The sequence below is a fragment of the Arachis stenosperma genome, chromosome 4 (assembly GCF_014773155.1).
Source record: "Arachis stenosperma cultivar V10309 chromosome 4, arast.V10309.gnm1.PFL2, whole genome shotgun sequence".
NCBI classification, from domain to species: Eukaryota; Viridiplantae; Streptophyta; class Magnoliopsida; order Fabales; family Fabaceae; genus Arachis; species Arachis stenosperma.
The window spans coordinates 64,098,827-64,170,915 of NC_080380.1; the positions used below are offsets into that span (position 1 = coordinate 64,098,827).

At 39.1% G+C, this 72,089-nt stretch overlaps 2 non-coding genes across 2 annotated transcripts; both read left to right on the forward strand.

Annotated features, from left to right (window-relative positions):
* Window positions 1-35,478: 35,478 nt before the first annotated feature.
* Window positions 35,479-35,586, forward strand: LOC130978700 (small nucleolar RNA R71). The gene has a single exon (XR_009086318.1). It is a non-coding gene; the product is annotated as a small nucleolar RNA R71 (small nucleolar RNA).
* Window positions 35,587-42,986: 7,400 nt separating this feature from the next.
* On the forward strand, window positions 42,987-43,094 carry LOC130977472 (small nucleolar RNA R71). The gene has a single exon (XR_009085161.1). It is a non-coding gene; the product is annotated as a small nucleolar RNA R71 (small nucleolar RNA).
* Window positions 43,095-72,089: the final 28,995 nt, after the last annotated feature.

Sequence of the window (72,089 nt, forward strand, 5' to 3'; positions counted from 1 at the left end):
CATAAGACCTTCAAGAGGAAGACCAAGCCGCCATCACTGAGGTGGACCCGTTCTTTAATCTCCTTGTTCTTTATTTCTTGTTTTTTCGAATTTTTGCTTATGTTTGTCCATGTTTGTGTCTTATGATCATTAGTGTCTTAGTGTCTATGCCTTAAAGTTATGAAATGTCCTATGAATCCATCACTTCTTAATAAACAAGTTCTTAATTGAAAAAGAAAAGAATTGCATGAATTTGAATTTTATAACAGATTAATTATTTTGATGTGGTGGCAACACTTTGTTTTCTGAATGTATGCTTAAACAGTGCATATGTCTTTTGAATTTGTTGTTCATGAATGTTGGCCCTTGAAAATGATGAAAAAGGAGACATGTTACTGAGGATCTGAAAATCATAAAAATGATTCTTGAAGCAAGAAAAAGCAGTGAATACAAAAAAAAAATATATGGCGAAAAAAAACGAAAAAAAGGGAGAGAAAGAGAAAAGAAAGAAAAAGGAAAGAAATAAAGTTGTGATCCAAGGCAAAAAGAGTGTGCTTAAGAACCCTGGACACCTCTAATTGGGGACTCTAGCAAAGCTGAGTCACAATCTGAAAAGGTTCACCCAATTATGTGTCTGTGGCATGTATGTATCCGGTGGTAATACTGGAAGAAAGAGTGCTTTGGGCCACGGCCAAGACTCATAAAGTAGCTGTGTTTAAGAATCATCATACTTAACTAGGAGAATCAATAACACTATCTGGATTCTGAGTTCCTAAAGAAGCCAATCATTCTGAATTCCAAAGGATGAAGTGAGATGCCAAAACTATTCAGAGGCAAAAAGCTAAAAGCCCCGCTCATCTAATTAATACTGATCTTCATAGATGTTTTTGGAGTCATTGCATATTCTCTTCTTTTTATCTTATTTGAGTTTCAGTTGCTTGAGGACAAGCAACAATTTAAGTTTGGTGTTGTGATGAGCGGATAATTTGTACGCTTTTTGGCATTGTTTTTAGTTAGTTTTTAGTATATTTTTATTAGTTTTTAGTTAAAATTCACTTTTCTGGACTTTACTATGAGTTTGTGTGTTTTTCTGTGATTTCAGGTATTTTCTGGCTGAAATTGAGGGACCTGAGCAAAATCTGATTCAGAGACTGAAAAGGACTGCAGATGCTGTTGGATTCTGACCTCCCTGCACGCGAAGTGGATTTTCTGGAGCTACAGAAGCCCAATTGGCGCGCTCTCAACGGCGTTGGAAATTAGACATCCTGGGCTTTCCAGCAATATATGATAGTCCATACTTTGCCCAAGCTTTGATGGCCCAAACCGGCGTTCAAAGTCACCTTCAGAAATTCCAGCGTAAACGCCGGAACTGGCACCAAAATGGAGTTAAACGCCCAAACTGGCATAAAAGCTGGCGTTTAACTCCAAGAAGAGTCTCTACACGAAAATGCTTCAATGCTCAGCCCAAGCACACACCAGTGGGCCCGGAAGTGGATTTTTAGTCATTTACTCATCTTTGTACACCCTAGGCTACTAGTTCTCTATATATAGGACCTTTTACTATTGTATTTAGCATCTTCGGGACATCTAGTTCTTAGATCAGATCTTGGTTCTTCTGGTCCCTCTCTGGGGCCGAAGCCAATGATCACTCCTGTTCTTATGTATTTTCAACGGTGGAGTTTCTACACACCATAGATTAAGTGTGGAGCTCTGCTGTACCTCGAGTATTAATGCAATTACTATTGTTCTTCTATTCAATTCAGCTTGTTCTTTGTCCAAGATATTCATTTGCACTCAAGAACTTGATGAATGTGATGATTATGTGACGCTCATCATCATTCTCACTTATGAACAATGACTGACAACCACTGTTCTATAAGCAAACAAGGCTCTAATGTTTATCTCTTGGGTTCTTTAACCGGAATCTTCGTGGTATAGGCAAGAACTGATGGCGGCATTCAAGAGATCCGGAAGGTCTAACCTTGTCTGTGGTTTCTGAGTAGGATTCAATGATTGAATTGAATGACTGTGACGTGCTTCAAACTCCTGAGGGCGGGGCGTTAGTGACAGACGCAAAAGAATCACTGGATTCTATTCCGGCCTGATTGAGAACCGACAGATGGATAGCCGTGCCGTGACAGGGTGCGTTGAACATTTCCAATGAGAGGATGGAGGTAGCCACTGACAACGGTGAAACCCTTGCATAAGCTTGCCATGGAAAGGAGTAAGAAGGATTGGATGAAGACAGTAGGAAAGCAGAGAGACGGAAGGGATAAGCATCTTCATACGCTTATCTGAAGCTCTCACCAATGATATACATAAGTATCTCTATCTTTATCTTTATGTCTTATTCATCATCTATACCCATTTGAGTCTGCCTGACTAAGATTTACAAGGTGACCATAGCTTGCTTCATACCAACAATCTCCGTGGGATCGACCCTTACTCGCGTAAGGTTTATTACTTGGACGACCCAGTGCACTTGCTGGTTAGTTGTGCAAAGTTGTGTTTATGCCATGGTATTGAGCACCAAGTTTTTGGGGCCATTACTAGGGATTATTTGAGTTGTGAAAAGTAGTGATCACAATTTCGCACACCAAGTTTTTGGCGCCGTTGCCGGGGAATTAAATGTCCTAACTACGGTTTCGCATTTGTTCCCTGCAATAACTGTGCCAAGTTTTGATCCGGCAACAACACCAAGTTTTTGGCGCCATTGCCGGGGATTGTTTTGTGTATGGACAACTGACGGTTCATCTTGTTGCTTAGATTAGGTATTTTTCTTCGGAGTTCTTAAGAATGAATTCTAGTGTTTCATGATGATCTGTTGAAATCTGGCTGGCCGAGAAGCCATGTCTAATCTTATTGGACCGAGGTTTCAACTTATCATCACAAGAGCTTGTTGATTTCTATCAAACTTGCTATTGGAGCAATGATCTGCTGAGGCTTGGCTGGCCATTGGCCATGTCTAGTGTTTTGGACCGAAGTTTTCTTTGAAAGCTTGGCTGGCTGTGAAGCCATGTCTAATTCCTGGACCGGAGTCTTAGACTAGCATTGCAATGATTCCTGGAATTCAAATTAAAGAATTCTGAAACCTTTATTTTCTATTTTCATATAATTTTTGAAAAAGCACAAAAAAATTTTAAAAATCATAAAAACCAAAAATATTTTATGTTTCTTGTTTGAGTCTAGTGTCTAATCTTAAGTTTGGTGTCTTGCATGCATTGTTTATTTGATCTTGGTTCTATTTTCAAGTCAATAGTACAGGGAACTGAAGATTCAGAACATGCAGCAGAGGAATTACACAGAAAAACTGGGCGTTCAAAACGCCCAGTGAAGAAGGACAGACTGGCGTTTAAACGCCAGCCAGGGTACCTGGTTGGGCGTTTAACGCCCAAAAAGGTAGTGCATTGGGCGTTAAACGCCAGAATGTGCACCATTCTGGGCGTTTAACGCCAGGATGGCACAAGGGGGAGAATTTTGTTTTCAAATCAATTTTTTTTCAAGTTTTCAAAGTTTTTCAAAATCAAATCTTTTTCAAATCAAATCTTTTCAATCAAATGTTTTTAAAATCAATTTCTTTTCTTTTTCAAAGATACTTGCTAACAATTAATAATTTGATTGAACATTTCAAGTATGTTGCCTTTTCTGTTGAGAGAGGTTTAATGTTTGAATCATATCTTTTCTTGTTAGGCAAGTCATTAATTTTTAAAATCAAATTTTTTTAAAAAATTGTTTTCAAATCATATCTTTTCAATCATATCTCTTTAAAACCACAACTTTTCAATCATATCTTTTTAATCACATCTTTTTCAAAATAGTTTTCAATCATATCTTTTTAACTTCTAATTTCAAAATCTTTTTCAAAAATTACTTGATTTCTTTCCCACTCTTGGTTTTCGAAAATCAATTAAAGCTTTTCAAAATGTTTTTAAAAACTTTTTAACTTAATTTTCGAAAAATCTCTTCCCCTCTTCACACATCCTTCTATTTATGGAGTACCACTCCTCTTCAATGCACAATTCGAACTCTATCTCACTAAGTTCGAATTCTCTACTTCTTCTTTCTATTTCTCTTTTCCTCTGACACCCCAAGGAATCTATATATTGACATAGAGGATTCCACATTTTTCTTGTTCTCTTCTCTTTCATATGAGCAGGAACAAAGACAAAGGCATTCTTGTTGAAGCTGACCCTGAACCTGAAAGGACCTTGAAGCGAAAGCTAGAAGCTAAGGCACAATCTCTGTAGAGGACCTAACCGAATTCTTCAAAGAAGAAGAACCCATGGCAGCCGAAAACAACAACAATGCAAGGAAGGTGCTGGTGACTTTACTGCACCTACTCCCGACTTCTATGGAGAAGCATCTCTATCCCTGCCATTGGAGCAAACAACTTTGAGCTTAAGCCTCAATTAGTTTCTCTAATGCAACAGAATTGCAAGTTCCATGGACTTCCATTGGAAGATCCTCATCAGTTCTTAGCTGAATTCTTGCAAATCTGTGACACTGTCAAGACTAATGGGGTTGACCCTGAGGTCTACAGACTTATGCTATTCCCTTTTGCTGTAAGAGACAGAGCTAGAGTATGGTTGGACTTACAACCTAAAGAAAGCCTGGACTCATGGGAAAAGCTAGTCAATGCCTTCTTGGCAAAGTTCTTTCCACCTCAAAAATTGAGTAAGCTTAGAGTGGAAGTCCAAACCTTCAGACAAAGGATGTGAATCCCTCTATGAAGCTTGGGAAAGATACAAACAATTAATCAGTCCTTCTGACATGCTTTCTGAATGGAGCATCATAGGTATTTTCTATGATGGTCTCTCTGAACTATCCAAGATGTCTTTGGATAGCTCTGCTGGAGGATCTCTTCATCTGAAGAAGACACCTACAGAAGCTCAAGAGCTCATTGAAATGGTTGCAAATAACCAATTCATGTACACTTCTGAAAGGAATCCTGTGAACAATGGGACTAGTCAGAAGAAAGGAGTTCTTGAGATTGATACTCTGAATGCCATATTGGCTCAGAATAAAATATTGACTCAACAAGTCAATTTGATTTCTCAAAGTCTGTCTGGAATGCAAAATGCACCAAGCAGTACTAAGGATGCTTCATCTGAAGAGAAGCCTATGATCCTGAGAACCCTTCAATGGAAGAGGTGAATTACATGGGAGAACCCTATGGAAACACCTATAATTCTTCATGGAGAAATCACCCAAATTTCTTATGGAAGGATCAACAGAGACCTCAACAAGGTTTCAACAACAATAATGGTGGAAGAAACAGGTTTAGCAATGGCAAGCCTTTTCCATCATCTTCTCAGCAACAGACAGAGAGTTCTAAGCAGAACCCCTCTGACTTAGCAACCATGGTCTCTGATCTAATCAAAACCACTCAAAGTTTCATGACTGAAACAAGGTCCTCCATTAGGAACCTGGAGGCACAAGTGGGTCAGCTGAGCAAGAAAATTACTGAACTCCCTCCTAGTACTCTTCCAAGCAATACAGAAAAAATCCAAAAGGAGAGTGCAAGGCCATAAACATGGCCGAATTTGGAGAGGAATGAGAGAAAGTGAACGCCACTGAGAAAGACCTCAATGGGCTGCACTGACCTCCACCGAGTTCCCCAATGAGGAACCATGCGAATCTGAGGCTCAAAATGAGACCATAGAGATTCCATTGGACTTGCTTCTTCTGCCTTTCATGAGCTGATGAGTATTCTTCCTCTGAAGAGGATGAGTATGTCACTGAAGAGCAAGTTGCTAAATACCTTGGAGCAATCATGAAGCTAAATGACAAGTTATTTGGTAATGAGACTTGGGAGAACAAACCTCCTTTGCTCACCAAAGAACTGGATGACTTGTCTAGGCAGAAATTTCCTCAAAAGAGACAAGATCCTGGGAAGTTTTCAATACCTTGTACCATAGGCACCATGACCTTCAAGAAGGCTCTGTGTGACTTAGGGTCAAGTGTAAACCTCATACCTCTCTCTGTAATGGAGAAGCTAGGGATCTTTGAGGTACAAGCTGCAAGAATCTCACTTGAGATGGCAGACAATTCAAGAAAACAAGCTTATGGACTTGTAGAGGATGTTCTAGTAAAAGTTGAAGACCATTACATCCCTACTGATTTCATAATCCTAGAGACTGGGAAGTGCATGGATGAATCCATCATCCTTGGCAGACCCTTCCTAGCCACAGCAAAGGCTGTGATTGATGTTGACAGAGGTGAACTGATCATTCAAGTGAATGAAGAATCCTTTGGGTTTAAGGCTCAAGGATATCCCTCTATCACCATGGAGAGGAAGCATGAAGAGCTTCTCTCAAAACAGAGCCAAACAGAGCCCCCACAGTCAAACTCTAAGTTTGGTGTTGGGAGGCCACAACCAAACTCTAAGTTTGGTGTTGAACCCCCACATTCAAACTCTAAGTTTGGTGTTGGGAGGTTCCAACATTGCTCTGAGTATCTGTGAGGCTCCATGAGAGACCTCTGTCATGCTACTGACATTAAGAAGCGCTTGTTGGAGGCACCCAATGTTATATCTTATCTATTTTCTTTTGTTATTTTATGTTTTTTGTAGGTTGATGATCATAAGAAGTCACAAAACAATTGAAAAGCAAAACAGAATGAAAAACAGGAAGAAAAACAGCACACCCTGGAGGAAGAACCTACTGGCGTTTAAACGTCAGTGAGGCTAGCAGATGGGCGTTTAACGCCCAGTCTGGCACCACTCTGGGCGTTTAACGCCAGAAAGGGGCACCAGACTGGCGTTAAACGCCAGGAAAGGGCAAGAACCTGGCGTTAAACACCAGAAATGGGCACCAGCCCGGTGTTTAACGCCAAGATTGGCTCAAAACGTGATTTTGCATGCCATTTGGTGCAGGGATGACTTTTCCTTGACACCTCAGAATCTGTGGACCCCACAGGATCCCCACCTACCCCACCACCCTCTCTCTTCTTCTTCACCAATTCACCAATCACCTTAACACCTCTTCCCCAAAAACCCTTCACCTATCAAATCCCATCTTTCTCTTCACCACTCACATCCATCCTTCATAAAACTCCACCTACCTCACCATTCAAATTCAAACCACTTTCCCTCCCAAACCCACCCATAATGGCCGAACCCTACCCCCCTCTTCACCCCTATATAAACCCATCTTCACTCCTTCATTTTCACACACCCTAAACACTACTTCTTCCCTCTTTGGCCGAACACAAAGCCATTCCCTTCTTCCTTATTTCTTCTTCTTCTACTCTCTTCTTTCTTCTTTTGCTCGAGGACGAGCAAACCTTTTAAGTTTGGTGTGGTAAAATCATTGCTTTTTGTTTCCATAACCATTTATGGCATCCAAGGCCGGAGAAACCTCTAGAAAGAAAAGGGAAGGCAAAAGCTTCCACCTCCGAGTCATGGGAGATGGAGAGATTCATCTCAAGGGTGCATCAAGACCACTTCTATAAAGTTGTGGCCTTGAAGAAGGTGATCCCCGAGGTCCCTTTTTCACTCAAAAAGAGTGAATATCCGGAGATCCGACATGAGATTCAAAGAAGAGGTTGGGAAGTTCTTACCAACCCCATTCAACAAGTCGGAATCTTAATGGTTCAAGAGTTCTATGCCAATGCATGGATCACCAAGAACCATGATCAAAGTGTGAACCCGGATCCAAAGAATTGGCTTACTATGGTTCGGGGGAAATACTTGGATTTTAGCCCGGAAAATGTAAGGTTAGCATTCAACTTGCCCATGATGCAAGGAGATGAACATCCTTACACAAGAAGGGTCAACTTTGATCAAAGGTTGGACCAAGTCCTCACTGACATTTGTGAAGAGGGCGCCCAATGGAAGAGAGATTCAAGAGGGAAGCCGGTTCAATTAAGAAGGCATGACCTCAAGCCCGTGGCTAGAGGATGGTTGGAGTTTATTCAACGCTTAATCATTCCCACTAACAACCGGTCCGAAGTTACTCTAGACCGGGCCATCATGATTCATAGCATCATGATTGGAGAAGAAGTAAAAGTTCATGAGGTTATAGCCCAAGAACTCTATAAGGTGGCGGACAAGTCCTCTACCTTGGCAAGGTTAGCCTTTCCTCACCTCATTTGTCACCTCTGTTATTCAGTAGGAGTTGACATAGAAGGAGACATCCCCATTGATGAGGACAAGCCCATCACTAAGAAAAGGATGGAGCAAACAAGAGACCCCTCTCATCATGAGATCCCTGAGATGCCTCAAGGGATGCACTTTCCTCCACAAAACTACTGGGAGCAAATCAACACCTCCCTAGGAGAATTGAGTTCCAACATGGGACAACTAAGGGTGGAGCACCAAGAACATTCCATCCTTCTCCATGAAATTAGAGAAGATCAAAGAATCATGAGAGAGGAGCAACAAAGACAAGGAAGAGATATTGAGGAGCTCAAGCACTCCATAAGACCTTCAAGAGGAAGAACAAGCCGCCATCACTGAGGTGGACCCGTTCTTTAATCTCCTTGTTCTTTATTTTCTTGTTTTTTCGAATTTTTATGCTTATGTTTGTCCATGTTTGTGTCTTATGATCATTAGTGTCTTAGTGTCTATGCCTTAAAGTTATGAATGTCCTATGAATCCATCACCTTTCTTAAATAAACAAAGTTCTTAATTGAAAAAGAAAAGAATTGCATGAATTTTGAATTTTATAACAGATTAATTATTTTGATGTGGTGGCAACACTTTTGTTTTCTGAATGTATGCTTAAACAGTGCATATGTCTTTTGAATTTGTTGTTCATGAATGTTGGCCCTTGAAAGAATGATGAAAAAGGAGACATGTTACTGAGGATCTGAAAAATCATAAAAATGATTCTTGAAGCAAGAAAAAACAGTGAATACAAAAAAAAATATAGGCGAAAAAAAAACGAAAAAAAGGGAGAGAAAGAGAAAAAGAAAGAAAAAAGAAAGAAATAAAGTTGTGATCCAAGGCAAAAAAGAGTGTGCTTAAGAACCCTGGACACCTCTAATTGGGGACTCTAGCAAAGCTGAGTCACAATCTGAAAAGGTTCACCCAATTATGTGTCTGTGGCATGTATGTATCCGGTGGTAATACTGGAAGACAGAGTGCTTTGGGCCACGGCCAAGACTCATAAAGTAGCTGTGTTCAAGAATCATCATACTTAACTAGGAGAATCAATAACACTATCTGGATTCTGAGTTCCTAAAGAAGCCAATCATTCTGAATTCCAAAGGATGAAGTGAGATGCCAAAACTATTCAGAGGCAAAAAGCTAAAAGCCCCGCGCATCTAATTAATACTGATCTTCATAGATGTTTTTGGAGTTCATTGCATATTCTCTTCTTTTTATCTTATTTGAGTTTCAGTTGCTTGAGGACAAGCAACAATTTAAGTTTGGTGTTGTGATGAGCGGATAATTTGTACGCTTTTTTGGCATTGTTTTTAGTATGTTTTTAGTAGGATTTAGTTAGTTTTTAGTATATTTTTATTAGTTTTTAGTTAAAATTCACTTTTCTGGACTTTACTATGAGTTTGTGTGTTTTTCTGTGATTTCAGGTATTTTCTGGCTGAAATTGAGGGACCTGAGCAAAAATCTGATTCAGAGACTGAAAAGGACTGCAGATGCTGTTGGATTCTGACCTCCCTGCACGCGAAGTGGATTTTCTGGAGCTACAGAAGCTCAATTGGCGCGCTCTCAACGGCGTTGGAAATTAGACATCCTGGGCTTTCCAGCAATATATGATAGTCCATACTTTGCCCAAGATTTGATGGCCCAAACCGGCGTTCAAAGTCACCTTCAGAAATTCCAGCGTTAAACGCCGGAACTGGCACCAAAATGGGAGTTAAACGCCCAAACTGGCATAAAAGCTGGCGTTTAACTCCAAGAAGAGTCTCTACACGAAAATGCTTCAATGCTCAGCCCAAGCACACACCAAGTGGGCCCGGAAGTGGATTTTTATGTCATTTACTCATCTTTGTACACCCTAGGCTACTAGTTCTCTATATATAGGACCTTTTACTATTGTATTTAGCATCTTCGGACATCTAGTTCTTAGATCAGATCTTGGTTCTTCTGGTTCCCTCTCTGGGGCCGAAGCCAATGATCACTCCTGTTCTTATGTATTTTCAACGGTGGAGTTTCTACACACCATAGATTAAGGTGTGGAGCTCTGCTGTACCTCGAGTATTAATGCAATTACTATTGTTCTTCTATTCAATTCAGCTTGTTCTTTGTCCAAGATATTCATTTGCACTCAAGAACTTGATGAATGTGATGATTATGTGACGCTCATCATCATTCTCACTTATGAACAAGTGACTGACAACCACTCTGTTCTATAAGCAAACAAGGCTCTAATGTTTATCTCTTGGGTTCTTTAACCGGAATCTTCGTGGTATAGGCAAGAACTGATGGCGGCATTCAAGAGAATCCGGAAGGTCTAACCTTGTCTGTGGTATTCTGAGTAGGATTCAATGATTGAATGACTGTGACGTGCTTCAAACTCCTGAGGGCGGGGCGTTAGTGACAGACGCAAAAGAATCACTAGATTTTATTCTGGCCTGATTGAGAACCGACAGATGGATAGCCATGCCGTGACAGGGTGCGTTGAACATTTCCAATGAGAGGATGGGAGGTAGCCACTGACAATGGTGAAACCCTTGCATAAGCTTGCCATGGAAAGGAGTAAGAAGGATTGGATGAAGACAGTAGGAAAGCAGAGAGACGGAAGGGATAAGCATCTTCATACGCTTATCTGAAGCTCTCACCAATGATATACATAAGTATCTCTATCTTTATCTTTATGTCTTATTCATCATCTATACCCATTTGAGTCTGCCTGACTAAGATTTACAAGGTGACCATAGCTTGCTTCATACCAACAATCTCCGTGGGATCGACCTTTACTCGCGTAAGGTTTATTACTTGGACGACCCAGTGCACTTGCTGGTTAGTTGTGCAAAGTTGTGTTTATGCCATGGTATTGAGCACCAAGTTTTTGGGGCCATTACTAGGGATTATTTGAGTTGTGAAAAGTAGTGATCACAATTTCGCACACCAGATGGCCAATTGAAAGTCCACAATAAAGAGCAACCTAGCCACAGAACATTTAGTTATCCAAAGAGGTGCTGGGCATCAATGATTCTAGGAGGAAATAGTGAGCCATGTGTCTGTGGTGAAGAAATGTTGAGTAAAAATAAAGCCAAAGGCTACTGCAACATTTGACACCAAGCCTTCAAAGAATAATAAGCTTGATAAGCAAAATAAGAAAAGAAAAGTTAGCAAGGGAGCAAGCAAAAAGTAAACCTTACAACAGCAAGTTTAGTAAGCCTTTGAGAAAAAGTGTATATTATGTAACAGCAAACAATAACTGAGTTATCTTTGTCTACATAAAAACTCCATGAATCAAGTTCTACTATATGCCTAATAAGGATATGTATGCTTTTCTTTTTTCATTTCATTTCCTCTTAATTTTGATGCTTGCTTGGGGATAAGCAAGATTTAAGTTTGGTGTTGTGATGACAAGTCATCATATACCCATTTCTCAAGCTAATTTCACTTGTTTCATTAGTTTTTATGCACTTTCTTGCACCATAAGTAAGCAATTTAGAGTGGAATTTCATGTTTTATTTGAATCAATCAACCACCACTTAATTGATGCTAAATCATGAGGTTTAAGCTAAATTTAATTGAATTTTAATTGATTTATAAACCTTGTGAATTTAGTGATACTTTGATTGGTTGTTTTGATTATTTGAAGGTGAAGAAAAAGAAGAAAAGAGTGAAGCGTGGCTTAAGAAAGCATGGCCCAAGGAAGAAAAGAGTGTAGCGCATGGAAGGAAGAAAGCCACATTGCCCTCCTCAAGAGCACACTGCCCTCCAAGGGAGCACAACAATGAACCAAGCACTCAAGGCCTCGCTGCCCTGCCCTCCTTGAGGGCGGAGCACAATTCTAGGCCAAGAAACAAGGGAAGGAAAAATTCTGCCCTGCCCTCCTTGAGAGCATTATCGGGCTTCATCCAAGAAAAATTCAAAGAAAAAGTTTGATAATGAAGGCTACAAGGTTTGAACCCATGACCCAAGGGAAGGAAGGAGTGCTCCTTGTAAGGAAAATAAGCCAAAAATTGTCCAAAGTGTTCCCAGCAAGTCTCAAACACGGAGACTTCACTAACAAAGCAAGGAAGCTACGCTCTTAGCACCACTTGAGCGCTACCCTGATGGTGTCCAAGACTTGGCACGCGAAATATATTAAGAGAGGCAAAGCGCATCATGGCAACATTGCCCTGCCCTCCACAAGGGCAGGGCAGCATCCTGATGCCTATCCCACACTTGGCACGCAACATGCTTCATCACACAATTTCCCTGCTCTGCCCTCCACAAGGGCAGGGCAGCCTCTTGGAAGCTAATTTCTCATGGGCTGAAAATTGAATCAAAAATCCAACTTAATCCATTTCTTCACCAAATCAAAAAGCCCACTCAAAATTCTTAGATCCAAAATAGAAAGTGTATAAATAGGTGTTAGTTAGGATTAGAGTGGAGAGTTCTTTTTGGGAGAGAAAGCTTACTTTCATTTTTGAATCTTCATCTTTAGTCAACTTGAGAGCTCACTTTCCATTTTCTATTTTCTGCAATTGGAGGAGAGAATTCATTTGTTCTACCTCTGATCTTTTGTTTTTTTTACTGGGTTTTGTTTGAGTCTTGAGTGTGAAGAATTGAGAAATTTCTGTCTCAATCTCCCTTCAAGATCTCTTTAATTTCCCTTCTGCATAATTGAGTTCAATTCCACTTCCTCTACTGCTGCAACCTTTAATTTCTCTTTAATTGCTTTGCGAACTTGGATCTGGGAAGGCAATTGAGATATAGACTGTGCTATCTAGTCTCTAGAGTCCTGAGATCCAATTTTCCTTTTGGTTCTTCTGTTGAGATCTAGATAATTTCAATTCTTCTCTTGCTTTGTTAATTGCTGCAATTTAATTTCCCTTGCTTAATTTCTGAATTCCCAGTCCTCAAATCCCTTTTCCATTCAAGCAATTTATATTTCTTGCACTTTAAGTTACCGCAATTTACATTTCTTGCACTTTAAGTTTCAGTCATTTAATTTATTGTTCTTTAAGATTCAGCACCTTTACTTTCAATTCTCTTTAATTTCTGCAATTCATCCCTCTCCCTTTACATTTCCTGCTATTTACTTATTGTTGGATACAAAATCACTCAACCAATACTTGATTCGCTTGACTAAATCAACCACTAAACTAAAATTGCTCAATCCTTCAATCCCTGTGGGATCGACCTCACTCCCGTGAGTTTTATTACTTGATGCGACCCGGTACACTTGCCGGTGAGTTTTGTGTTGGATCGTTTTCCACACATCACAACTCTCCTCTGTCAACATCAATCACAGCTTTTGTTATGGCTAGGAAAGGTCTGCCAAGGATGATAGATTCATCCTTATCCTTCCCAGTGTCTAGGATTATGAAATCAGTAGGGATGTAAAGGCCTTCAACCTTCACTAGCACGTCCTCTACTAGTCCATAAGCCTATTTCATTGATTTGTCTGTCATCTCTAGTGAGATTCTTGCATCTTGTACCTCAAAGATTCCTAGTTTCTCCATTACGGAGAGTGTTATGAGGTGAATACCAGACCCTAGGTGATACAGAGCCTTCTCAAAGGTCATGGTGCCTATGGTACATGGTATTAGGAATTTACCAAGATCTTGTTTCTTTTGAGGTCAAGTTTGCTGAACCCAGGTATCCAGTTCATTAATGAGTAATGGAGGTTCATCCTCCCAAGTCTCATTACCAAATAGCTTGGCATTCAGCTTCATGATTGCTCCTAAATACTAGGAAACTTGCCTTTCAATAATGTCTTCATTTTCTTCAGAAGATGAATAGTCATCAGAGCTCATGAATGGTAAAAGAAAGTTCAAAGGAATCTCTATGGTCTCTGTATGAGCCTCAGATTCTTTTGGTTCCTCATTGGGGTACTCCTTAATGGCCAGCGGCTGGGAATCACTGCCTTTTCATTCTCTCTTGGTTCAGCCATGTTGGTCACAGTTATAGCCTTGCACTCTCTTTTGTGATTCTCTTTTGTATTGCTTGGGAGAGTGCTATGAGGAGTTTCAGTAACCCTTTTACTCTGTTGACCCACTTGTGCCTCCAAGTTTTTGATGGAGGACCTTGTTTCATTCATGAAATTGAGAGTGGCCTTAGATAGATCAGAGACTATATTTGCTAAGCTAGATGGATTCTGCTCAGAATTCTCTGTCTGTTGCTGAGAGGATGATGGAAAAGGTTTGCTATTGCTAAACCTGTTTCTTCCACCATTATTACTGTTAAAGCCTCGTTGAGGCTTTTGTTGATCGTTCCATGAGAAATTTGGATGATTTCTCCATGAGGGATTATAGGTGTTTCTATAGGCTTCACCCATTTAAGTCACCTCTGCCATTGCAGGGTTCTCAGTATCATAAGCTTTTTCTTCAGAAGATGATTCTTTAGTACTGTTGGATGCATTTTGCAATCCATTCAAACTCTGAGAAATCATATTGACTTGCTGAGTCAGCATTTTGTTCTGAGCTAATATGGCATTCAGAGCATCAAGTTTAAGAACTCCTTTCCTTTGAGGCCTCCCATTGCTCACAGGATTCCTTTTAGAGATGTACATGAACTGGTTATTTGCAACCATTTCAATGAGTTCCTGAGCTTCTGCAGGCATTTTCTTCAGGTGAATAGATCCACCTGCAGAATAGTCCAATGACATCTTAGACAATTCAGATAGACCATCATAGAATATATCCAGGATGGTCCATTCTGAAAGCATGTCAGAAAGACACTTTTTGGTCAGTTGCTTGTATCTTTCCCAAGCTTCATAGAGGGATTCACCTTCTTTTTGCCTGAAGGTTTGAACATCCACTCTAAGCTTACTCAGCTTTTGAGGAGGAAAGAATTTTGCTAAGAAAGCCGTGACCAGCTTATCCCAAGAGTTCAGGCTATCTCTAGGTTGAGAGTCCAACCATATCTAGCTTTGTCTCTTACAACAAAAGGGAAAAGAATAAGCTTATAGACCTCGGGATCAACTCCATTGGTCTTAACAGTATCACAGATCTGCAAGAAGTCAGTTAAGAACTGAAAAGGATCTTCTGATGGAAGTCCATAAAACTTACAATTTTATTGCATCAAAGAAACTAATTGAGGCTTTAGCTCAAAATTGTTTGCTCCAATGGCAGGGATTGAGATGCTTCTTCCATGGAAGTTAGAATTTGGTGCAGTGAAGTCACCAAGCATCTTCCTTGCATTATTGTTGGGTTCGGCCATTACTTCTTTTTCGAGATTCTCTGTAAGGTTTTCTCTGAATTGTTGTGCTTTAGCTTCTCTTAGCTTCTTCTACATAGTCCTTTCAGGTTCAGGATCAGCTTCAACAAGAATGTTCTTGTCCTTGCTCCTGCTCATATGAAAAAGAAGAGAACATAAAGGAAGAGGAATCCTCTATGTCATAGTATAGAGATTCCTTAAGGTGTCAGAGGAAAATAAGAATAGGAGGGTGAGGTAGATAGAGGCAAATTCGAACATATAAGGAATGAAAGAGTCCGAATTGCTAGTAGAGGAGAAGCGTTAGTGATTAAATAGAAAAAGATGAGAGAGAGGAAATTTTTGACAATTAAATCAAACTTTAAAATAATTAGTTAATTAAAAAGAGTTTTGAAATATGGTTAAGGGTTTTCGAAAATCAAAAATGAGAAAGTGGTTACATAGTTTTGAAAAAGATAGGAAATAATAAATTTGAAAAGATAAGAAGTTAGAAAAGATTTTTGAAATGAAAAATTTGAAAAAGATATGATTCGAAAAAGATTTGATTGAAAAAAAAAGAAAGATATGTTTGAAAAGATATGATTAAAAAACAAATTTTTGTAAAAAAATTTGGTTTTTAAAATTTGATGACTTGACTAACAAGAAATTAAAAGATAGGATTCTAAAATTCAAATATTGAACCTTTCTTAACAAGAAAGTAACAAAACTAAAATTTTTGAATCACAACATTAATTGTTACCAAGGATTTTTGAAAATATTGAAAGAAAAATGAAAAAAATTTGAAAATGATTTGTTTTTGAAAAAGATACGATTGATAAGAGAGGATATTAAAAAGATAAGATTTTGAAAAATTAGTTTTAAAACTTGAAAATTTGAAAAAGATTTGAATTGAAAACAAAATCTCCTATTTGGTGCTATCCTGGCGTTAAACACCCAGAATGGATACCATTCTGGGTGTTTAACGCCCAAAATACTATCTCCTTGGGCGTTAAATGCCAGAATTCCTTCCTCAATGGGTGTTTTGAACGCCCAGCTTTTGAAAAAAAATATTTCTTTTTTTTTTTACTTTTTAATGAGGAGAAGGAAAAACAACAAAATTAAACTAATCATGAAAAATCAGAATCAAACAGATAATGCAAGAACACTTTGAATGTCAAGATGAACACCAAGAACATATTTTTTTGAAAAAAATTTGATGCAAGACACCAAACTTAGAAGTTTGTATACTATGGACACTAACAATTTGAGAATACACATGAGAAACAACAAAGGACACAAAACAAGAGATGTTGAAGATCAGACAAGGAAAATCACCAAGAACAACTTGAAGATCAATGAAGAACACAAGAACACATTTTCAAAAAATGCACGAAGAATACAAACATGCAATTGACACCAAACTTAAAAATTGACACTAGACTCAAACTAAAAACACAAAATATTTTTGATTTTATGAATTCATAATTTTTTTTTGTATTATTTTTTTTCAAAAATTATTTTGAAAAAGAAAACAAGAAACTCAAAAATTTTTAATACAAATTCCAGGAATCATGCAATGTTAGTCTAAAGCTTCAGTCTAAAAAGATTAGACATGGTCAACCAAGCTTCAGCAGGACATTACATACAACAGCCAAATTGATGGGAATCAACTAGCTCCTGTGATGATAAAAGCATCATCTGAAACTCTAGAATTCATTCTTAAAAATTCTGAAGAACAAAAAAAAAAGAAAAATACCTAATCTGAGCAATCCCCGGCAACGACACCAAAAACTTGGTGCAGGAAATTGTTATCACTAGGCATGGCTCAAAAACTTGGTGCACAATACCATGATTCACACGTCTCTTCACAATTTCGCACAGCTGACCAGCATGTGCACTGGGTCGTCCAAGTAATACCTTACGTGAGTAAGGGTCGATCCCACGGAGATTGTCGGCTTGAAGAAAGCTATGGTCATCTTGTAAATCTCAGTCAGGCGGATTCAAATGGTTATGAAGCTTTTATAATTTAAAGATAAATAAAACATAAAATAAAGATAGAGATACTTATGTAATTCATTGGTGGGAATTTCAGATAAGCGTATGGAGATGCGTTATTCCTTCTGAATCTCTGCTTTCCTACTGTCTTCATTTAATCATTCATACTCATTTCCATGGCAAGCTGTATGTTCGGGCTTCACCGTTGTCAATGGCTACCTCCCGTCCTCTCAGTGAAAATGGTCCAACTACGGGATACGTAGGGCTAATCATATGTCGGTTCTCACTTGTATTGGAATAGGACCATGTGATCCTTTTGCATTTGTCACTACGCCCAAAAGTCATGAGTTTGAAGCTCGTCACAATCATCCCATCATAGATCCTACTCGGAATACCACAGACAAGGTTTAGACTTTCCGGATCTCAAGAATGATGCCAATTGATTCTAGCTTATACCAAGAAGACTCTGATCTCACGGAATGGAAGGCTCTATTGTCAGGAGAGGCAACCATGCGTCGTGATCCAGGAATCCAAGAGATATACATTCAAGCTTGGTTTCATGTAGAAGAGAAGTGGTTGTCAGACACGCGTTCATAAGTGAGAATGGTGATGAGTGTCACTTGATCATCACATCCATCATGTTATTGTGTGCGAATGAATGTCTTGGAATAATAATAGGCTTGAATTGAATAGAAGAACAATAGTACTTTGCATTAATACTCGATGAACAGTAGATCTCCACACCTTAATCTATGAGGTGTAGAAACTCCACCCTTGAAAATACATAAGGGATGAAGGTCCAGGCATAACCGAATGGCCAGCCCCCATAAAAGTCTAAGATAGCATAAAAATGATCAAAGATCGATCTAAGGATGATCCAGAGATGAAAATACAATAGTAAAAGGTCCTATTTATACTAGACTAGTTATTAGGGTTTACAGAAATAAGTAAATGATGCAGAAATCCACTTCCGGGCCCACTTGGTGTGTGCATGGGCTGAGCATTGAAGCTTTCATGTGTAGAGACTTTTCTTGGAGTTAAACGCCAACTTTTATGCCAGTTTGGGCGTTTAACTCCAGCTTTTATCTTGTTTCTGGCGTTTAACGTTATAGGGCAAGAAGTTGGCGTTTAAACGCCAATTTGCATCGTCAAAACTCGAGCAAAGTATGGACTATTATATATTGCTGGAAAGCCCAGGAGGTCGACTTTCCAACGCAATTGAGAGCGTGCCATTTGAGTATCTGTAGCTCCAAAAAATCCATTTCGAGTGCAGGGAGGTCAGAATCCAACAGCATCAGCAGTCCTTTTTCAGCCTCTGAATCAGAATTTTGCTTAGGTCCCTCAATTTCAGCTAGAAAATACCTAAAATCATAGAAAAATACTCAAACGCATAGTAAAGTCCAGAAATGTGAATTTTGCTTAAAAACTAATAAAAATATACTAAAAAGTAGCTAGATCCTACTAAAAACTACCTAAACACAAGGCCAAAAAGCGTATAAATTATCCGCTCATCACTCAAGCGCAAGAACTCGGACTTGTTCCTTCAGATTCTCATAGGCAGCATTCACACTACCTACAACATGACCCTGGAGCTTGGCATAGTCAGCTCAGGCAGAATCCAAACTCTTTCAAAACTCAACCATTTCTCTATAAGTCCGGACATAACTATCCTAATGCTTCTAGGCCATCTCCTCAGACAGGTCCGCCAAAGCCTTAGCCGCTGTAGCCCGAACCTTTTCACCCTCCAACTCTTTCTCCATTTTCGCCACCTTTTTCTCAAGCTCCTCCTTCAATCCCTTGATCCTATCATACTCCGACTTGGCCTCTTTCATGAAAGCCTTGGTGGCATGAACAGGGACATCCTGAGCAGTTCGGAACAAAGTCGCTCCCATGTGCGCCATTCTCACACTATTTCGGGTAATGAATTCCAGATTGTGAAGGATGGATACATCATCCGTAGGCATAATGCCGTAAGGATCAATTTGTTGGTCAACAAACCCCATGACATCGAAGTCAGGAGCATCGAAGTTAAAGGGCTCAACAGTTCTCGGCTTTTTGGGAGAAGGGCCAGCAACAGACGGGGAGGCAGCACTGGAAGATGGTAGAGGAGGAACAAAGGAGGCTAGCCGGACGTTAGGAGTCGTGATGATCTTTTTAGCACCAGAAGCGTCCGAGGTCGACCTTTTTAAAGAAGCCCTAGACGACCCCTCCTCAGGAACCTTGGCCGAGAGGTTTAGGGCAGCAGTTGCCTTCTTCACCTTTTTAAAGGCCTTCATAGCATCATTGTTTTAAACCATCTCTGAAAATATGTAGCAAGAAAACCAAGTTATAAATAGACCAGAAAAGGGATAAACTCAACAAAATAAAGCAACACAATAGATACAAAAGAAGTCGACCACTACCCAGCTCAGCTCGGAGAAGTGAAGGATCTCCTAGAAATTTATTGGTATCGAGATGGGGAGGCCGCCCCAGTTCTCTTCCAACACAGTTACAAGGGCTTGTTTGACCTCATCCAATATCTCCCAGGAATATCTAGATACCACTACACTTTATTGCCACTCCAAAGGAAAAGCAGGTTCATCATTTTCATCCAGAAAAAAGGGATGAGCTCCTTCAACAGCTCGGGCCTTAAAGAAATAGTTCTTAAAATCATGGAAGGATTCATCATACATGAAAAAAAACCTTTTTTCCATGGGAAGCTCGGAAGAAAACCCAGGCGGCCTTCTTCTTAACCACACCAGGCTTTGTCAAACAAAGAGGTAAAAGAAGAAGGATTGGGAAGGTTGGACACCGAATTCATGACACAACAATTGGAAGATTTTTATGAAACCCCAGGAATTGGGATGGAGTTGGGATGGAGCCACGTTACAAGACCATAACAGACTGGTCTCAAAAAGAGTAAAAGGCAGAGTAATGTTCATCTGACTAAAAAAGAAATCGTACGCATAGAAAAAATGGCGATCTCCAGCAGCCCGAGTGGAAAAATAAACTCTCTCTTCAGAAGTAGGGGTTACAAGCTCATAGTTATTCTCATCACTACCATTACTACAAATCCTATGGAATTTCCTAAGTTGCTCACAAAATTCAGAGTCAACCAGTGAAATACACAAAAGAACCATAAAATCCACCCAGTCGGCCATGCCAGCAGGAACTTGGGAGGATGTCTCGACAATATTCTTACGGGAAGACATGGATCAACTATTCCTACAAAAAGGAAAAAGGGGGGGTTACTAATCAAACAGCTCGGGCAAAGTGAGGAAGAACAGCTCAGACAAAAATGGATACAAACTCAAAACTACAGTATACAGAATATCAGAAATAACAAAAAAAGGAAACTCTAGGACACAACCCAAAGTCCTGGGGCATCCTTTGGAGGCAGTAACAGAATAAGAGCTAAAGCCTACAACTCAACTTTTCCCAGCAAGAGAAGAACCTTCTTCTTAAAACAAGCGACACTCCGAAAAGAACTTTCACAAAGCAAAAAGCTATCAAAATCACACAGAGAACTGTTATACATCAACGTAAGCCAAAGAAGCAACCTTTTTTTTTGGAATCAAGCAAACTCATCATTCCAAAAGCAACAAAACCAAAAATACAAGCAGAAACGGTAGCTACATGCAAATCAGAGCACGCAATACAGCAGCAAATCAGAAGCAACAAAAACATAGAAAAGATTCAAACTTTCCAACACAAATGCAAGCAAGAACAAAGCTTTTCATGACCAAACAGAACTTTAAAAGGAAAGAGTGTAAAAAAGAGAAGAAGAAAACCAACCTGTTAAGGAAGAAGTAGATGACAAAAGAGGCAACAAAGTGGCTGCAAAACACGAAGACAAAGGAGCTTGAGAAACGAAAAGGTAAAGCACCAACAGTTAGAGAAGGAAAAGCAAAGAGAGAAAAAACTGAAGCCTTGCAAATTCAAAAGATACGAAGAAGGAAGCAGAAGAAACGGTAAAAGAGGAATTAAATGAGTATTTAAAAACCCTCGCACGTTTTCAAGAAAAGGCACGGAGAACAAAACGCACGAACCATTAAAAGAGGAGAGAGTAAAACGTTCCACATTTAAGCTACCAAATAAAAGCTCTACAACGAGTTCGACAAATGCTCGAGCTCGACTTTTCCAAGTAAGAAGATCGAATTCTAGCAAAAAGACACGATCTTAAGGGAAAGACCGAGCTCGGAGCAGGGGCACTGTTCATGCCCTGGGTCAAGCTATACGACCCAGGTGGATCAACGACAAATCGATCGACCTGTTCAAGATCAGGATTACCTGACTTCTTTATAAAAGAGGTCGGTCAAACTGCTACAGAAACCCAAGAAGGCCCAAACAGAGGAACACGACCCAAAATCTAAAGGCAGCCCCAAAAGCCTAGAAGGATAAAGACAGTTCCTTAAAGATAAAGAAGACTTCACTCAAAGATAAGATAAGATAATTATCTTATCTCAAGGGAAGATCATTCCAAACCATTATAAATACACTGGAGCACCCAGGTATAACTCATACTCTGATTCTACTAAAAACCTGCTTAATACCCTTGATAACTTAAGCATCAGAGTCCCTTGCAAGTACCACCACCCTCTGGTGATGAGGGATCAGCACCACCACCAAGTCCAACAAGTCAGATACGGTGGCTCCGGCCACCATCATCAAGTCGGACTCAATAGCGCCAACCAGTACAGAAGATCTCGTCTGATATCAACCTACAGTTTCAGATAACCCTCGGAACAATACTCATGGGAGATGCTTGATGAGGTCGAGCAGGCCTTTGTAACTATGTTGGAGGATATTTGGGGGGAACCTCCCCATCTTGACACAAAGAGATTTTTGGGGGACCCTTCTCTTGTCCGAGCCGAGCTGGGTAGTGACCGACTTCCTTTGTTATGTTTTGTTTGTTTTTATTTCTTTTCCTCCAGTTTTGTAACTTGTTTTGATTTGTTTTTTCAGAGATGGCCAAGACCAATGATTCCATGAAAGTCTTTAAGAAGGTGAGGATGGCTACTACTGCGTAGAATATTTCGGCCAAGGCTGCAGGGGAGGGATCTTCTCAAGTTCCTCCTAAGAGACTGATCTTGTGTTCTACTGGGCCGAGGAGGGTGATCCCAACACCTCAAGTCCATTTAGTTAATCCTCCACAGACTTCTGCTGCTACTTCTTCTCCTACTGTCGTTCCTCCTCCAAAAAGACCCCGGACTATCAAGCCTTTTAATCTAGATGCTCCCGACTTTGATGATCAACAAATTGCTCCTTATGGTGTCATGCCTACTGATGATGTATCCATTCTTCATCATTTGGATTTTATCACTCGGAGTGGCATTAAACTGGCACACATGGGAGCAGCTTTATACCAGACTACTCAATATCTTCCTATCCATGCTACAAAAGCCTTTATGGAGGAGGCCAAGTCAGAATTTGATCGGATTAAGGGCTTGAAGGAGGAGCTCGAGGTGAAAGCAGCCAAGTTGGAGAAAAAATTGCAAGGGGAGAAGATTCGGTCTGTTGCTTTGAACTTTTTATATTTTGTAACTTGTGGTTTCTAACTGCTGGATACTTTTAGTTGCTTCTCTGTTAGCAACTTTATTTTTGGAAAAACAAAGGTAGTTTTTCAGGTTCTTTTGGGTTGACTTTAGGTGGCCTCTTGAGTCCAATTATTATTATAACCTTGTTTCTTGTGTGATATGCTTGTAGCTTGATTCTCTTAAGGTCGTGGATTTCTGGGTCCAATTTATATGCCTTCTGTCGGCCGACTTCTTCGTCTTGGCCTGAAGTTAGTTCTAGCAATCCATTTTGTTCGAACCTTTGTTAGGCCTCTTACATGGATTTACCTTGAACTTTTGGCATCTTGGTCGGGCCGACTTCATCATGTCGGTCCCTTCTAAGTTATTTCTAGTAATAATCTTTTTTGGACCTTTATCAGGTCTCTTTTAGGGATTACTTTTGTCAGTGGGAGGCCGACTTCATCATGTCGATCCTTTCTAAGTTATTTCTAGTAATCCTCTTTTTTGGACCTTTGTCACATCTCTTTTAGGGATTACTTTTTATAACTTTTGTTTGTGGAAAGCTGACTTCATCACGTCGGTCCCTTCTAAGTTATTTCTAGTAATCCTTTTTTTTTGAACCTTTATCAAGTCTCTTTTAGGGATTACTTTTTATAACTTTGTTTGTGGGAGGCCGACTTCATCACGTCGATCCCTTCTACGTTATTTCTAGTAATCCTCTTTGTTAGAGCTAGCCAGGCCCCTTTCTAGGGATTTACTTTTTATAACTTTGGTTATTGTGGTTGACTGGTCCGACTTCTTTACGTCGGCCTGTCTTTAAGTTATTTTTAGCAACCCACTTTTATTAAGACCTCGTCAGGTTCTTTCTGTGGATCACTTTCGATAACTTCTTGCATTATTCTGTTTTTGTCACTTTTTTATCGTTGCCGATTTTGTAGAAATTGGGTTTGATCCCCGTTTGGTCGATCTTTTGAGGAATTTGGTTTTCATCTTTGTTGGTCTTTACCGTGATCGTGCATGAATTGGTTTTCACTTTCTGTCGACCTGTAGCTTTTATAATTGGGCGATAAATTTTTTGCGTTTCAGATTAATGCGTCTTGTAAAAGAGGATTTGTAGAAACTCTGAAAAAACTTTAAGATAGAAAATATGCAAATATATACATTTGGATATTTTTCCCTTTATGTCGAGCGGTTTGTAGATCTTGGCTTGGCGCCTCGTTAAAAAACCTTTTCAGGAAAAAGAGTGCACCTTATCCTAAGATCCTTATTATCTCTAACTATAATACATTCATAGGTTGCAGGCGTTCCATGACCTTGGAAGCTCTCGCCCTTCGAGTTCAGACAGTCTATAGTAGCCCTTTCCAAGTACTTCTATGACTCGGTAGGATCCTTTCCAGTTGGCTGCCAGCTTTCCTTCTCCAGGTCGATTTGTTCCGATGTCATTTCGGATTAGTACGAGGTCATTTCGGTAAAACCTCACGGCACTACCTTTTGATTGTATCTTGAAGCCATTCAACATTTTAATGCCTCTTCCCTGATCCGAGCTGTTTCTCAGATTTCTGCAAGTAGGTCGAGTTCTTCCTTTTGGAGTTAGGAGTTGGCCTCTTCATTCTAGTGGATCACTCTTGGTGATCCTTCTTCGACCTCCACTGGGATCATTGCCTCCATTCCATAAGCTAATCGGAAAGGTGATTCCTTTGTGGTGGAGTGTGGAGTCGTCCGATATGCCCATAGGACTTGCGAGAGCTCTTCAGGTCAGGCTCCCTTTGCTTCCTGTAATCTCCGTTTTAACCCGGCTAATATGACATTGTTAGCAGCTTCTGCTTGTCCGTTGGCCTGGGGGTGTTCTACGGATGTGAATTGGTATTTTATGTTCAGATCGGCCACCAATTTTCTTAAGCTTACATCTGTAAATTGAGTGCCATTGTCTGTGGTGATGGAGTATGGAACCCCAAACCTTGTGACAATGTTTTTATATAGGAATTTTTTATATCTTTGAGAAGTGGCGTTAGCTAGGGGTTCCGCCTCAATCTATTTTGTGAAATAGTCTACCCCCACGACAAGGAATTTGACTTGTCTAGATCCTTGAGGGAAAGGTCCGAGAAGGTCGAGTCCCCATTTTGCAAATGGCCAGGGTGAGGTTACACTGATAAGCTCCTCTGGTGGGGCGATATGAAAGTTGGCATGCTTCTGACAAGGTGAACATGTCTTTACGAATTCTGTTGCTTCTTTTTGTAGAGTCGGCCAATAGAATCCGGCCCGAAGTACTTTTTTGGTACGAGCCTGTGCTCTGAGATGGTTGCCACAGATGCCGCTGTGTACTTTTTCTAAAACTTCCTTTGTGTTGGAAGTTGGCACACATTTTAACAGTGGTGTTGAAATCCCTCTCTTGTATAGAGTATTGTTTATGATGGTGTAGTATTGTACCTCTCATTTTAACCTATTTGCCTTCTTCTTATCTGTAGGGAGTGTTTCTGTTTTGAGGTAGTTAATTATGGGAGTCATCCATCCCTTATCCAGACCTGTTATGGTTAGGACCTTTTCTTCTTCTGAAATTGACAGGCTCTGCAGCATTTCCTGGATGAGGCTTCTATTGTTGCCCCCTGGTTTGGTGCTGGTTAGTTTTGAGTGTGCATCAACTCGAGCATTCTGTTCCCGGACTATATGGGGGACCTCATATTCCCCGAGTTGTCCGAGCTGTTCTTTGGTTTTTGTCTAAGTACTTTTTCATAGTGGGCTCCTTGGCTTGATAGCTCCTGTTATTTGTGAGGAGATTACCTATGAGTTGCTTAAGATGTCAAGCTTTTGAGCTCCTATCTCCTTAGCCAGCTTCAAACCAGCTAGTAGTGCTTCATATTCAGCTTGGTTATTCGAGGCAGGGAACCTGAATTTGAGAGAAAGTTCAATTTGGGTCCCTGTTTGCTTTCTATTATCACGCCTGCGCCACTTCCAGTTTTGTTTGAGGAACCGTCTACGTAGAGATTCCACTCTATAGGGATTTTCGGGGTGTCCGTAAACTCTGCAATGAAGTCAGCCAGGTATTGTGATTTGATGGCTGTCCGAGTTTCATATTGAAGGTCGAATTTGGATAATTCAACTGCCCATTGCAAGATTCTTCCTGCTAAATTCGTTTTTTGCAGAATGCCTTTTATGGGCTGGTTAGTCCGAACCCTGATACTGTGGGCTTGGAAATATGAGATGTTAGTATGAGGGCATAGGCGAATTTTTCTATTTTTTGATAGTTCAATTCGGACCCCTGTAGTGCTTTGCTGATGAAGTATATGGGTTGTTTTCCGCTGTCATCTTCTCGAATCAGTGCCGAAGCTACTGCCCAATTTCCTACCGCGAGGTACAATACAAGTGGTTCTCGTTCCCGTGGCCGGGTTAAAATAGGTGGTTGTACTATGAATCTTTTGAAATTCTGGAAGGCCTGTTTGCACTCCGTCGTCCATTCAAACCTCTTTCCCTTCTGTAGGGTGGCATAGAAGGTGAGAGATCTTATTGCTGATCCAGCTATGAATCTGGACAAGGCTGCCAATCTTCCATTGAGTTGTTGTACCTCTTTAACACATGTCGGACTCTTCATGTCAAGTATAGCTTGGCATTTATCCGTGTTTGCCTCGATTCCTCTTTGTGTGAGCATAAAACCCAAGAACTTGCCAGCCTCTACTGCGAAGGTGCAATTTACAGGATTAAGTCGCATGCATGCTTCTTATGGTATTAAATACTTGGGCGAGGTCGGACAGTAGCGACTCCTCACTTTGTGTTTTTACTAACATGTCGTCTACATATACCTCCATTAGTTTTCTGATGTGCTCTATGAAGACTTTGTTCATTAACCTTTGGTAGGTAGCTCCTGTGTTTTTGCGTCCGAAGGGCATGACGATGTAACAGTAGTTTGCTTTGGGAGTTAAAAATGAAGCTTTTTCTTGATTAGGTTGATACATTGGGATTTGATTGTATCCCGCATAAGCATCCATAAATGAGAGGTACTTGTAACTGGAGGAGGCGTCCATCAGAGTATCGATACTTGGGAGCGGATAGGGATCTTTTGGGAAGGCTTTGTTGAGATTAGTGTAGTCGGTGCACATTCGCCACTTCCAATTTGATTTTTTCACTAAGACCACGTTGGCTAGCCATAATGAGTATTTGACCTCTCTGATGAATCCTGCCTCCAGTAGGCTTGTACCTGTTCCTCGACATCTTGGGATCTTTCTGGTCTGAGCTTTCTACGCCTTTGTTGTACTAGCCAAGGTCCTAGATATATTGCCAGTTTATGGCACATTAGTTTTGGGTCTATGCCCGGCATGTCTGCGGCTTTTCATGCGAAGAGGTCGACGTTATCCTTTAAGAACTGTATGAAGGACTTTTTTATATCTTATTTAAGAATTGCGCCAATGTTGGTTGTTGGTGCACGAAATTGTTATCACTAGGAATGGCACCAAAAACTTGGTGCACAATACCATGATTCACATGTCTCTTCACAGCTGACCAGCAAGTGCACTGGGTCGTCCAAGTAATACCTTACGTGAGTAAGGGTCGATCCCACGGAGATTGTCGGTTTGAAGCAAGCTATGGACATCTTGTAAATCTCAGTCAGGCAGATTCAAATGGTCGTGGGATTTTGATAATTAAAAGATAAATAAACATAAAATAAAGATAGAGATACATATGTAATTCATTGGTGGAAATTTCAGATAACCGTATGGAGATGCGTTATTCCTTCTGAATCTCTGCTTTTCTACTGTCTTCATTTAATCATTCATACTCCTTTCCATGGTAAGCTGTATGTTAGGGATCACCGTTGTCAATGGCTACTGATGAGCGGATAATTTATACACTTTTTGGCATTGTTTTTAGGTAGTTTTTAGTAGGATCTAGCTTCTTTTAAGGATATTTTTATTAGTTCTTATGCAAAATTCACATTTCTGGACTTTACTATGATTTTGTGTGTTTTTCTGTGATTTTAGGTATTTTTTGATTGAAATTGAGGGACCTGAGCAAAAATCTAATAGGAGGCTGAAAAAAGACTACATATGCTGTTGGATTCTGACCTCCCTGCACTCGAAATGGATTTTCTAGAGCTACAAAACTCCAAATAGCACGCTCTTAATTGAGTTTGAAATTAGACATCTAGGGCTTTCCAGTAATATATAATAGTCCATACTTTATTCGAGTTTAGATGATGCAAACTAGCGTTCAACGCCAGCTTCATGCTGCATTCTGGAGTAAAATGCCAGAAACACGTCACAAACCAGAGTTAAACGCCAAAAAACACGTTACAACTTGGAATTTAACCCCAAGAGAAGCCTCTGCACGTGTAAAGCTCAAGCTCAGCCCAAGAACACACCAAAGTGGGCCCCGGAAGTGGATTTCTGCACTTAGACTTATTTCTGTAAACCCTAGTAACTAGTTTAGTATAAGTAGAACTTTTTATTATTGTATTGGAGTCTGGGTTATCCTGGTTCCCTCTCTAGGGCCGGAACCAATGAACACCTTTATCATTTATGTATTTTCAATGGTGGAGTTTCTACACACCATAGATTAAGGGTGTGGAGCTCTGCTGTTCCTCGAGTATTAATGCAAAGTACTATTGTTCTTCTATTCAATTCACGCTTATTCTTATTCTAAGATATCCATTCGCACCCAAGAACCTGATGAATATGATGATTATGTGACGCTCATCACCATTCTCACTTATGAACGTGTGCCTGACAACTATTTTTGTTATACATGCAAATAAGCTTGAATGAATATCTCTTGGATTCCTTAATCAGAATCTTCGTGGAATAAGCTAGAATCTATTGGCAGCATTCTTGAGAATCTGGAAAGTCTAAACCTTGTCTGTGGTTAGTTGTGCGAAGTTGTGAAGACTGTGTGTGAACCATAGTATTGTGTACCAAGTTTGTGGAGCCATTGCTAGGAATTGTTCGAGTTGTGAAAAGTATGAGTCACAATTTTGCCTATCAGCTACCTCTCGTCCTCTTAGTAAAAATGGTCCTCTATGGTTTCTGTATGGCTAATCAACTGTCGGATTTCTCGTCTCGAATGAAAAATACCAGGCACAGCTACCGCATGGCTAATTAGCTGTCGGTTCTCGATTGTGTAGGAATAAGATCCAATGATCCTTTTGCGTCTATCACTACGTCCCACAGTTGTGAGTTTGAAGCTCGTCACAGTCATCCCTTCCCATATCCTACTCGGAATACCACAGACAAGGTTTAGACTTTCCGGATCTCAGAAATGCTGCCAAATGTTTCTAGCCTATACCACAAAGATTCTAATCTCGGATTCAGATGCCCCATTTCAGAGGGGAAACAATGTGAATCGTTGATTAGAGATCCAAGAGATATGCATTCAAGCTTGTTTTTATGTAGAACAGAAGTGTTTGTCAGGCACGCGTTTATAAGTGAGTAGGTGATGAGTGTCACTTGATCATCACGTTCATCATGTTCTTGTGTGCAAATGAATATCTTAGAATAAGAATAAGCTTGAATTGAATAGAAGAACAATAGTACTTTGCATTAATACTCAAGGAACAGCAGAGCTCCACACCTTAATCTCTGTGATGTAGAAACTCCACTGTTGAAAATACATAAATGATGAAGGTCCAGGCACAGCTGAATGACCAGCCTCCAAGTCTAAGGAAAAACATCCAAAGATGATCTAAGGATAATCCAAAGAAGTCTAATACAATAGTAAAAGGTCCTATTTATACTAGACTAGTTACTAGGATTTACAGAAATAAGTAAATGATGCAGAAATCCACTTCCGGGCCCAGTTGGTGTGTGCTTGGGCTGAGCATTCAAGCTTTCATGTGTAGAGACTTTCCTTGGAGTTAAACGCCAGCTTTTATGCCAGTTTGGGCGTTTAACTTCAGCTTTTATCCTGTTTCTGGCGTTTAACGCCAGAATAGGGTAGGAAGTTGGCGTTTAAACGCCAGTTTGCATCATCAAAACGCGGGCAAAGTATAAACTATTATATATTGCTGGAAAGCCCTGGATGTCTACTTTCCAACGCAATTGAATGCGCGCCATTTGGGCTTCTGTTGCTCCAGAAAATCCATTTTGAGTGAAGGGAGGTCAGAATCCAACAGCATCAGCTGTCCTTTTTCTACCTCTGAATCAGATTTTTGCTCAGGTCCCTCAATTTCAGCCAGAAAATACCTGAAATCATAGAAAAACACACAAACTCATAGTAAAATCCAGAAATGTGAATTTTGCTTAAAAACTATTAAAAATATGTTAAAAAGTAGCTAGATCCTACTAAAAACTATCTACAAATAATGCCAAAAAGCGTATAAATTATCCGCTCATCACAACACCAAACTTAAATTGTTGCTTATCCCCAAGCAACTGAAATAAAAATAGGATAAAAAGAAGAGAATCTACAATGAATTTCACAATATCAATGGTGCACGAAATTGTGATCAATACTTTTCAAAACATAAACAATTCCTAGTAATGGCTCCAAAGACTTGGTGCTCAATACCATGGCATAAACACAACTTCGCACAACTAACCAGCAAGTGCACTGGGTCGTCCAAGTAATAAACCTTACGCGAGTAAGGGTCGATCCCACGGAGATTGGTGGTATGAAGCAAGCTATGGTCATCTTGTAAATCTCAGTCAGGCAGACTCAAATGGGTATAGTGATAAACGAATAAAGCATAAAGATAAAGATAGAGATACTTATGTATATCATTGGTGTAAGAGCTTCAGACAAGCGTATGAAGATGCCTTCCCTTCCGTCTCTCTGCTTTCCTACTGCCTTCATCCAATCCTTCTTACTCCTTTCCATGGCAAGCTCGTGTAGGGTTTCACCGTTGTCAATGGCTACCTCCCATCCTCTCAGTGAAAATACGTCCCTGATGCTCTGTCACAGCATAGGCTAATCATCTGTCGGTTCTCGTTCAGGCCGGAATAGAATCTATTGATTCTTTTGCGTCTGTCACTAACGCCCTAGCCTGCTAGGAGTTTGAAGCACGTCACAGTCATTCAATCATTGAATCCTACTCAGAATACCACAGACAAGGTTTAGACCTTCCGGATTCTCTTGAATGCCGCCATCAGGTCCTGCCTATACCACGAAGATTCCGATTAAAGAATCCAAGAGACATTCACTAAGCCTCATATGCTTGTAGAACAAGAATGGTTGTCAGTCACCTTGTTCATGAGTGAGAATGATGATGAGTGTCACGGATCATCACATTCATCAAGTTGAAGAACAAGTGATATCTTGGACAAAGAACAAGCGGAATTGAATAGAAGAACAATAGTAATTGCATTAATACTCGAGGTACAGCAGAGCTCCACACCTTAATCTATGGTGTGTAGAAACTCCACCGTTGAAAATACATAAGAACAAGGTCTAGGCATGGCCGTGAGGCCAGCCTCCCAATGAGGGTTCAATCATCAAAACATGATCAAAAGATAGATGTAAATACAATAGTAAAAGGTCCTACTTATAGAAAACTAGTAGCCTAGGGTGTACAAAGATGAGTAAATGACATAAAAATCCACTTCCGGGCCCACTTGGTGTGTGCTTGGGCTGAGCAATGAAGCATTTTCGTGTAGAGACTCTTCTTGGAGTTAAACGCCAGCTTTTATGCCAGTTTGGGCGTTTAACTCCCATTTAGGTGCCAGTTCCGGCGTTTAACGCTGGAATTTCTTGAGGTGACTTTGAACGCCGGTTTGGGCCATCAAATCTTGGGCAAAGTATGGACTATCATATATTTCTGGAAAGCCCAGGATGTCTACTTTCCAACGCCGTTGAGAGCGCGCCAATTGGGCTTCTGTAGCTCCAGAAAATCCACTTCGAGTGCAGGGAGGTCAGAATCCAACAGCATCTGCAGTCCTTTTGAGTCTCTGGATCAGATTTTTGCTCAGATCCCTCAATTTCAGCCAGAAAATACCTGAAATCACAGAAAAACACACAAACTCATAGTAAAGTCCAGAAAAGTGAATTTTAACTAAAAACTAATAAAAATATAATAAAAACTAAACTAAAACTACCAAAAACATACTAAAAATAATGCCAAAAAGCGTATAAATTATCCGCTCATCACAACACCAAACTTAAATTGTTGCTTGTCCCCAAGCAACTGAAAATCAAATAAGATAAAAAGAAGAGAATATACTATAGACTCCAAATTATCAATGAAACTAAGCTCCAAATTAGATGAGCGGGACTAGTAGCTTTTTGCCTCCAAATAGTTTTGGCATCTCACTTTATCCTCTGAGGTTCAGAATGATTGGCTTCTTTAGGAACTCAGAATCCAGATAGTGTTATTGATTCTCCTAGTTAAGTATGATGATTCTTGAACACAGCTACTTTATGAGTCTTGGCCGTGGCCCAAAGCACTCTGTCTTCCAGTATTACCACCGGATACATGCATGCCACAGACACATAATTGGGTGAACCTTTTCAGATTGTGACTCAGCTTTGCTAGAGTCCCCAATTAGAGGTGTCCAGGGTTCTTAAGCACACTCTTATTGCCTTGGATCACAACTTTATTTCTTTCTTTTTCTTTCTTTTTCTCTTTCTCCCTTTTTTTTCGTTTTTCTCCTTCTTTTTCTCTTTTTTTTTTTTGTATTCACTGCTTTTTCTTGCTTCAAGAATCATTTTTATGATTTTTCAGATCCTCAGTAACATGTCTCCTTTTTCATCATTCTTTCAAGAGCCAACAATTTTAACATTCATGAACCACAAATTCAAAAGACATATGCACTGTTTAAGCATACATTCAGAAAACAACAAGTATTGTCACCACATCAAACTAATTAAGCTAGTTTTAAAGATGAATTTGAAATCTTGTACTTCTTGTTCTTTTGTGATAAAAACAGTTTTCATTTAAGAAAGGTGATGGATTCATATTCATAGCTTTAAGGCATAGACACTAAGGCACTAATGATCATAAGACACAAACATGGATAAACATAAAGCACTAAAATTCGAAAAACAGAAGAATAAAGAACAAGGAGATTAAAGAACGGGTCCACCTTAGTGATGGCAGCTCTTTCTTCTTCTTGAAGATCCTATGGAGTGCTTGAGCTCCTCAATGTCTCTTCCTTGTCTTTGTTGCTCCTCTCTCATGATCCTTTGATCTTCTCTAATTTCATGGAGGATGATGGAGTGTTCTTGGTGCTCCACCCTTAGTTGTCCCATGTTGGAACTTAATTCTCCTAGGGAGGTGTTCAGTTGCTCCCAATAGTCTTGTGGAGGAAAGTGCATCTCTTGAGGTATCTCAGGGATCTCTTGATGAGAGGGGTCTCTTGTTTGCTCCATCCTTTTCTTAGTGATGGGCTTGAGGTCATGCCTTCTCAGTTGAACCGGCTTTGGATGCCATAAATGGTTATGGAAAAACAAAAAGCAATGCTTTTACCACACCAAACTTAAAAGGTTTGCTCGTCCTCGAGCAAAAGAAGAAAGAAGAGAGTAGAAGAAGAAGAATTGAGGAAGAAGGGAATGGCTTTGTGTTTCGGCCATTAGGGGAAGAAGTGCTGTTTGGGGTGTGTGAAAATGAAGGAGTGAGGATGATAGTGGGATTTGATAGGTGAATGGGTGAAGAAGAGAGAGGGTGGTGGGGTTGGTGGGGATCCTGTGGGGTCCACAGATCCTGAGGTGTCAAGGAAAAGTCATCCCTGCACCAAATGGCAATCAAAATCACGTTTTGTGCCAATTCTGGCGTTAAACGCCGGGCTGGTGCCCATTCCTGGCGTTTAACGCCAGGTTCTTGCCCTTTTCTGGCGTTTAACGCCAGTCTAGTGCCCCTTTCTGGCGTTAAACGCCCAGAATGGTGCCAGACTGGGCGTTAAACGCCCAACTGCTAGGCTTACTGGCGTTTGAACGCCAGCAGCATCTTCCTCCAGGGTGTGCTGTTTTTCTTCCTGTTTTTCATTCTGTTTTTGCTTTTTCAATTAATCTTGTGACTTCTCATGATCATCAACCTACAAAAAACATAAAATAACAAAAGAGAAATAGATAAAATATAACATTGGGTTGCCTCCCAACAAGCGCTTCTTTAATGTCAGTAGCTTGACAGAGGGCTCTCAATGAGCCTCACAGATACTCAGAGCAATGTTGGAACCTCCCAACACCAAACTTAGAGTTTGAATGTGGGGGTTCAACACCAAACTTAGAGTTTGGTTGTGGCCTCCCAACACCAAACTTAGAGTTTGACTGTGGGGGCTTTGTTTGTCTCTGATTTGAGAGAAGCTCTTCATGCTTCTTCTCCATGGTGACAGAGGGATATCCTTGAGCCTTAAACACATAGGATTTTTCATTCACTTGAATGATCAGTTCACCTCCATCAACATCAATCACAGCCTTTGCTGTGGCTAGGAAGGGTCTACCAAGGATGATGGATTCATCCATGCACCTCCCAGTCTCTAGGACTATGAAATCAGTAGGGATGTAATGGTCTTCAACTTTTACCAAAACATTCTCTACAAGTCCATGAGCTTATTTTCTTGAGTTGTCTGCCATCTCTAGTGAGATTCTTGCAGCTTGTACCTCAAAGATCCCTAGCTTCTCCATTACAGAGAGAGGCATGAGGTTTACACTTGACCCTAAGTCACACAGAGCCTTCTTGAAGGTCATGGTGCCTATGGTACAAGGTAGGGAAAACTTCCCAGGATCTTGTCTCTTTTGAGGTAATTTCTGCCTAGACAAGTCATCCAGTTCTTTGGTGAGCAAGGGAGATTCATCTTCCCAAGTATCATTTCCAAATAACTTGTCATTTAGCTTCATGATTGCTCCAAGATATTTAGCAACTTGCTCTTCAGTGACATACTCATCCTCTTCAGAGGAGGAATACTCATCAGAGCTCATGAAAGGCAGAAGTAAGTCCAATGGAATCTCTATAGTCTCATTTTGAGCCTCAGATTCCCATGGTTCCTCATTGGGGAACTCATTGGAGGCTAGTGCATGCCCATTGAGGCCTTCCTCAGTGGCGTCCACTTCCTCTCTTCCCTCTCTAGATTCGGCCATGGTTATGTCTTTGCACTCTCCTTTTGGATTTTCTTCTGTATTACTTGGGAGAGTACTAGGAGGGAGTTCAGTAACTTTCTTGCTCAGCTGTCCCACTTGTGCTTCCGAATTCCTAATGGAAGACCTTGTTTCAGTCATGAAAATTTGAGTGGTTTTGATTAGATCAGAGATCATGGTTGCTAAGTCAGAGGGGTTCTACTTAGAATTCTCTGTCTGTTGCTGAGAAGATGATGGAAAAGGCTTGCCATTGCTAAACCTGTTTCTTCCACTATTATTGTTGAAACCTTGTTGAGGTCTCTCTTGATTCTTCCATGAGAAATTTGGGTGATTTCTCCATGAAGAATTATAGGTGTTTCCATAGGGTTCTCCTAGGTAATTCACCTCTTCCATTGAAGGGTTCTCAGGATCATAGGCTTCTTCCTTAGATGAAGCATCCTTAGTACTGCTTGGTGCATTCTGCATTCCAGACAGACTTTGAGAAATCAAATTGACTTGTTGAGTCAATATTTTATTCTGAGCCAAAATGGCGTTCAGAGTGTCAATCTCAAGAACTCCTTTCTTCTGACCAGTCCCATTGTTCACAGGATTCCTTTCAGAAGTGTACATGAATTGGTTATTTGCAACCATTTCAATTAGCTCTTGAGCCTCTGTAGGCGTCTTCTTCAGATGAAGAGATCCTCCAGCAGAGCTATCCAAAGACATCTTGGATAGTTCAGAGAGACCATCATAGAAAATACCTATGATGCTCCATTCAGAAAGCATGTCAGAAGGACATTTTCTGATCAATTGTTTGTATCTTTCCCAAGCTTCATAGAGGTATTCTCCATCCTTCTGTCTGAAGGTTTGGACTTCCACTCTAAGCTTACTCAATTTTTGAGGTGGAAAGAACTTTGCCAAGAAGGCATTGACTAGCTTTTCCCAAGAGTCCAGGCTTTCTTTAGGTTGAGAGTCCAACCATATTCTAGCTCTGTCTCTTACAGCAAAAGGGAATAGCATCAGTCTGTAGACCTCAGGGTCAACCCCATTAGTCTTGACTGTGTCACAGATTTGCAAGAATTCAGCTAAGAACTGATGAGGATCTTCCAATGGAAGTCCATGGAACTTGCAATTCTGTTGCATTAGAGAAACTAATTGAGGCTTAAGCTCAAAGTTGTTTGCTCCAATGGCAGGGATAGAGATGCTTCTCCCATAGAAGTTGGGAGTAGGTGCAGTAAAGTCACCCAGCACCTTCCTTGCATTGTTTGCATTATTGTTGTTTTCGGCTGCCATGTCTTCTTCTTCTTTGAAGAATTCGGTTAGGTCCTTTCAGGTTCAGGTTCAGCTTCAACAAGAATGCCTTTGTCTTTGTTCCTGCTCATATGAAGGAGAAGAGAACAAGAAAATATGGAATCCTCTATGTCACAGTATAGAGATTCCTTGAGGTGTCAGAGGAAAAGAAATGTGGAAGACAGAGGTAGAAAATTCGAACTTATCAAAGAAGATGGAGTTCGAATTTTGCATTAAGGAATAATGTTAGTCCATAAACAGAAGGATGTGAGAAGAAGGGAAGTAATTTTCGAAAATTAAATTAAAAAGTTTGAAAACATTTTGAAAAACTGTTTGATAATTTTCGAAAATTCAAAGTGGAAAAGAAATCAAGTGATTTTTGAAAAAGATTTTGAAATTAGAAATTAAAAAGATTTGATTGAAAACTATTTTGAAAAAGATGTGGTTAAGAAGATATGATTGGTTTTAAAAAGATGTAATTGAAAAGATATGATTTGAAAACAATTTTAAAAGATATGAATTGAAAACAATTTGAAAGGATATGATTTTAAAAATTAATGACTTGCCTAACAAGAAAAGATATGATTCAAACATAAAACCTTCCTTAACAGAAAAGGCAAAAATTGTTCAATCAAATCATTAATTGTTAGTAAGTATCTTTGAAAAAGGAAAGAAATTGATTTTGAAAACATTTGATTGAAAAGATATGATTTGAAAAAGGTTTGATTTTGAAAAACTTTGAAGACTTGAAAAAAAATTGATTTGAAAAACAAAATCTTCCCCCTAGCACCATCCTGGCGTTAAACGCCCAGAATGGTATACATTCTGGCGTTTAACGCCCAAAATGCTACCTCTTTGGGCGTTAAACGCCCAACCAGGTACCCTGGCTGGCGTTTAAACCCCAGTCTGTCTTCTTCACTGGGCATTTTTGAATGCCCAGCTTTTTCTGTATAATTCTTCTGCAGTATGTTCTGAACCTTCAATTCTCTGTATTATTGACTTGAAAAGACACAAATTAAAAATATTTTTGGATTTTTAATAATAAGGAATAATCAAAATGCAAATAAAATCAGATAACAATGCATGCAAGACACCAAACTTAGCAGTTTGTATACTACTGACACTAACAAAATGAGAATGCATATGAGAAACAACAAAACACTCAAGTCAATAGAATTCAAAGATCAAAACAAGAAAATCATCAAGAGCAACTTGAAGATTAATTAAGACACATGCATAAAAACGAAAATGCAAGAAGAACAGAAACATGCAATTGACACCAAACTTAAAATGAGACACTAGGTTCAAACATAAAATATTTTTGGTTTTTATGATTTTGTAATTTTTTTTTTGTGCTTTTTTCGAAAATTAAGTGAAAAGGAAAATAAAGGTATTAAAATTCTTAATGAGAATTCCAGGAAACATGCAATGTTAGTCTAAAGCTTTAGTCTAAAGGAATTAGACATGGCCGGCTAAGCTTCAGCAGGACATTGCATTCAAGAGCTAAATTGATGATGATCAATCAGCTTTGGTGATGATAAGAACATCACCTTGAAACACTAGAATTCATTCTTAAGAACTTTGAAGAAAAATAATACCTAATCTAAGCAACAAGATGAACCGTCAGTTGTCCATACACAAGAAAATACCTGAAATCACAGAAAATACCTCAGATTTTTGCTCAGATCCCTCAATTTCAGCCAGAAAATACCTGAAATCACAGAAAAACACACAAACTCATAGTAAAGTCCAGAAAAGTGAATTTTAACTAAAAACTAATAAAAATATAATAAAAACTAAACTAAAACTACCAAAAACATACTAAAAATAATGCCAAAAAGCGTATAAATTATCCGCTCATCAATCAACGAAACTTAGTCCTAATTAGATAGTGTTATTGATTGGCATCTATAGGAATTCAGAATGATTGGCATCTATAGGAACTCAAAATTTTTTATAGTGTTATTGATTCTCCTAGTTCAGTATGTTGATTCTTGAACACAGCTACTTTATGAGTCTTGGTCGTGGCCCTAAGCACTTTGTTTTCCAGTATTACCACCGGATACATAAATGCCACAGACACATAACTGGGTGAACCATTTCAGATTGTAACTCAGCTTTGCTAAAGTCTCCACTCAGTCTTTTGCTTTGGATCATGACGTTAACCACTCAGTCTCAAAATTTTCACTTGGACCTTCATGACACAAGCACATGGTTAGGGACAGCTTGATTTAGCTGCTTAGGCCAGGATTTTATTCCTTTAGGCCCTCCTATCCATTAATGCTCAAAGCCTTGGATCCCTTTTACTCTTGCCTTCTGGTTTAAAGGGTTATTGGCTTTTTCTGGTTGCTTTTTCTTTTTCTTTCTTTTTCTATTTTTTTGCCATTTTTTCTCTCTTTTTTTCACTGCTTTTTCTTGCTTCAAGAATCAATTTCATGATCTTTCAGATTATCAATAACATTTCTCTTTGTTCATCATTCTTTCAAGAGCCAACAATTTTAACATTCATAAACTTCACTATAAAAAATATGCACTATTCAAGCATTCATTCAGAAGACAAAAAGTATTTCCACCACATCAAAATAATTAAACTAATTTCAAGATAAAATTTGAAATTCAAGTACTTCTTGTTCTTTTATAATTAAGCACATTTTTCATTTAAGAGAGGTGAAGGATTCATGGAATTATTCATAGCTGTATGGCATAGACACTAGATACTAACGATCATGTGGTGAAGACACAAACATAGACAACATAAAGCATCAAATTCGAAAAATAGAAAAATAAGAACAAGGAAATCAAATAACGGGTCCACCTTAGTGATGGCGGCTAGTTCTTCTTCTTGAAGGTCCAATGGAACGCCTGAGCTCCTCTATGTCTCTTCCTTGCCTTTGTTGTTCCTCCCTCAGAGCTCTTTGATCTTCTCATGGAGAATGATGGGGTGCTCTTGGTGCTCCACCCTTAGTTGGTCCATGTTGTAACTCAATCCTTCCAAAAAGGTGTTGAGTTGCTCCCAATAGTTGTGTGGAGGAAAATGCATCCCTTGAGGCATCTCAGAGATTTCTTGATGAGGAATTTCCTCATGCTCTTGTTGAGGTCCACGAGTGGGCTCTCTTGGTTGCTCCATCCTTTTCTTAGTGATGGGCTTGTCCTCTTCAATGAGGATGTCTCCTTCTATGTCAACCCCAGCTGAATTGCATAGGTGACAAATGAGATGAGGAAAGGCTAACCTTGCCAAAGTGGAGGACTTGTCAGCCACCTTGTAGAGTTATAGAGGTATGATCTCATGAACTTCCACTTCCTTCCCAATCATGATACTATGGATCATGATGGCCCGATCCACAGTTACTTCAGATCGGTTGCTGGTAGGAATGATGGAGCGTTGGATGAACTCTAACCATCCTCTAGCCACGGGCTTAAGGTCTGGTCTTCTCAATTGAACCAGCTTGCCTCTTGAGTCTCTTTTCCATTGAGCTCCTTCCACACATATGTCCATGAGGACTTGGTCCAACCTTTGATCAAAGTTGACCCTTCTAGTGTACGGACGTGCATTTTCTTTAATCATTGGCAAGTTGAACGCCAACCTTACATTTTCCGGACTGAAATATATGTATTTCCCTCGAACCATTGTAAGCCAATTCTTTAGATTCGGGTTCATACTTTGATCATGGTTCCCGGTGATCCATGCATTGGCATAGAACTCTTGAACCATTAAGATTCTGACTTGTTAAATGGGGTTGGCAGGAACTTCCCAACCTCTTCTTCAGATCTCATGTTGGATCTCCGAATACTCATTCTTCTTGAGCATGAAAGGAACCTCAGGGATCACTTTCTTCTTGGCCACAACTTCATAGAAGTGGTCTTGATGGACCTTTGAGATGAATCTCTCCATCTTCCATGACTTAGAGGTTGAAGCTTTTGCCTTCCCTTTTCTCTTTCTAGTGGTTTCTCCGGCCTTAGGTGCCATAAATGGTTATGGAAAAACTAAAAGCAATGCTTTTACCATACGAAACTTAAAAAGTTTGCTCGTCCTTAAGCAAAAGAAGAAAGAAAGAAGGGGAAGAAGAAGAAAATGAAGGAAATGGAGGGAGAGATAGGTTTGGCCGAGAGGTTGTGATGTGTGAAAATGAAGGAGTGAAGAAGGATATTTATAGGGAAAGAGAGGGAGAGTGGCCGAATGGGATTGGGTGGGTTTTAGGAGGGAAAAGTGTTTGAATTTGAAAAGTGAGGTGGGTGGGGTTTTTGGGGAACAGGGATGGAGGTGATTGGTGAAGAGAATATAGGGAATAGAATAGGATTTGATAGGTGAGTGGTGTTTTGGGTAGAGTATTATAGAGATGTGTGAGGGGGAGAGAGAGAGGTGGGGTAGGTGGGGATTCTGTGGGGTCCACAAATCCTGAGGGGTCAAGGACTTCTCATCCCTACTCCATTTAGGCGTGCAAAAATGCCCTTAGAGTGCAATTCTGGCGTTAAACGCCAGCTTTTATACATTTCCTGGCGTTTAACGCCAAGCTGTAGCCTATTTTTGGCATTAAACACCAGTCTGGTGCTTCTTTCTGGCGTTAAACACCCAGAATGGTGCCAGACTGGGCGTTTAACACCATTCTGCTACTCTTACTGGCGTTTAAATGCCAGTAAGTTCATCCTCCAAGGTGTGCTATTTTTAATGCTATTTTTGGATTTGCTTTGATTTTTGTAGTTATTTTTGTGACTCCACATGATCATCAACCTAATGAAAACATAAAATAATAATGGAAAATGGAATTTTAACACAGATAAATAAAAATTGGGTTGCCTCCCAATAAGCACTTCTTTAATGTCAATAGCTAGACAGTGGGCTCTCATGGAGCCTCACAGATAATCAGAGCATGGTTGGGGCCTAAGTTTGGTTATGGCCTCCCAACACCAAACTTAGAGTTTGAATGTGGGGGCTTTCTTTGATTCTGTATTGAGAGAAGTTTTTCATGCTTCTTCTCCATGTGTACAAAAGGAGAACCTTGAGTCTTGAATACAAGGTAGTCCTCATTCAATTGAAGGACCAACTCTCCTCTGTCAACATCAGTCACAGCTTTTGCTGTGGCTAGGAAAGGTCTGCTAAGGATGATGGATTCATCCTCATCCTTCCCAGTGTATAGGATTATAAAATCAGCAGGGATGTAAAGGCCATCAACCTTTACTAGCACGTCCTCTACTAGTCTATAAGCCTGTTTCATTGATTTGTCTGCCATCTCAAGTGAGATTCTTGCAGCTTGTACCTCAAAGATTCCTAGTTTCTCCATTACAGAGAGTGGCATGAGATTAATACCAGAACCTAGGTCACATAGAGCCTTCTCAAAGGTCATGGTGCCTATAGTACATGGTATTAGGAATTTACCAGGATCCTGTTTCTTTTGAGGTAAAGTTTGCTGAACCCAGGTATTCAGTTTATTAATGAGCAATGGAGGTTCATCCTCCCAAGTCTCATTACCAAATAGCTTGGCATTCAGGTTCATGATTGCTCCTAAATACTGGTGTTCATACCTTGGGTCAAGCTGTCCGACCCAAGATGTTCTACAGACAAAGCGACCGACATCTTCAGGTCAGGACGACCCGATCTCTTCTCAAAGAGTTCGGCCAAATTGCCAGGATAGCCCAACGAAGGGCCCAAATAGAGGAACACAACCCAAAACCAAAGGCAGCCCAAGCCTATAGAGATAAGGGCGGTTCCCATGAAAGATAAGATAAAGATAAGATAAGATAACTAACTTATCTTATCTTCAAAGGTCACTCCACACCATTATAAATGCAATGGAGCACCCAGGTATAACTCATACTCTGATTCTACTCAATACCTGCTTAATACCTTTGCTAATTAAGCATCGAAGTCCCTTGCAGGTACCACCACCCTTTGGTGACACAAGAATTAGCACCACCACCAAGTCCAACAAGTCGGACATAACCGTTCTGATCAGCACAGAAAATCTCGTCCGAGATTGACCTACAGTTTCAGGTAACCCTCGGAACAACTGGGCAACTTGCCCTTCAACAATGTCTTAATCTTCTTCAGAAGATGAATAGTCATCAGAGCTCATGAATGGTAAAAGGAAGTTCAAAGGAATCTCTATGGTCTCTATATGAGCCTTAGATTCCTTTGGTTCCCCATTGGGTTACTCCTTAATGGCCAGTGGACGTTCCCTGAGGTCTTCCTCACTAGGAATCACTACCTTTTCACTTTCTCTAGGTTTGGCCATGTTGGTCATAGTTATGGCCTTGCACTCTCTTTTGGGATTCTCTTCTGTATTACTTGGGAGAGTGCTAGGAGGAGTTTCAGTAACCCTTTTACTCAGTTGACCCACTTGTGCCTCCAAGTTTCTGATGGAGGACCTTGTTTCATTTATGAAACTGAGAGTGGCCTTAGATAGATCAGAGACTATATTTGCTAAGCTAGATGGATTCTGCTCAGAATTCTCTATCTGTTGCTGAGAGGATGATGGAAAAGGTTTGCTATTGCTAAACCTGTTTCATCCACCATTATTATTGTTAAAGCCTTGTTGAGGCTTTTGTTGATCCTTCCATGAGAAATTTGGATGATTTCTCCATGAGGGATTATAGGTGTTTCTATAGGCTTTACCCATGTATTTCACCTCTGCCATTGTAGGGTTCTCAGGATCATAAGCTTCCTCTTCAGAAGATGCTTCTTTAGTATTGTTGGATGCATTTTGCAATCCATTCAGACTCTGAGAAATCATATTGACTTGCTGAGTCAACATTTTATTTTGAGCCAATATGGCATTTAGAGCATCAATTTCAAGAACTCCTTTCCTCTGAGGCATCCATTACTCATAGGATTTCATTCAGAGGTGTACATGGAACTGGTTATTTGCAACCATTTCAATGAGTTCCTGAGCTTCTACAGGCATTTTCTTTAGATGAATAGATTCACCTGCAGAATGGTCCAATGACATCTTAGACAATTCAGATAGACCATCATAGAATATATCCAGGATGGTCCATTCTGAAAGCTTGTCAGAAGGACACTTTTTGGTCAATTGCTTGTATCTTTCCCAAGCTTCATAGAGGGATTCACCTTCTTTCTGCCTGAAGGTTTGAACATCCACTCTAAGCTTGCTCAGCTTTTGAGGAGGAAAGAATTTGCCTAAGAAAGCCGTGACCAGCTTATCCCAAGAGTTTAGGCTATCTCTAGGTTGAGAGTCCAACCATATTCTAGCTCTGTCTCTTACAACAAAAGGGAAAAGCATAAGCTTATAGACCTTGGGATCAACTCCATTGGTCTTAACAGTATCACAGATATGCAAGAATTTAGTTAAGAACTGAAAAGATCTTTTGATGGAAGTCCATAAAACATACAATTTTGTTGCATCAGAGAAACTAATTGAGGCTTTAGCTCATAATTGTTTGCTCCAATGGCAGGTGTTCATACCCTGGGTCGAGCTGTCCAACCCGGAAAGTTCTACCGTCAAAGCGACCGACCTCTTTAGGTTAGGACAATCTGACCTCTTCTCAAAGAGCTCGGCCAAACTTCCAAGAAAGCCCAGTAAAGGGCCCAAACAGAGGAACACGACCCGAATCCAAGGGCAGCTCAAGCCTTTAGAGATAAAGGCGGTTCCCTTAAAGATAAGATGACCTCACCCAAAGATAAAGATAAGATAAGATAACTAACTTATCTTGTCTAAGGAAGGTCTCTCTACACCATTATAAATACACTGGGCACCTAGGTATAACTCACTCTCCGATTCTACAAAAAACCTGCCTAATACCCTTGCTAACTTAAGCATCGAAGTCCCTTGCAGGTACCACCACCCTCCGGTGACGAAGGATCGGCACCATCACCAAGTCCAACAAGTCAGGCACGACAGCTCCGACTTGTACAGAAGATCTCGTCCGAGATCGACCTACAGTTTCAGGTAACCCTCAGAATATTGGCGCCGTTGCCGGGGAACCTGTAAGTCATCCCATCGTCATGGCGGACGACCATGACAACAACCACAATTCAGATCTAGAGGATAGAATGCCGCACAAAAATACGGATACTACACGAAAAGATACTTCACAACTTAACAACAAAAAGAATTCTCCAAACGCATAAGCCATAGAGACGCTTCAAAACCGTTTGAAACAACTAGAAGAAGAAGCCCTACGTCAACGAGAGGCTGAGAAAGATCTACAATATAAAATAAGGTGACGCTGGGAATTGAAGGACAAACTCCTAAAACTCGAAGCCTATCTTAAAACCAAAGCCACACGATCCCCTCATAAGGATAGTTCCCGAAAGAGCAAGATCCGTTTACCAAGGAGATCATGAATACCAAGATCCCAAAAGACTATAAACTCTCAAACATGACTTTGTACGATGGTACTACAGATCCTGGCCATCATCTCAGCAATTTCAGAAGTAGAATGTACCTCACCGATGCCTCAGACGCAGTTCGCTGCAAAGCCTTTCCTACTACTTTAACAAAGACGGCAATTAGATGGTTCTACAACCTGCCTCCTAGGTCCATCTCGAGTTTCGACGACTTGGCCAAGAAATTTTTGGCCAGATTCTCCATCCAAAAAGACAAGGCTAAACACGCCCCAAGTCTATTAGCGGGGCGGTGATGAGCGGATAATTTATACGCTTTTTGGCATTGTTTTTAGGTAGTTTTTAGTAAATTCAAGCTACTTTTAGGGATGTTTTCATTAGTTTTTATGTTAAATTCACATTTCTGGACTTTACTGAGTTTGTGTGTTTTTTTTGTGATTTCAGGTAATTTCTGGCTGAAATTGAGGGACTTGAGCAAAACTCTGAAAAAGGCTGACAAAACGACTGCTGATGCTGTTGGAATCTGACCTCCCTGCACTCAAAATGGATTTTCTGGAGCTACAGAACTCCAAATGGCGCGCTCTCAATGGCGTTGGAAAGTAGACATCCAGAGCTTTCCAGAAATATATAATAGTCCATACTTTATTCGGAAATTGACGACATAACTTGGCGTTGAACGCCAAGTACATGCCGCTGTCTGGAGTTAAACGCCAGAAACACGTCATGATCCGGAGTTGAACGCCCAAAACACGTTATAACTTGGAGTTCAACTCCAAGAAAAGCCTCAGCTCGTGGATAGATCAAGCTCAGCCCAAGCATACACCAAGTGGGTCCCGGAAGTGGATTTATGCATCAATTACTTACTCATGTAAACCCTAGTAGCTAGTCTAGTATATATAGGACATTTAACTATTGTATTAGACATCTTTTGATCACTTTAGATCTAAGGAACATCTTGGGATGCATAGTTCTCAGATCATGGGGGCTGGCCATTCGGCCATGCCTGAACCTTTCACTTATGTATTTTCAACGGTAGAGTTTCTGCACACCATAGATTAAGGGTGTGGAGCTCTGCTGTACCTCAAGTTTCAATACAATTACTATTACTTTCTATTCAATTCTCTTTTATTCTTATTCCAAGATATACGTTGCACAACACTTTGATGAATGTGATGATCCGTGACACTCATCATCATTCTCACCTATGAACGTGCGTGATTGACAACCACTTCCGTTCTACTCTAGGCCGGGCGCATATCTCTTAGATTCCCCAACAGAATCTTCGTGGTATAAGCTAGATAGATGGCGGCATTCATGGGGATCCGAAAAGTCTAACCTTGTCTGTGGTATTCCGAGTAGGATCCCGGGAATCCGGAAAATCTAACCTTGTCTGTGGTATTCCGAGTAGGATTCCGGTATTGAATGACTGTGACGAGCTTCAAACTCCTGAAAGCTGGGCGTGATGACAAACGCAAAAGAATCAAGGGATTCTACTCCAACCTGATTGAGAACCGACAGATGATTAGCCGTGCTGTGACAGAGCATTTGGACCATTTTCACTGAGAGGATGGGATGTAGCTATCAACAAGGGTGATGCCTCCAGATGATTAGCCGTGCAGTGACAGCGCATAGGACCATTTTCCCGAGAGGATTAAAAGTAGCCATTGATGATGGTGATGCCCTACATACAGCTTGCCATGGAAAGGAGTAAGAAGGATTGGATGAAAGCAATAAGAAAGTAGAGATTCGAAAGGATTCTAGCATCTCCACACGCCTATCTGAAATTCCCACTATTGATTTACATAAGTATTTCTATCCCTTTTTATTTTCTATTTATTATTAATTTTCGAAACCCATAACCATTTAATCTGCCTAACTGAGATTTACAAGGTGACCATAGCTTGCTTCATACCAACAATCTCTGTGGGATCGACCCTTACTCACGTAAGGTATTACTTGGATGACCCAGTACACTTGCTGGTTAAGTTGAATGAAGTTGTGATCATAAATTCCAATAGAGCCAATTTTTAAATCTCATGCAAATACAAAGAGGATCACAATTTCGTCCACCAAGTTTTTGGCGCCGTTGCCGGGGAACAATCAATTTCGAACAACAATTTCACAATTGTTTCCAGACCACAATGGTGCCAAGTTTTAATCCGGCAACAACACCAAGTTTTTGGCGCCGTTGCCGGGGATTGTTCGAGTATGGACAACTGACGGTTTATCTTGTTGCTCAGATTAGGTAATTTTCTTTTCAAAAATATTTTTCAAAATTTTTCTTTTCTTTTTTGTTTTTCCTAACTTTATTTTCGAAAAAAAATTATAAAAATCCAAAAAAATCATAAAATCATAAAAAATCAAAAATATTTTGTGTTTCTTGTTTGAGTTTTGAGTCAATTTTTAAGTTTGGTGTCAACTGCATGCTTTAAAAATTTTTCTTGCATTTTTCGAAAATTCCATGCATTCATAGTGTTCTTCATGATCTTCAAGTTGTTCTTGGTAAGTCTTCTTGTTTGATCTTGATGTTTTCTTGTTTTGTGTTGTTTGTTGTTTTTCATGTGCATTGTTCGTTTGTTAGAGTCCATGCATTAAAGATTTCTAAGTTTGGTGTCTTGCATGTTTTCTTTGCATCAAAAATTTTTCAAAATTATGTTCTTGATGTTCATCATGATCTTCAAAGTGTTCTTGGTGTTCATCTTGACATTCATAGCATTCTTGCATGCATTCATTGTTTTGATCTAAAAATTTCATGCATTGAGTATTTTTGTTGTTTTTCTCTCTCATAATTAAAAAATTCAAAAAATCAAAAAAAATATCTTTTCCTTATTTCCCTCCAAATTTTTGAAATTTTGGGTTGATTTGGTCAAAAATTTTTAAAATTAGTTGTTTCTTACAAGTCAAGTCAAAATTTCAATTTAAAAAAAAAATCTTATCTTTTCAAAATCTTTTTCAAAAATCATATCTTTTTCATTTTTTTTATTATTTTCGAAAATTTCAAAAATCTTTTTCAAAATATTTTCAAAATATTTTTCTTATCTTTATATCAAATTTTCGAAAATATGCTAACAATTAATGTGATTGATTCAAAAATTTGAAGTTTGTTACTTTCTTGTTAAGAAAGGTTCAATCTTTAAATTCTAGAATCTTATCTTGTAGTTTCTTGTTAGTTAAGTCATTTTAAAAATTAAATCTTTTTCAAAATATCTTTTTCTTAAAATTTTTATCTTATCCTTCTCAAAATTTTATCTTTTTCAAAATTTGATTACAAAATATCTTATCTAACTTCTTATCTTCTTATCTTTTTCAAATTTGATTTTAATATCTTTTTCAACTAACTATTTGACTTTCTATTGGTTTCTTATCTTTTTCAAAACCACCTAACTACTTTTCCCTCTCTAATTTTCGAAAATATCTCACCTCTTTTTAAAAAAAAAATTCTTTTTGTTCTAAATTTTAATTTTAATTATATCTTATATTTAATTTTCGAAAATTACTAACCCCTTTTTCAAAATTATTTTCGAAATTCTCCCTCTCTTTTCATATTCTATTTAATTATTTATTTACTAACACTTCTCTTCACCTCTCTTCATCTAAAAATCCGAACCATTCTTCTTCACTCTTCCCCCCTTTCTTTTTCTACTAACATAAAGGAATCTCTATACTGTGACATAGAAGATTCCTCTTTCTTTTCTTGTTTTCTTCTCTTTCATATGAGCAGGAACAAGGATAAAGGCACTCTTGTTGAAATTGATCCAGAACCTGAAAAGACTCTGAAGAGAAAATTAAGAGAAGCTAAGTTACAACAATCTAAAGGTAACCTTTCAGAAACATTAGAACAAGAGAAGGAGATGGCAGCCGAAAATAATAATAATGCAAGGAGAATGCTTGGTGACTTCACAAAGCCAACGTCCAAATTTGATGGAAGAAGCATCTCCATTCCTGCCATTGGAGCCAACAACTTTGAGCTGAAACCTCAGCTAGTTGCCTTAATGCAACAAAACTGCAAGTTTTATGGACTTCCATCTGAAGATCCTTATCAGTTTTTAACTGAGTTCTTGCAGATCTGTGAGATTGTAAAGACGAATGGAGTTGATCCTGAAGTCTACAGACTCATGCTTTTCCCTTTTGCTGTAAGAGACAGAGCTAGAATATGGTTGGATTCACAACCTAAGGATAGCCTGGACTCCTGGGATAAGCTGGTCACAGCCTTCTTGGATAAATTCTTTCCTCCTCAAAAGCTGAGCAAGCTGAGAGTGGATGTTCAAACCTTCAAACAAAAAGATGGTGAATCCCTCTATGAAGCTTGGGAAAGATACAAGCAGCTGACCAAAAGATGTCCATCTGACATGTTTTCAGAATGGACCATATTAGATATATTCTATTATGGTCTATCTGAATTTTCAAAAATGTCATTGGACCATTCTACAGGTGGATCTATTCACCTAAAGAAAACGCCTGAAGAGGCTCAAGAACTCATTGATATGGTTGCAAACAACCAATTCATGTACACTTCTGAGAGGAATTCCGTGAATAATGGGTTACCTCAGAAGAAAGGAGTTCTTGAAATTGATACTCTGAATGCCATATTGGCTCAGAACAAAGTGTTGACTCAACAGGTCAACATGATCTCTCAAAATCTGAATGGATGGCAACATGCATCCAACAGTACTAAAGAGGCAGCTTCTGAAGAAGCTTATGATCCTGAAAACCCTGCCATGGCAGAGGTTATTTACATGGGTGAACCTTATGGAAACACCTATAACTCATCATGGAGAAATCATCCAAATTTCTCATGGAAGGATCAACAAAATCCTCAACAAGGCTTTAACAATGGTGGACGCAATAGGCTGAGCAATAGCAAGCCTTTTCCATCATCTTCTCAGCAACAGACAGAGAATTTTGAACAAAATACTTCTAATCTGTCAAAGGCCACTTTTAGTTTCATGAGTGAAACATGATCCTCCATCAGAAATCTGGAGGCACAAGTGGGCCAGCTGAGTAAGAAAGTCATTGAAACTCCTCCCAGTATTCTCCCAAGCAATACAGAAGAGAATCCAAAAGGAGAGTGCAAGGCCATTGATATAATCAATATGGCCGAAGGCACAAGGGAGGAGGAGGACGAAAATTCTAGTGAGGAAGACCTCCTGGGACGTCCCTCAAGCAAGAAGGAGTTTCCTATTAAGGATCCAAAGGAATCTGAGGCTCATATAGAGACCATAGAGATTCTATTAAATCTCCTTCTGCCATTCATGAGCTCTGAAGACTATTCTTCCTCTGAAGAGGATGAAGATGTGACTGGAGAGCAAATTGCTCAATATTTAGGAGCTATCATGAAGCTGAATGCCAAGTTGTTTGGCAATGAGACTTGGGAAAGTGAACCTCCCTTGCTCATTAGTGAACTGGATACCTGGATTCAGCAAATTTTACCTCAAAAGAAACAAGATCCTGGCAAGTTTTTGATACCTTGTACCATAGGCACCATGACCTTTGCAAAAGCTCTGTGTGATCTGGGGTCAGGGATAAATCTTATGCCCCTTTCTATAATGGAGAAGCTGGGGATCATTGAGATACAACCTGCCTTGTTCTCATTACAATTGGTAGACAAGTCATTGAGACAAGCTTATGGAATAGTGGAGGACGTGTTAGTAAAGGTTGAAGGCCTTTACATCCCTGCTGATTTCATAATCTTAGACACTAGGAAGGAAGAGGATGAATGCATCATCCTTGGAAGACCTTTCCTAGCCACAGCAGGAGCTGTGATAGATGTCAACAGAGGCGAATTAGTCCTTCAATTGAATGGGGACTACCTTGTGTTTAAGGCACAGGGCCATTCCTCTGTGACAAAAGAGAGTAAGCATGAAGAGCTTCTCTCAGTTCAGAGTCAAGAAGAGCCCCCACAGTCAAACTCTAAGTTTGGTGTTGGGAGGCCACAACCAAACTCTAAGTTTGGTGTTAAGACCCCATATCTAAACTCTAAGTTTGGTGTTGGGACTATACAACATTGACCTGATCACCTTGTGGCTCCATAAGAGCCACTGTCAAGCTATTGACATTAAAGAAGCGCTTGTTGGGAGGCAACCCAATTTTATTTATCTAATTTTTATTTTATTTTATTTTATTGTTATTTTGTGTTCTATTAGGTACATGATCATGTGGAGTCACGAAAAAAATATAAAAATTAAAAACAGAATCAAAAATAGCAGAAGAAAAATCACACCCTGGAGGAAGCACAGGCTGGCGTTCAACGCCAGTAAGGAGCATCTGGCTGGCGTTTAACGCCAGAACAGAGCATGAAACTGGCGCTGAACGCCAGAAACAAGCAACATTCTGGCGCTGAACGCCAAGAATGTGCCTAGAAGAAAAAGCTGACACTGAACGCCAATAACAAGCATGAAACTGGCGTTCAACGCCAGAAACATGCTTTACATGGGCGTTGAATGCCCAGAACGTGCACCACTCGGCGTTTAAACGCCAGAATGATGTGCAAAGGCATTTTACATGCCTATTTGGTGTAGGGATGGAATTCCTTGACACCTCAGGATCTGTGGACCCCACAGGATCACCTCAGGATCTGTGGACCCCACAGGATCCCCACCTACTATATTTCCACCTTACCTCCTAATCCTAGTTTTACTCTTCTCCATGTCACACTTCCCAAAAACCCTTCACCAATCACCTCCATCTCTCTTCCCAATCACTTACTCACCACTCACATCCATCCACTCTTCCCCATAAACCCCACCTACCTTCAAAAATTCAAAAACATTTTCCCACCCAATCCCACCCTAAATGGCCGAACCTACCCTCTCCCCTCTCCCTATATATACCCTTCCATTCTACTTCATTTTCACACAACACAACCCCCTCTTCCATACCTTGGCCGAATCCATCTCCCCTCACTCTCCTCTATTTTCTTCTTCTTCTTCTTCTTCTTCTTCTTCTTCTTCTTCTCTTCTTTTTTCTCTTGCTCGAGGGCGAGCAATATTTTAAGTTTGGTGTGGTAAAAGCATAAGCTTTTTGTTTTTCCATTACCATCAATGGCACCTAAGACTGGAGAATCCTCTAGAAAAGGAAAAGAGAAGACAAAAGCTTCCACTTCCGAGTCATGGGAGATGGAAAGATTCATCTCCAAGAGCCATCAAGACCACTTCTATGATGTTGTGGCAAAGAAGAAGGTGATCCCTGAGGTCCCTTTCAAGCTCAAGAAAAATGAGTATCCGGAGATCCGACATGAAATCCGAAGAAGAGGTTGGGAAGTCCTAACCAACCCCATGCAACAAGTCAGAATCTTAATGGTTCAAGAGTTCTATGCCAATGCATGGATCACTAGGAACCATGATCAAAGTATGAACCTGAGTCCAAAGAATTATCTCACAATGGTTCGGGGAAAATACTTAGATTTTAGTCCGGAAAATGTGAGGTTGGCATTCCACTTGCCCATGATGCAAGGAGATGAACGCCCCTACACTAGAAGGGTCAACTTTAATCAAAGGTTGGACCAAGTCCTTATGGATATATGTGTGGAAGGAGCTCAATGGAAGAGAGACTCCAAAGGCAAGCCAGTCCAACTAAGAAGACTGGACCTCAAGCCTGTAGCTAGAGGATGGTTGGAGTTCATTCAACGCTCCATCATTCCCACTAGCAACCGATCTGAAGTTACTGTGGATCGGGCCATCATGATTCATAGCATCATGATTGGAGAGGAAGTAGAAGTTCATGAAGTCATCTCCAATGAATTCTACAAAATAGCTGATGAGCGGATATTTTATACGCTTTTTGGGGGTAATTTCATGTAGATTTTAGCATGTTTTAATTAGTTTTTAGTTAAATGTTATTAGTTTTTAGGCAAAAATCATATTTCTGGACTTTACTATGAGTGTGTGTATTTTTCTATGATTTCAGGTATTTTCTGGCTGAAATTGAGGAAGCTGAGCAAAAATCTGACTTAGGCTGAAAAAGGACTGCTGATGCTGTTGGATCCTGACCTCCCTGCACTCGAAATCGATTTTCTGGAGCTACAGAAGTCCAATTGACGCGCTCTCAACGGCGTTGGAAAGTAGACATCCATAGCTTTCCAGCAATATATAATAGTCCATATTTTGCACGAAGATAGATGACGTAACTTGGCGTTGAACGCCAAGTACATGCTGCTGTCTGGAGTTAAACGCCAGAAAAACGTCATGATCCGGAGTTGAACGCCCAAAACACGTCATAACTTGGAGTTTAACTCCAAGAAAAGCCTCTACTCGTGGATAGCTTTAGTCTCAGTCCCAGCACACACCAAGTGGGCCCCAGAAGTGGATTTCTGCACCAATTATCTTAGTTTACTCATATTCTGTAAACCTAGGTTACTAAGTTTATTATTTAAACAACTTTTAGAGAATTATTTTGGACCTCATGACATTTTCAGATCTGAATTACATACTTTTTGACGGCATGAGTCTCTAAACTCCATTGTTGGGGGTGAGGAGCTCTGCAGCGTCTCGATGAATTAATACAATTCCTTTAATTTCCATTCAAACACGCTTGTTCTTATCTAAGATGTTCATTCGCGCTTAATTATGGAGAAGGTGATGATCCGTGACACTCATCACCTTCCTCAATCCATGAACGTGTGTCTGACAACCACCTCCGTTCTACATCAGATTGAATGAGTATCTCTTAGATTCATTACTCAGAATCTTCGTGGTATAAGCCGGATTGATGGCGGCATTCATGAGAATCTGGAAAGTCTAAACCTTGTCTGTGGTATTCTGAGTAGGATTCCGGGATTTAATGACTGTGACGAGCTTCAAACTCCTGAAGGCTGGGCGTTAGTGACAAATGCAAAAGAATCAATGGATTCTATTCCAACCTGATTGAGAACCGACAGATGATTAGCCGTGCTGTGACAGAGCATAGGAACGTTTTCACTGAGAGGATGGGAAGTAGCCATTGACAACGGTGACACCCTACATAGAGCTTGCCATAGAAGGGACTTTGCGTGTGGAAAAGGATTTCAAGGAAGAGTTGAAACTCAGAGGACAAAGCATCTCCAAAACTCCAACATATTTCTCATTACTGCACAACAAGTAACGCTTTTATTCTCTTTTATTTTTCCAATCTAATAATTCCAACTGATAATTTTAATTAATATCCTGACTAAGAATAATAAGATAAACATAGCTTGATTCAAACCAATAATCTCCGTGGGATCGACCCTTACTCACGTAAGGTATTACTTGGACGACCCAATGCACTTGCTGGTTAGTTGTGCGAATTGCCAAAGAGTTAGATTGCATTTCGTGCACCAAGTTTTTGGCGCCGTTGCCGGGGATTATTCGATTTTGAACAACTAAAGGTTTATTTTATTTCTTAGATTAGGAATAATTTATTTTTATTGTTATAAAGTCATTAAATTCTGATAGGATAGTTTCTTTTCAAAAATATTATTTTTCTTAATTAATTGTCAATTTTTCGTGAGTCTAGTGTCTTGTTCTAAGTTTGGTGTCAATTGCATGTTTGATATTTTTCTTTAAAATTTTCGAACTTGTGTTCTTTGTTCTTCCTTAATCTTCAAGTTGTTCTTGTTTATTTTTCTTGTTTGATCTTTAATTTTTCTTGTTCTGTGTCTTTTCTTGTTTTTCTTGTGCTTTTTCAAAACATTAGCTTTCAAAAATTTTATACTTTTATCTATAAATATAATACATTTTTAAAATCAACTCTGAAGTTGCTGCCCAATTGGCTGGAGCTTTAGTAGTTGTTCTTGATAATTGGGTATCCTCTTTGGAATCTTTTTCAAAAAAAAAAAATTTCTTTGATTGAATCTTGTGCCAAACTCTAAGTTTGGTGTTTCCTTGTTAATTCTTCTTGAATTTTCGAAAATTTGTCTTGGTTTTCTAAAAATTTTAAGTTTGGTGTTCTTTCTTTTGTTTTTTTTTTGTTCAAGGTGTTCTTGAGTCTTTCTTGTGTTTTGATCTTAAAATTTTTAAGTTTGGTGTTCCTTGGTGTTTTCCCTCCAAAATTTTCGAAAATAAGGAGCATTAGATCTAAAAATTTTAAGTCTTGTGTCTTTTATGTATTTTTCTCTTTCATCATAAAATTCAAAATTCAAAAAAAAATATCTTTTCTAACTAATTTTAAAACTACATTTTCGAAATTTTTATTTAAAATTCAGATTTCAATTTCAAAATTTTTCGAAAAATTTTCAAAAAAAAATATTTTCAAATTCTTATATATTCCGTTTTTATTTATTCCACTTCTATAAAATAAATAATATCAACATACATACCATCTCCTTTATTCCATCATGGAATTAAGTGGGAATGAACAGTCCAGGAGGACTCTGGGGTCATATGCTAACCCCACTACCGCTTCATATGGGAGTAGTATCTGTATACCCTCCATTGGAGTTAGTAGCTTTGAGTTGAATCCTCAGCTCATTATCATGGTACAGCAAAACTGTCAGTATTCTGGTCTTCCACATGAAGAACCTATAGAGTTTCTGGCACAATTTTTGCAAATTGCTGACACAGTACATGATAAGGAAGTGGATCAGGATGTCTACAGATTATTACTGTTTCCATTTGCTGTAAAAGATCAAGCTAAGAGGTGGTTAAATAACCAGCCTAAGAACAGCATAAAAACATGGAAGCAGCTATCAGAAAAATTCCTGAATCACTATTTCCCTCCAAAACGGATGAAACAGCTAAGGCTAAGCATCCAAGGCTTCAAACAAGGAGATAATGAATCTCTTTATGATGCCTGGGAGAGATACAGAGAGATGCTAAGAAAATGCCCCTCTGAAATGTTTTCAGAATGGGTGCAATTAGACATCTTCTACTATGGGCTTACAGAAAAAGCTCAGATTTCTCTAGACCACTCAGCTGGTGGATCTATACATATGAGAAAAACAATTGAAGAAGCTCAAGAGCTTATTGATACACTTGCCAGAAATCAGCATCTGTACCTAAGCAGTGAATCTTCCATGAAAGAAGAAGCTAAAACAGTAACTGCTGAACTCAGTCCTGTAGATCAGGCTACTGAATTCAATCAGCAATTAGACTTTCTAACTCAGCAGCTAGCCGAATTCAAGGAAATGCTACAGGAAACAAGAATGGCTAACAGGAATATGGAAGTACAGTTAAAGCAAACAGAAAAGCAATTGTCAAAACAAATAGCAGAAGAATGCCAAGCAGTTCAATTAAGAAGTGGGAAAACATTAAATACCTCACTTCAAAGCAGCAGGAAGCCAAGAAATGAACAAATGGCTACTCAAAATCCCTCTGAGGACAATCAGAGCCCAGAGAGGAATAAGGCTGGTGCTGAACGCCCAGGCCATGCTCATTCCTGGCGTTCAACGCCAGAAACAAGCATGAATCCGGCGTTGAACGCCCAAAGGGAGCATAGTTCTGGCGTTCATACGCCAGTAACAAATAAGGAGGTGGCGTCTAACACCACTCCAGCTTCCACCCCTGGCATTCAAATGCCAGTGGGGGAGCAGTCACATACAAGTGCTGATAGCAACCCTTCTAAAAAGGCTTCCCAACTCACTTCTGTAAGTAATAAACCTGCAGCAACTAAGGTTGAGGAATATAAAGCCAAAATGCCTTATCCTCAAAAACTCCGCCAAGAGGAACAGTATAAGCAATTTGCCCGCTTTGCAGACTATCTCAGGACTCTTGAAATAAAGATTCCGTTTGCAGAAGCACTTGAGCAAATACCCTCTTATGCTAAGTTCATGAAAGAGATCTTAAGTCATAAGAAGGATTGGAGGGAAACTGAAAAAGTTTACCTCACTAAAGAATGCAGTGCAGTCATTCTGAAAAGCTTACCTGAGAAGCTTAAAGATCCTGGGAGCTTTATGATACCATGCACATTAGAGGGTACTTGTACCAAGCAAGCTTTATGTGATCTTGGGGCAAGTATCAACCTAATACCTGCATCTACTATCAGAAAGCTTGGTTTAACTGAAGAAATCAAACCAACCAGGATATGTCTTCAACTTGCTGATGGCTCCATTAAATATCCATCAGGCGTGATTGAAGACATGATTGTCAAAGTTGGGCCATTCGCCTTTCCTACTGACTTTGTGGTGCTGGAAATGGAGGAGCACAAGAGTGCAACTCTCATCCTAGGAAGACCTTTCCTAGCAACTGGCTGAACCCTCATTGATGTCCAAAAAGGGGAAGTAACCTTGAGAGTCAATGAGGAGGAGTTCAAGTTGAATGTTGTCAAAGCCATGCAACATCCAGACACCCCAAATGACTGCATGAGTGTTGATATTATTGACTCTCTGGTAAGAGAGGTCAATATGGCTGAGAGTCTCGAATCCGAGCTAGAGGACATCTTTAAAGATGTTCAGCCTGATCTGGAGGAATCAGAGAGAATAATAGAACCTCTGAAAATCCCTCAGGAGGAGGAGAAACCTCCTAAACCCGAGCTCAAACCATTACCACCATCCCTGAAATATGCATTTCTGGGAGAAGGTGATACCTTTCCTGTAATCATAAGCTCTACCTTAGAGCCACAGGAAGAGGAAGCACTAATTCAAGTGCTAAGGACACACAAGACAGCTCTTGGGTAGTCCATCAGTGATCTCAAGGGCATTAGCCCAGCCAGATGCATGCACAAGATTTTACTGGAAGGTGACGCCAAGCCAGTGGTTCAACCACAAAGGCGGCTGAATCCAGCCATGAAGGAGGTGGTGCAGAAAGAGGTCACTAAGTTACTAGAGGCTGGGATTATTTATCCTATTTCTGATAGCCCCTGGGTAAGTCCTGTCCAAGTCGTCCCTAAGAAAGGTGGTATGACAGTGGTTCATAATGGAAAAAATGAACTGGTTCCTACAAGAACAGTTACTGGGTGGCGTATGTGTATTGATTATAGAAGGCTCAATACAGCTACCAGAAAGGATCATTTTCCTTTACCATTCATAGACCAGATGCTGGAAAGACTGGCAGGTCATGAATACTACTGCTTCCTGGATGGATATTCAGGTTATAATCAAATTGCAGTAGATCCAAAAGATCAAGAGAAAACAGCATTCACATGTCCATCTGGAGTATTTGCATACAGAAGGATGCCATTTGGCCTCTGTAATGCACCTGCAACCTTTCAGAGGTGCATGCTTTCAATTTTCTCTGATATGGTGAAAAAATTTTTGGAAGTCTTCATGGATGACTTTTCAGTGTTTGGAGACTCATTCAGCTCCTGCCTTAACCATTTAGCACTTGTTCTAAAGAGATGCCAAGAGACTAACCTGGTTTTAAACTGGGAGAAGTGTCACTTTATGGTGACTGAAGGAATTGTCCTTGGGCACAAAATCTCGAACAAGGGAATAGAGGTGGATCAAGCTAAAGTTGAAGTAATTGAAAAATTACCACCACCCGCCAATGTTAAGGCAATCAGAAGCTTTCTGGGGCATGCAGGATTCTATAGGAGGTTTATAAAGGATTTTTCAAAAATCGCCAAACCTCTGAGCAACCTGCTAGCTGCTGACACGCCATTTATCTTTGATAAAGAGTGTCTGCAGGCATTTGAGACTCTGAAAGCTAAATTGGTTACAGCACCAATCATCTCTGCACCAGACTGGACATTGCCATTTGAATTGATGTGTGATGCCAGTGACCATGCCATTGGTGCAGTGTTGGGACAAAGGCATGACAAGCTTCTGCACGTCATTTACTATGCTAGCCATGTTTTAAATGACGCACAGAAGAATTACACAACCACAGAAAAAGAGCTTCTTGCAGTGGTTTACGCCATTGACAAATTCAGATCCTATTTAGTAGGATCAAAAGTGATTGTGTATACTGATCATGCTGCTCTTAAATATCTACTCACAAAGCAGGATTCAAAGCCCAGACTTATAAGATGGGTGTTGCTTCTGCAAGAGTTTGATATAGAAATAAGAGACAGAAAAGGGACAGAGAATCAAGTAGCAGATCACCTGTCCCGAATAGAACCAGTAGAAGGGGCGTCCCTCCCTCTCACTGAGATCTCTGAAACCTTTCCAGATGAGCAACTCTTTGCCATCCAGGAAGTGCTATGGTTTGCAGACATTGCAAACTACAAGGCAGTGAGATTCATACCCAAAGAATATAGTAGACAGCAAACAAAGAAGCTGATCACTGATGCAAAGTATTATCTTTGGGATGAGCCGTATCTCTTTAAGAGATGTGCAGACGGAGTAATTCATAGATGTGTGCCTAAGGAAGAAGCACAGAAGATCCTATGGCACTGCCACGGATCACAGTATGGAGGACATTTTGGAAGTGAGCGAACAGCCACAAGAGTCCTCCAATGTGGCTTTTACTGGCCTACTCTCTATAAAGACTCCCGAGTGTTTGTACTTAATTGTGATAGTTGCCAAAGATCTGGCAATCTACCTCATAGTTATGCCATGCCTCAACAAGGGATCTTGGAGATTGAGTTGTTTGATGTGTGGGGCATTGACTTCATGGGACCTTTCCCACCATCATACTCAAACACTTATATTTTGGTGGCAGTGGATTATGTATCCAAATGGGTGGAGGCTATTGCAACACCCACCAATGACACTAAAACAGTGTTAAAATTCCTCCAGAAACACATCTTCAGCAGATTTGGTATCCCTAGAGTATTAATCAGTGATGGGGGCACTCATTTCTGCAATAAACAGCTTTACTCTACTCTAGTTCGCTATGGAGTTAGCCACAGGGTAGCTACTCCATATCACCCACAAACTAATGGGCAGGCTGAAGTCTCAAATAGAGAACTCAAAAGAATCCTGGAACGGACTGTAATTAACCGTAGAAGGGATTGGGCAAGAAGCTTGGATGATGCTCTGTGGGCATACAGAACAGCATTCAAAACCCCTATAGGGACCTCTCCATACCAGCTTGTGTATGGAAAGGCATGTCACTTGCTAGTGGAACTGGAACACAAGGCCTACTGGGCAACCAGATTCCTAAACCTTGATGCCAAGTCAGCTGGAGAAAAACGATTGCTCCAGTTAAATGAGCTAGAGGAATTTAGTCTCAATGCTTTCGAGAATGCAAAGATTTACAAAGAGAAAGCGAAAAGATGGCATGATAAGAAATTGTCATCCAGAGTCTTTGAGCCGGGGTAGAAAGTTCTGCTATTTAATTCTAGGCTCAAATTATTCCCCGGGAAATTAAAATCCCGGTGGAGAGGTCCATATGTAATCACAAACGTATCACCATATGGATACATAGAGCTTCAGGATAATGACTCTAACAAAAAGTTCATTGTTAATGGACAAAGAGTTAAACATTATCTTGAAGGCAATTTCGAGCAAGAATGCTCAAAACTGAGACTTAATTAAAACTCAGTAATAGTCCAGCTAATGACAGTAAAGAAGCACTTGCTGGGAGGCAACCCAGCCAATCACAAAATTTAATTTTATTTGTTTCTGTTGATTTTTACAAGTATAGGTCAAAATATCCTCAAGGTAAAAAAGCAATTGATTGGATTCACAGAGTTAAAGGGAAATTTGGAAGTTCACTGGCGAAAAAAGGGCAGTAAGAAACATTTTGGGCGTTGAACGCCCAAAAGAAGCACCCACTGGGCGTTCAACGCCAGTAAGGGTAGCCATCTGGGCGTTAAACGCCAGAAAGGAGCATCTTCTGGGCGTTAAACGCCAGAAAGAAGCACCTTCTGGGCGTTTAACGCCAGATTGACAGCATCCTGGGCGTTCAGAAAAACGCCCAGTAACAAAGGACTTCCTGGCGTTCAACGCCAGAAAGATGCATCAGCTGGGCGTTGAACGCCCAGGAGAAGCAACATTTGGGCGTTAAACGCCCAAAACATGCAGCATTTGGGCGTTTAACGCCAGGATGGTGGGGAGGAGGTAAAATTCATTTTTTTTACAAATTTTCTAAATTTTTATGTTTCAACTCATAATTTCTTGCATCAAGATGTTTCAAAATGTCATCCTTCAAATCAAATTAGTTTTCTAAGAACCCTAATTTCTAAAATCCATTTTTCAAAAATTTTAAATATATCTTAATCCATAAGGACAAATTGTTTTCCAATCCAATCCAACTCTTTTAAGATTGTTTTTTTTTAAACTCAATTATCTTTTTAAAATCTTTTTCAAAATTAAAAAAATTCAGATTTATCTTTTTAATTATTGTTCATATCTTTCTCTTTTTTTAACTATATCTTTTTCTTATCATATCTATCTTTTCTAAATCATATCTTCTATCTTATTCTTTTCTTATTTTCGAAATTTCCCACCCCCCTCCCTATATATTGAGTTCGGCGCCCCACTCATCATCGCCTTGCAACACTTGCTCTCCTCTTATCCCTCTCCTTTCTTCTCTTTTGCTTGAGGACAAGCAAAGCTCTAAGTTTGGTGTGGTTATCCGTGATCACAAAAACATACTCATTAAGATCATGGCTCCTAAAGGAAAACAACCCACCCCAAGAGGCAAGAAAGAGAGTACTCCAAAGCCACTTTGGAATCAAGGGAAGTTCTTAACTAAAGAACATTCAGACCATTACTACAAAATAATGAGTCACAGATCAGTGATCCCGGAAGTCAAATTTGATCTGAAAGAAGATGAATATCCGGAGATCCAAGAGCAAATTCGAAACAGGAATTGGAAAATTCTGGCCAATCCTGAAACGAAAGTGGGAAGGAACATGGTTCAGGAGTTCTATGCTAATCTATGGCAGACAGACAGGCAAAGAATAATTGGAGCTGCTCTCTATGACCATCGGACCTTAGTCAGAAGAAAGATTTTTCATACCCATCCTGACAAGATCAAGGAGATATTTAAGATTCCTCAACTGAAAGATGACCCAGACTCCTTGTGGTGGTCGCGCTCCTCCCTTTGGCGACTGGCGGCGAGCTGGGAGCGGTGGCTGGCGCGGTCTCCCTCTTCTGTTCCCCTCTCCTCTCGTTCTCTGCTCTCTCAAATCTCACTCTCTTTTCCCCTGTTTCATTTTCCCCCCTTTTTCTTGCTGTGAGGCTTCCGTGGGTGAGGGATGGGGTCTCTAGGGTTTGGGTTTCCAATTTGGGAAATTAGGATTTCTGAGTTTGATTTGGGAATTCGGGATTAGAAATTAGGGATTTTATAAAATAATATGGATAGATATGAATAGATATTTTAATAAAATTGGAGGATAGGATAATTTTAAAATCAAATGTACTCTATTAAAAATATTTAGAAACATTATTTATCAACATATTGCTAAGTTTAATCAATTATTTCTAATTTACATTATAAAATGAACAAGTTAATTATATTTTGTAAAGTACAATTTAAATTCAAATATCAATTTTCTAGATTAAATCATACAAATCTCTATTACTTTTCTATCTCCGAAACTTTAATTTCAATTTATAAAGTGATTAATCATAATAAAAGTTGTACATAAATATTAATTGACTTAAACTTAAAATATTTATAAAAATTAATCTAATAATTTCTAGTAAATTAATTCCTAAGAGTTCAAATTAATAACATAATTTATTCAAAATAGAATTTATTTAAATTAAATTATACAATTCTTTCTTATTTTTCAATTACCAAAATTATAACTTCAATTATACCAAATATCTAATAAAGATTATATAAAGATTCTAATTAATTTAAACTCTAATTATGATGAAACTCCATTTAATTACCTTTAGTAAAATAATTTTCTTAAAATAAAATTATCAACAAATAAAATAAATCACAAATAACTAATTATCTAATTTTCAAAAATTAGGGTTGTTACATTCTACCCACCTTAGAAAAATTTTCGCCCTCGAAAATTGCTAGAATAAATAAATTCAAACTTAAATCAAAGAAAAGAGAATATATGAATAGAAACATAGGCATTGTTAAGGATGAATATTCAAAGAGTCAGATTCATAGGCAAGCAAAGGTATACAAGAATGACAAGGTATGGTTGGGAAACAAGCAAATCACATTCTAAGAAGGAAATTCAAACCAGAGAATTCCAATGAAAGCAACGAAGAAAAGGATAGCACGAGTTCATGTGGCACGAATAAAGATTATACGTCGAATCGAAGCTAACTTCATAACCTCTAACGCTCCCAAACCCCGTAAATCGCATTACCTATTCTTCTATTTCGTCTATGATAACCCATTAGCGTTCCCATACACATAAATCATTAGTATTAAGTTGGCCAGACCTAATACCATGAGGCATGCAATGGTAAACCAACAGTGTTAATCATCAGACAGTCATGCAAATAAAACACAAACTCTTGTTATCAGAACAAGTCACAAAGCATGACAGACACTTAGAGTATGCAGTAAAGCATAGTCAGTCCATTCCCAAGGCTCTAACAGGAACGAACTGCTCTGATACCATTTGTAACGACCCAACTTCTAGAACGTCATGATCGTACCGAAAGTAAGGCGTTACCAACCTGCTTTCCTTTATTAACTATTTACTATTGAGCCTCTAGTTCGATATCGCGATTCAGTTTTAGTAAAAATACCAGAAAATTTTTATTTTTGATAATTAACATCATATAGCAAACATCACCAAGTAATAATAATCACATAATTACTAATAATAATATCTGTCATACAAAAGATTTCCAATAAAACTTAGATACAAATCCTATCCCTCTGTGTAAAATAAAAAAAACTAAAGCTATAAAAGCGAGGGAATTCTATGAAAGCAAATTAACTCATACATTTAACTCATAAATAAATTCTATAATCGCCCGCAGCTTCAAACTGTATCTTCGAACCTGTGTCACTAAAAGGGTGGAAGAATTTTGGGGTGAGAACAAACCACACGTTCTCAGTAGGGAATGGGAATGCCGTAAAAGTAACGATTAACATGCAAATAATTAACTTTGCTTAATAAACCATCTTTGTCAAACCCTTTGAAAAACTTGTCAATCTTACTTTAGTTAAATAATTACTTTCTTTGAATTTCTAAACCCAAAACTGATCTCAATTGCAAAACTTGTCATATTAAATACCTTTAATTGATTCAAAGTCATAACAACAGATATTAATCATCTCTATCCATTCACAAACTACTAGCACAAGTAAGAAACTCAATTCAACACACAAACAAATCACAATAAGACAAACAACACAATCACAAACAAGTAATACAAGCAATACAACCAAATGCAAATACACAACTAATATGATGCATGTCTGTCCTAAGCAGGCCATGAGCTCACGTGTCGGTTTACACCCTGCAACCCGACATTACCTAGGAACAAGTCCCAGATATGGCTTCCCTTTGTGTCCTTAGTGCATATGTGTCGGTGGTAAGAATACCACTCCTTCGTGACTACCGGCAATCGGCGCAAAGCCCGACCCCATAATATACGCACAAGGGGAAACAGTGATCTTCAGTTCGTGGGCGTCCCCGAGATCAATTCACAAACAAAACAGAGATCTTCAGTTCGTGGGTTATACCCAAGATCAATACACAATAACATAGCGATCTTCAGTTCGTGGGTTATACCCGAGATCAACATACAACAATTCATGGGTTATTCCCGTAATCAATGATTATCAGTCCGTGGGTTTTTCTCGCTTATAAAACAAATAACAATTTATGGGTTTCCCCGAGATCAATGATCATTCAGTTCGTGGGTACTTCCCGAATTCAACCAATTATCAGTTCATGGGTGTCCCCCGTAGTTAAACAACTAACAGTTCGTGGGGTATTCCCGCCTTTTATCGTTTTTCGTTATCCTTTCTCAACATCAACAATCCACAAATCAATCTTCATTTCCTCTTTCCCTTTGAATCCTTAACACATATTCCTAAACCTTTCTTAACTTTCTAAAGCATTTGTCTTAATCCTCATTTCAATTCATAATCTCTACTTTGGCAATCTTGGGTCAAGCCAACTTTAAAACAACTTTTCAGTTTAGTTCTCTATCAAAAGGCTCAAGAAAATTATTTATTTTAAATTCATTAAACTCCTTCCAAAACATAACCTCTCATTAGAGGTAATCAAATAAAACTTTCTCAAGTAAAACCTCAGATTTTACAAAGTTCCGGCAACATCTCCCCTAAAACTCGGACTTAGCCACCCTTACGGGTCCCAACCAAACAATTTACCAAACTCCTTTCAACATTTCCAATATCAATTCAATTCAGAAACAAGCAAATTCTAACATTGAATCAGCCATATAACGCTAAGGTTCATCTTTAATTTTATGAACTCATAACTCTTACTCAAGCATTCCCAACACCCTATCTTCTTTTCTGTTTTTAATATAGCAAATGAACTCGGAATTGCGCAAACTTTATGTCCAGGCGTTCATCATGAAATAAGCTTTCTAACAAACCAAAGATCATAATTTTCTGGTTTCTCTAGCCTTAGGAATAAAGGAAAAACCGAGACTGCTCTGCAGTGCGTAAAACCAGAAAAACAGCAGCAACATGTAACATTCAAAATTCAATATAAAATCCAAGTTAAATCCAATGACTTTGAAAATTAATACAGTTCAACTTCAATCATCCAAGTTTCTTTTCCAATTGGTTTCAGGTCAATATCATTTTTAATGAAGAAGTTATATAACCTAGAAGTTGACTAATTTTCTGCAAAATTCTGCTTTAAAAGTTAATGAACTTATCTTCTTCCAAGTCCCATAACTTACTCATTAAAACATGAATAGCCCTGAAATTTTAGTCACATATGCTAAACATACTAAGTTTTCACTTCCAATTGGTTTCATCTCAATATCATTCCAGATTTAAAAATTATAAAACCTCAAAGTTACTGACTTCGAAAACAAAGCTTGACTTTTACTGCATAAAACATCTTTCTTTGAAAACCCAAATCTTTAAAACCACAACTCTAACAATTCTAAATTTTTATGAAATTAAAGTATTAGGACCAAAATTTCATATAAAATTGATTCCATTTCAAAATTCAAAATGCAGAATTTCCATTAAAGAAATCAAGTTGCTGCTGTGTTAAATACTCAGCAGAAAAACCAGATTTGACATCCATGACTCAAAAATTCACCATAAATCATAAACTTAGTGAAAAAGCCTCAAATTCAGCAGTCCAGTTCCCTATATTCCCAAGCTCAATCCGGACTTGGTCTCACACAATTCCGATAATCACAGAAATAGTTATAGATTTTCAAAGTTTCCGGCTTCTTTTAAACATAATGCAGAAAATCAAGTTTTACACTTTAACTTTGAAACATCATAACTAGTTCTATAGTTAATTCAAACTTCTCAAAATTGAATCCTAACAACAACTTTTATCAGTAGTTATCACAACAGAAGCTCAATAATCATCTCATCATTTCATATTTACTTTTCACTTATCATAAAATCCTTTCAACATTAAACACAATCAACTAGTAATCCCAAAAGAATCAGCCTTTCATAATTCAAAGTCATTTACTTGTTAACAAAGTAACTGTTTTAGTTTGGAAATCATATTTCAAGAGAATAATTCGGTAATCAAACTTCAATCTTTTAACAGTTCTCAAGCATAACTCTAATCACGAATCAACATTAACAAGCATCAAAACCAATCCCAACCAGTCACAAGTCAATTACACAGCCATTCCAACATGTCAAATTACCAAAATCAACAACAAACACTTATTCTCAATAATCAAAATATAGCCACAACTTAAACCATCATCACAATAATCCCAAACCAAACACAAATCCAACTCAGTTCATCAAATATCAATACGACAACCTTTCAACAGTCAACTCATCAAATTTCAATTTAACCAGTATTGTCAAATGAATCACCATTCACAACCACATTTCACCCAATTCAGCAATATCACACAAGTTCAGAATTTTCAACAAAATTTATCAAAATCAGGAAACCAATATCAGTCACAGTATTAACCAAAATTAACCTTGTCAAATTAATTACTCACAATAACAAAACCCAGTGACATTCTCAGCCATAACCTAAACTCAATAAACTGATTGAAATACTAAAACATTATCTTAATACCAAACCTAATTCAAATTTCACAACCTCAAACTGAGTTCATTTCAGTCAATTAATCACACAAAATATTTGTAAATTATTCGCAATTATTCACTAAACTTCATTGGCATCCATAAATTAAAATGATTAACTTTAAAATAAATCCCCTACCTCAATTAGCTGAACCCGCAAGAGTTAACCAGATTAAATCCGCTTACTTTAAATTCACAGCACCAGCGGCAATTTCATCATGATCAAGATGGCGGTAGCAGCACCAATTTTAATCCCGCTCACAGCAACCACAACTTCGACAGTTCCATAAGAATACATCGATACTAAAATGAAGATATCAACTATTGAAGTTAGGATAAAAATATAGCAGAGAGATAGGGTGTTAAACAGAGCATGAATGGAAGCGTTATAGGGTTACGAATGGAAAATTCGATGTCAGAACAAAGAGGAGGATGCAACAGCTTGCCTTCTCGAATGACAAGCTTCAGCATGAACAACGGCGGCGCTCAAGAATTTCGGCGGCAGGGACGCTGGGCAGAAACAGCAGAAAAATGACACTCCCTCTCTTCGAGCTCCTCGTTCGTTTCTCTCTCTAGCTTTCTTCCACTGTGACGGTGGCACCAGGAACCTTCATCACTTTTGTCTTCCCTCGGTGAACAGCGTCAACGGCCTGGAGTGGTGGCACGGTGCAACGGCAGCGGTGGAACGGACTTGATGGAAAGCAGAACGACGACGCTTTCTCTCTCTCAGCTCAGCAACGACGATGACGATTCCTTGTGGTGGTCGCGCTCCTCCCTTTGGCGACTGGCGGCGAGCTGAGAGCGGTGGCTGGCGCGGTCTCCCTCTTCTGTTCCCCTCTCCTCTCGTTCTCTGCTCTCTCAAATCTCACTCTCTTTTCCCCTGTTTCATTTTCCCCCCTTTTTCTTGCTGTGAGGCTTCCGTGGGTGAGGGATGGGGTCTCTAGGGTTTGGATTTCCAATTTGGGAAATTAGGGTTTCTGAGTTTGATTTGGGAATTTGGGATTAGAAATTAGGGATTTTATAAAATAATATGGATAGATATGAATAGATATTTTAATAAAATTGGAGGATAGGATAATTTTAAAATCAAATGTACTCTATTAAAAATATTTAGAAACATTATTTATCAACATATTGCTAAGTTTAATCAATTATTTCTAATTTACATTATAAAATGAACAAGTTAATTATATTTTGTAAAGTACAATTTAAATTCAAATATCAATTTTCTAGATTAAATCATACAAATCTCTATTACTTTTCTATCTCCGAAACTTTAATTTCAATTTATAAAGTGATTAATCATAATAAAAGTTGTACATAAATATTAATTGACTTAAACTTAAAATATTTATAAAAATTAATCTAATAATTTCTAGTAAATTAATTCCTAAGAGTTCAAATTAATAACATAATTTATTCAAAATAGAATTTATTTAAATTAAATTATACAATTCTTTCTTATTTTTCAATTACCAAATTATAACTTCAATTATACCAAATATCTAATAAAGATTATATAAAGATTCTAATTAATTTAAACTCTAATTATGATGAAACTCCATTTAATTACCTTTAGTAAAATAATTTTCTTAAAATAAAATTATCAACAAATAAAATAAATCACAAATAACTAATTATCTAATTTTCAAAAATTAGGGTTGTTACACAAATCATCTCGCAAAAGATATCTTAAAGACGTATATCATGTCGAGGGGAAGGAGGAAGCACCCGACATTCCCGTGATTATCTTCACCAGAGAAGACGCATCCGGTATAATCTCAGGACACGACAATCCCATGGTCATCACTGTTATACTGGCGAATGCAAATCTCCACCGTACACTGATAGACCAAGGAAGCTCTGTCGACATCTTGTTCAAAACTGCCTTCGGCAAGCTCAGCTTGGAAGAAAAAGAACTTAGAGCATATCCGAACAGCCTGTTCGGACTAGGAGACACCCTTGTTCAACCGTTCGGATACATCTCGCTACAAACAACCTTTGGAAAAGAAAACCAGTCAGGAACACTCAAAATAGATTACATCGTGGTCGACGTAAGTTCAGCCTACAACGCCTTAATAGGTCGGACAACATTGAATCAGCTCGGTGCAATAGTCTCGACTCCGCATCTATGTGATGCACAAAAACTTGTCTATCAACAAATTTTCCTTCGGCAAGTATACCGAATTGTCGTCAAGTAAAAACTCACAATAGAGTGAGGTCAAATCCCACAGGGATTGATTGGTCAAGCAACTTTATTTGGAAGAGTGTGCTAGTTGAGCTAGATAGAATGTGGTTGAGATTTGCAGGAAATTAAATGGCAAAAAAGTAAATTACAGAAAATAAAGTGCAGAATCTTAAATGAGGATTTGGGAAGATGAACATGGAAATAAATGGCAAAATTAAAGAGAATGGGTAAGATCAGAGATGGGGATTCATTGGGCTTAGGAGATGTTGCATTCTCCGGATCAAGTTCATTCTCATCTCTTCCTCAATCAATGCATTCATTGATCTCCTTGGCAATCTTAAGTGATTGGATCCCAATTCCTTGACAATCCAATCTCTCTAAGCTTGAACAATTGCCCAATTCCTTGATTTAATTGCTCATGGGAAGAGATGAAGTATGGTCACTGATTATACCACATGTATTTCCAAATCAAAGTGTTGGGAGGATTACATGTCACTATATCCGTCCAAACCCCAATTTGGTCCAACATGAGAAAGCATTTCTAGCATGATCTCCTCATCCCTTTTCCAAGGCTCAAAGGAGATCCAATTATGGAGAATTTCTTTTCCAAGACAACTAACCAATTAGATTAAGATCGAAAGCTTTCTAGTAAATCAAGAGAAAAGAAAGAGGAAGAAGAATGAAAACTATAATTGATCCATCAAATTACAACATAGCTCCCTAACCCAATGAGAGGGGTTTAGTTGTTCATAGCTCTGGAAATGAAATTGAAAAAGGGTAGAACAGAATACATACAGAAAGTAAATATACAGAGTCTAGTTTTCCAAAAGTGCCAAGCTCCCTTACAGTTCAAAACTACCCCTACATATACTACTCTTCTTGATCTTCTAGTGAGTTCTTCAAGTCTTGGATATGGGCCTTTGATCTTGAGTTGAAGCAGTTACAATCTTCAGTGGGCTCAGCTTTGTTTGCAGAAAAGTATGAGTTAGGCATGGGCGTTAGTTAGGACGTTAGTGGCGTTAACGTTAAGTGAGGATGTGGGTTCGAGAACGTTAGTGACAATCACCTTTTCCACTAACGTTCCAACCCAAAATGATCAACGTTAACTTCAATGTTAGTGGTTGATAAACCACTATTTTACGTTTTATCTTATGCTCAATTGAGTGGTTTTTATCAACTCTTTACTCACTTATTCATACAATTCGTAAGTTTTACATTTTCCTTCCTGATTTTGTGCTATGATTGAAAACATGCTTCTTCGATATTATATTTGCTTATTATTAATCCTCTCTATTACCATTAGATACCTTGATATGTGTGTTAAGTGTTTTCAGATATCATAGGGCAGGAATGGCTTGGAGGATGGAAAGGAAGCATGCAAAAGTGGAAGGAATACAAGAAGTTGAAGAAGTTGTTAAGCTGTCCAGCCTGACCTCTTTGGACTCAAACGAGTATAACTTTAGCTACAAAAGTCCAAATGAGATGGTTCTAGTTGCATTGGAAAGCTAACATCTGGGGCTTCGCAACGATATATAATTTGTCATAGCTGTCCCAACGCCAAGCGACACGAACGCGTGGATCACGCGGCCGTGTGACCTGGCAGGAACACAACCCACGCTAACGCGTGGACGACGCCTCCGCGTCACTCTTCTGCGACCTGTACGGACCAGAAAGTGCTGGGAGTGATTTCTGGGCTATTTTTGACACATATTAGAGGCTATAAAGTGAGGGAATGCATCCATTCATAATCATGCTTTTCATAATTCACTTTTCATGTTTTAGATGTAGTTTTTAGAGAGAGAGGTTATCTCCTCTCTCTTAGGATTTAGGTAGGGTTTTTAGAAATTAGGAATTAGGACTTCTCTTAGTTTTAGGAGTGACTCTCAATCCCAGGTTCAATGTTCTTTTACTTTATAATTATCTCTTATTTTCAGACATCATTAATGCTTGCTTGTATTAGTTATGTGCCTATTTGGCCTATGCCACTTTCATGATGATTTTCTTATTTAATGATATTTGAGGTATTTCAGTTTAATATTGCTTTATTTACTTATGCCATTGATTCTTCCCAATCTGAAGACGCTTTTATTCCAGTAGATTTAATTTCCTTCCTTTTGGTCTTGGTTAAGAAATCAGTAACTCATGAGTTATCTTAGTTCAAGATAATTGATAACTGTTATCTTTGCTAATTGAACTGAACTTTAATAATCCTAACCTTTGCTTAGGAAATAAATAGGATTCAAAGGTCTAACTAATTAGTCCCTTGACTTTCCTTTGCTTTAGCAAAGGTAAACTAAGTGGAATTAAGATTCAACTTTCATTATTATTGCTAAGAATAATAAAGTATGGACTTCCAATTTCTCATACCTTGCCAAAGGTTTGCTTTACAGTATTTATTTATTTTAATTGTCATTTGAATTACTTGTCATACTTCTCCCTTATTTCCAAAACCCCCAATTTTACCTTTTTCATAGCCAATAATAAGAACATACCTCCCTCCAATTCCTTGAGAAGACGACCCGAGGTTTAAATACTCGGTTATCAATTTTAAAGGGGTTTGTTACTTGTGACAACCAAAACGTTTGTACGAAGGGATTTCTGTTAGTTTAGAAGCTATATCTACAACGCGAATATTTTTATAAATTCTTTACTAGCAAAAATCCTAACGTCAGTGGTACTAACGTGACCACTAACGTTTCTTCTTGGTCCTTCACAAGCGTTATTGGGAATCACCTTTTCCAAAAACGTTGCCTTTGCTCCCTTTCCCTACGTTAGAGTTCATGTTAGTATAACTAACGTGACTCCTAACGTGGGCATGCCTAAGCTTCGAGAGCGTTAGTGACACTTACCTTTGTCACTAACGCTCCAAACGCCCCTCCCTCCCACGTTAGAGTTCACGTTAATTAGATTAACATGGCCACTAACGTGGTAGTGATTGCCATTGCCAACGTTAGTGACAAAGGTGAGTGTCAGTAACGTTGGCTTATCATGCTTAGCTCCACGTTATCTCTCACGTTAGTGGTCTTAACGTGACCACTAACGTGGGCACTTTGAGTTGGTCCAAAGTTAGTGACAAAGGTGAGTGTCACTAACGTTGGTGATTGGTTCTTCATCCTACATTAGAGTTCACGTTAATTGGATTAACGTGACTCTTAACGTGGCTTCATTGTGCCTTTGTGGAACGTTAGTGGCAACCACTTTTACCACTAACGTTGGAGCTTCTCTTCCTCCTCTATGTTAGCTACCACGTTAATGTAGTTAACGTGGCAACTAACATGGGCTATGATGGCTTCGAAGGCGTTATTGGCGATCACTTTTTCCATTAACGCTACAAGCTTGTCCCATTCCACGTTAGTGGTCATGTTAATTAGATTAACGTGGCTGCTAACGTGGTTTCTTCTTGCTTCTTTTGTCCTGAAATCCAGCAATTAAGGTGCATCAAAGCTCTGTTCCAAGTCATGAGATTATGCATCATCAATTTTATCATACAATTCCTGCCTAATCCTCATGAAATCATGTAAAGTTCACAATAATTGCTTGAATCAAGGTGTAAGTGTATTTTCATCCAAAACTTGCCTTATTTACTAAGAAAATGCATGAAACTACCCTAAAACAGTAAAGAAAAGGTCAGTGAAACTGGCCAAGATGCCCTGGCATCACTATGCATGAAATTCCC